This window comes from Ambystoma mexicanum, chromosome 3p (genome assembly GCF_040938575.1).
Source record: "Ambystoma mexicanum isolate Mex_15411 chromosome 3p, UKY_AmexF1_1, whole genome shotgun sequence".
Classification (NCBI taxonomy): domain Eukaryota; kingdom Metazoa; phylum Chordata; class Amphibia; order Caudata; family Ambystomatidae; genus Ambystoma; species Ambystoma mexicanum.
In genome coordinates this window covers 1,073,090,961-1,073,163,049 of record NC_090925.1, presented here as the reverse complement: position 1 = coordinate 1,073,163,049, position 72,089 = coordinate 1,073,090,961, and positions in this window count along the sequence as shown.

The window sequence follows — 72,089 nt, the reverse complement described above, 5'->3', positions numbered from 1 at the left end:
ACAGAGCTCCGCGACTCAAGCGCAGCCTCCACTGTGGGCAGAAGCAGAGTGCGAGTACGGAAAGGCGTGCTGTTAGACACAGCGGGGAAAAGCTATAGGCTCCTGCAGGAGGGCGACCAGTTCCTAGCGATGCTACTCACCGGTCCCCGATGCAGGCAGACCCAGTGCTGGCAGGTTCAGATACGAGCAGGGGATGTCTCTGTGTCGTGTAGTTTCTGCAGCAGCAGAAGTTGAGTTGAGGATGTCTCAAACGCAGTGAACCCGCACAGTTTGTTACCACAGCAGGGCAACGGAGCAGCCGTGTGTATTTCAGCCAAATGTACACTACTCACTTCAGACCTGGGAATGCCAAGTGTACGAATCGTGTGAGAGTGACAAGGACTCGTAATACAACACAACCTGACGGCGGTTACAGAGCAAGACTCCTGGGTAGGCTGGTCAGTTTGCTGGATGGCCCAGAGACACTTCCGAAGGCTTACGTGCAGGAGATGGTGAAGATGCCGAGAATAGTTGTTCCCACTATTCCAAGGGTCGAAGTACCAGTACAGGCCTTCTCGTTCGATCAGAGGTAGAAAGGGTTTCACAAAGCGACAGCAGTGCAGAGGAGCAGTCCTTCAGCGGGTCACCAGCGATTCCTCAGTTCAGCCTGGTGGTTGCAGGATACTTGGCTCCTGTATTCCTTTGTTCGGTGAGAACTCAGGAGATCGACATGGTAGTGGTGTTTCCAGCCCCCTCTTATCCACGGTTCCCTTCGCACCAAAACGGAGGGGACCCAATGGGAGATCTGCTCACAAAACACTCACATCATACGTGGACCTATCACGGACCATGGAGGTACCAGGCATTCACACCACCCTAGACTCTCTGGCACCCAATATGTGTATTGGGACCAGACATCCCAGCCCACATCCTGGAGGCACACACAAGGCCTGTAGAAGCCCGCGAACGCATCTGTGTTTCGCGGGAAAGTACATGCCCAAATAAGGAAGGGCCCGGGTCAGCTCGACCTGGGGAAGGTAAAGGGGGCAAGACGGTCAGCGGACAGGACAACGAGCCTCGTGGTCTGGCCATTTTGGGAGCCAGGCCACCATTTTGGGCTTAGCACGAGAAACGCGCTTAAACGCCAAAAGGAGCTCAAAAACACAAAGAAACGATTGCTGCCACCAGTCCCGTCCGTGATTCACTTGCACCGTTCGTTATGAATCCAGAGAGAGTATCTAGGGCCTCTAGAAGACTAGAGACTCAAGAGAGCAATAACTTTGCTTACAGTGCCCTCTTGTGCCATGTTGCGCGAAAGTTGCAACATGATAAAGAAACTACGGGAAACAACATTTCCCGGTACTGACTGTCTTAAGGGCATGTCAGTTTCCCCGTAAGAATGGAGCAAAAGCCCAGAGGAGTGCGGCAGAAGGCTGCACTTCTCTGGCAAAGTCTAGATCCTGGTGAAAACAACAGCAAAAAGTTTAGGGGTTGCCACATGGAAGGAAAATTACCTACAATTAAGAAATCTTTCCTAACAGGTGCCCTAGACACCACCCCATCCCCTGCCCCACACCATTCCTACCCTCCGCATCCCCCTTCCCTCCCACTTACCACCACCCCCATACTTCCCGTGTGGACCTAGTTCCCCCAGCCAACACAACCCACAGCCTCCCCAGCCCTATCACTATGCCCAACAAAACTAAACTGAATCCCAAACATCCCGCCCATTCCAAGCCCTCCAGCCTAACCCCCTCCTCCCTCACTCCCAACCTCACAACCCATAACAACAGACTAGGCACCAGGCTCCCCACTACAACTACTAGGCCCAACCCCAAACCTAACACCAAAACCACTACGAAGCACAATGCGCAAAATAAGCCCATACCTCTCCCATTAAAAGGTGCCCTACTCAATATCAGATCCTTGGCTGCCCACCCCACAGAAATTGCAGACATCATCCTTACCAATGACCTGGACTTCCTAGCCCTAACAGAAACTTGGCTTCATGAGGCGTCCGGACCTCATTTATCGTTAGCCATCCCGGACAAATACTCTATCCTCAGAGCTGATAGACCTAACGCTAGAGGTGGAGGTGTAGCGATCATTTCCAAAGCCTCCCTAGACCTCAAATTAGCTTCTACAGTCTCACTCACATCCTGCGAGATACTCACAGCCAAACTACAAACATCCCCCACAACCACGATCACCCTCCACCTCATATACAGACCCCCAAGCCCCCCCGGAATCTTTGAAGAAGACATCACATCTATCATCACTGAAAACTCCAAACCATCAGCACAAATCAGGATCCTCGGGGACTTCAACCTCGGTTACCAGGACCCTCACGATGCACATGCTGCATCCCTAGCCAACGTCCTAACAGATCAAGACTTCACACAACTCATTGTACTACCCACCCACCTAAAGGGCAGAACCCTCGACTGGGTAGCAATTTACAATTGCAATACAACCTGCAAGGAGCCCCAACTTCTGGCATGGACGGACCACCACATGATTCCTCTTGAGATCAACACTAAGCAGATACTGCCCAATAAATACCTCCTGGCACCAGCCTGTCCCACTAGGAATGAACGCAACATCACTGCTGAAGCCCTACTACCACTGATCCTACCCACCCTCAATGCTCTCCCTGCCAACGCTGACTTAAACCTGCTGGTCGACACCTTCAATAATTCCATGGCTAGAGCAGTGGATACTGTTGCCCCGCTGAAGCTACAAAAAGACAAACCTAAAGCTCATCTGAACTCGTGGTACACCCCTGAGCTCAAATCATTCAGAAAAAAGAAAGCCAAGGCACAACACACTTGGAAAACTAATCCCACCGCGGAAAATAAATCCAACCACACTAACCTATCCGCACTGTACAAAAACAAGATAATTTGCACCAAAAAAGAGGTATACAACACTAGGATTGCTCAGGCAGGATCCTCCACCAAAGAATTATTTCACATTCTAAAGGAACTAGAAAAACCTATTCCACCTCCATACACCGCTTGAAAGACAAATCCTGGTGCACTAGCATCCAAAACACCCTCAACAACAAAATCTCAGGACTCCAAACCAAAATTGAGAACAAGCGCCAACAACTCTCCAATGACAAGATCACCAGTTTGGCCTTCACGTTTAAGAAAGTTACCACTACGGAAGTTCAAAAAATCATCGCCTCCTTAAAACCTTCAAACTGCAAAGGAGACAGCTGCCCCGCCCAGATCATAAAAGATGCAGCTAGAGAGCTTTCCCCCTTCATCACCAAACTAATGAACCTATCCTTCACCAATAATTCCATACCCAGCAACCTAAAACAATCATGGGTTCTCCCACCTTTGAAAAAAGAATCCCTTGATCCAGCCATACCCACCAACTACAGGCCCATCACCACAGTCCCATTCCTCCTAAAAATCCTGGACAGAGTCGCCTACATCCAAATTCAGGAATACCTGGAATCCAACCAATTATTAGGAATACGTCAATCTGGCTTCAGACCTCAACACGGAACAGAAACTGCCCTTGTTGATCTCAGCCAGATTGATGAAATTAAAGATAAAGGCAATGCTGCAATTCTACTCCTCCTAGACCTCTCAGCGCCCTTTGACCTGGTCAGCCACGAAATCCTCTGCAGTCACCTAGCCACCGCAGCTCACTTCTTCCCTTCTGCCATCACATGGATATAATCCTTCCTGGCAAATAGAACCATGCGGGTGTTCTCAAGAACATCTGCAGCAGATCCCATCCCCATCACATGCGGAGTCCCACAGGGATCTTGTGTATCCCCCACTTTGTACAATATATTTACAAAGCCTCTATTTGACCAACTGGACCATCTGGGTGTCACCTACGCAAACTACGCAGATGACACCCAGATACTCCTCACCATCACAGGTGATTACCAAGCAGACGTCGCCTGGATCAACGAAATATTCTCCATCATTCAGGCATGGATGGCCTCACATGGCCTCTGCCTGAACGATGAGAAGACAGAGCTCCTTATCGTTGGCTCCCCTAACACCCTAACCAAACTGAATCCCAGCTACAATAACATCACAATCGATGGTCACACCATCCCTATTGCCAAAAGCGTGAAAACCCTTGGGTTCTATCTGGATGCCAGCACCAACCTTTCCAAACAAACCGATATGATTGCCTCAGCCTCTGCCGTCACCGGCAAGCTCATTAGGGCCAGTAGACCCTTCCTTTCACCCAACAGCTGCCTCACCCTCGCCAGAGCCCTCATACAATCCAGACTGGAATACTGCAACAACCTGTACCTAGGTGCCAACCAATCCATACTCAACAAACTACAAGTACTACAGAATAACGCTCTGCGCGCAGCCCTCAACATTCCCAGACAAGAGCATATTTCCACTACCAGGAAAGCCTGCAAATGGCTCTCCATATGCCAGAAAATCGATTTAAAAACCATCTGCCTCACGTGCAAGTCCCTCAACCACCTAGCACCACCATATCTAGCTAACAAATCTACCATGAAACCTGCTACCAGAAGAACCAGATCCTCCAACACTCTATGCTTGACAGTGGGCCTCATTACGACCCTGGCGGTAAGCGAAAAACGATGGCGGTAAATGATTACCGCCATCGTTTTCCGCTAGGTCTGATTATGACCCTTGACCGTTAACTACGATGCCATTAGCGGCATCGTAGTCAACGCTGCCGCTATCTACGCCAAGGACGCGCGCACGCGACCTCCCACACCGTACTTAGCGCCATGGCGGAAAGGTACGCGAATGCCGACCCAAGCAGACATGCACCTAACGCCATCACCCAGCCCGTTAAGTACCTTACCGCCATGGTGCTAAGTACGCCATCGCGAACCAACCGTAAATGGCCATGTAAAGTGAATCCAGCTGCCACAGGTGCACAGAAACAGCACAGGTGGAGGCAATACAGACTCAGGAAGTACAAAAAGAGCACACCCCACCCCTTCCCACACCCAGTCACACTCCACAATGATACCAATACGACTTGCAATGTTGGGGCTGGAGGACCTGATAGCAATGCAAGTGCTACAACAACAACAACAACAACAGGCAGCACAGAGGAGACGCAGGAGGAGAAGGAGGGCAAGGCAGGGCCAGCAAGCCCCACCAGCACAGCCAGTGCCACCACACAGGCAGCCCCCAATCCCACGCATCAGAGCCAGTCCATTCAACCCCACTGCTGAGCAGATCCACACCCTGTACCGTTTGGACGGGGACACCATCAACGCCATCGTAGACATGACACACAACGACATCGTCAGCATGATAGAAAGTCCAACCGCCATCCCACCCCTACTGAAGGTAGTGTCTGTACTCCACTTCCTGGCCACAGGCACCTACCAGCACACAGTGGGGCACTTGCATGGCATTTCACAACCATTATTCTCACGTACACTCATCCAAGTGCTCGATGCCCTCCTCAAGCACACAGACGACCACATCTCATTACCACGGACTGCCCAGGAGATTGCAAACACCAAAGTGGGTTTCCATGCACTAGCCGGCATACCTGGTTGCATTGGTGCCATCGACTGCACCCATGTGGAATTGGTGGTTCCACGTGCCATGGAGGTACCGTACCGCAACCGGAAACAATTCCACTCAATCAACGTGCAAATGGTCTGTGACTCCAACAAGATCATCACACATTGTTGTGCCCGATTCCCCGGATCAACCCATGATTCAATGGTCCTGAGGAACTCCACAATACCACGTTACATGGAGCGACATGCAGGCCCAAGATCCTGGCTACTCGGTGAGTCAAATGTCATGACCATGGAAATGTGAAGTGGGTAGGTGAACGACGTACCAATGCATACTCCACGTGGCTGAAAGGGGGGGGGGAATGATGCATACTCCACCTGGCTGAAAGGGGGGGGGGATGATGCATACTCCACCTGGCTGAAAAGGGGGGGGAATGATGCATACTCCACCTGGCTGTGAGTAGCAGAGAGAACTGAGACAGATGATACCCTAAAGCAACCCAAACTCCACCCAACACCAGTGAAGCCAATACCCAATGTATGAATGAGGTTGTGTCCCAAACCATAACACAACCATCTGCAAGTGCATTCTACCAATTCAGACCACATTGTCAACAATGAAATGCACCTACATGCACGTCACCAAACACCATCAACCGAAAAGCCTGTCCCCCATAACTGCCCACGAAGGAGGCACATGACGGATAGAAACATCAACACACCATTACACAGACAGCAGGGCCCCCAAAATGTCCCTATCAACATCAACATTGCTCACTGGGGTAATGATGAGGCCCACAGCAATGTTGCAATGATGTGCGCATTGACATCACAGGACACGTGCCAGGCCAACTAAACAAACGGCATGAACGGACACAGTGGATGGGCACTCACAATGCACTCCACCCCTCTGCATACATTGGGTGATGGCATGCAAAACAGGCCATGAGAGCCATGAGCATATACTGGTTGCATTGTGTGAATCAATTAGTGCATTTAGAAGTTGTCCAAAGTAACAGTTGGATGCAAGCCATGGTGGCACATCATGTTCTTGATCAGACGTCATGACTGACACATACATTCTCGCCTACATACACGTGATGCAGTCTATCCCCTGAAGAGGTGGCTCCTTACACCAGTCCGGAACCCGCAGAACCAGCACGAGGAGGACTTCAACCGTGCACATACACGTACCCGTGTGGTCATTGAGCAGACATTCGGCCTATTGAAGGCACGGTTCCGATGCCTCAGCAGGTCTGGTGGGGCACTCCTGTACCGCCATGAGAAGGTGGCAAAGATGGTCATGGCATGTGCCATGCTACACAATATGTGCGTCAGACAAAATGTGCCCCTGCCCCCTGACGCAGAACTGCAACCACCTGACGATGAGGATGAGGAGGGTGCAGATGGGGCCGCACCTCATGGAGGAGGCGATGCACAGGAGGGGCGTGAAATGCATCAAAATATCATCGACCAATGCTTCTAGCACACACGGATGGTGTGTATCACATGGAGACGGCACTTGGGGCACTGTGTGTCTCTGGGACATGCACACTGTGGACTGTACACCAATAAAGCACACATATGCAATGAAAATGTCCACACATTTCATTTCGGAAAAAGGAAAAAGTGTATTTTAATCATAAATTTTCGTGACACACCCCCTCCCTCTCCCCCCTCCCCCTGCACACCCCAACACACCCCCTCCCCCCTCCCCCCTGCACACCCCAACACACCCCCTCCCCCCTGCACACCCCAACACACCCCCTGTGAGTGTCTACAGATGCCTGTAACAGTGGGCACAGGCTATTACAAGCCCCCTCTCCCGGCCCCCGGGGCACCCCTGCCTGTGGAGCGCAGGTTCCGTCCTGAACGTCGGACGGGGCTGCTCTGAGCAGAACTGGCAGCGGAGGATGTCCCTGCCTGCTCCCGTGCATGCATGTCCTGTAGGGTGTGGGAGAGCTCAGAGAGCACACGGCGCACCCCGGCATGTCCCTTGACATGGACTGCATTGCATCCCTCAGGGTGTCAGTGTTCTGTGCAATTTCTGCCCTTAGGGTCTCCGTAGCCTGTTCGATGGCTGCCCTAGCCCCCACACATTCCGCAGCATGCTCGGTGAGTACCGTGGACAGCTGTTCCTGCCGTTGAATGATGTCCTCAAGGGAATGTTGCCCCTGCTGGGCCATGCCCATTGCTGGTGGTGTGATGGAGGGGCTGCTCCCCTCCTGTGGACTTAGAACTGGGCATGGGGTAGATGGCCACTCCTCTTCCTCTGTGTGCCCCTGTGTGGGATCCTCATGGGGGCTGGCATGGGACGAACAGGGGGAATGTGGAAGGTCAGTGGGTTGTCCGACGTCGTGCTCCTCAATGTCGCAGTCTGGGCATGCTGCAATGGCAGCTGATTCTCCAATGCTGCTGCTGGCCGCAGAACCGGTGCCTTCTGTGGCAGGCAATGTTGGAACAGGTGGTGCTGCTGCTGCTGGCCTGCTGCCTACTGGGGTGCTTGCCGGTGGGCCGTCCTGTTTGCTGGCAATGGATTGTGCTTGCTGTGGGGTCTGGCTCACTGCAGCTGAGGTTGAGGGTGCGTGTATGGTTGTCTTGGCCTTCTTGGCTCTTTTTGTCGCAGGGGTGTCCTCGTCCTCGGGGTGTGATTCTGAGCCTGTTGTGGAGCAAAGGAGGCAGAGCGTTATTGATGGGTCTGCGGACATTGGAATGACAATGATTGACATGATTTTGGTCAGTAGATGAGGCACATTTGAGGCAGGGGCATGCAGGTTGTCTCCTTTTTGTGTGGAATGAGGATGGAGGTATTTGGGTGCCGGCAGTTAGGGTGTGCATGCTACATGTATACAGGGTGGAGCTTGCATGTGGCTGTGGGCAGTGTCCAGCTAATGTGTTGCATTTACACTCTAGGGCAACATTGTGCTACACATGAATGGACTTCAGTGACTATGGCATGTCTTGATTTGAGGCACCTACCTTCATCGCCTGATGTCGGTACTCCTCTTTCCATCCCTCCGACGCCTTCAATGCCTTCCATGCCAATCGTGCTGGCACATATTTCCTCCCACGGTTGGAGTTTCAGTGGGGATTCAGAACCTCCACCGGTAGCCAGGGCAAGGTTGCGGTTGGCAGAGATGATGCTTCTTACACGTAGCCTAAGGTCATCCCACCGCTTCCTGCACTGCTGTGGGGTGCGTGGTACGGTCCCCACCGCGCTGACGCGCTCTGCCACCAGGGCCCATATGGCCTTCTTTTTGGCTATCGCCGGCCTGGTCATTTGCGGCGAAAAAACAACGGCTGCATTGTCTTGTAGGGTCTCCGCGAGCATGCTCAGTTCCTCCCGGGAGAATCTGTCCTGGCGCTGGCGGTCGCATGCCTTCTTGACAACTTTGGGCATTTTTGGGTGGTTAAGTGGGTGGGTGATGGGTTGGGACAGGTGTCAGGGTTGGATCTGGTGTTGTTGGGAAGGATGGCAATGGATTGTGTTTTTAAAGATGGCCGCCGTGCTGTTTCCCGTTCCGCCGCGATGACGCTATTTCCGGTTCCGCTTTTTACGGTGACCGCTAATTGCGGCCACCGCTGATTACGGTGGCCGCTAATTACGGTGGCCGCTGAGATGGGTGGCGGTATTGCACCTTGCGCGGCCTACGATGCTGGTAGGGGCCCTTTCCGCCATGGCGTTATTTACATTACCGCCATGGCGTAATGCTCGTGCGCGATGGGTCGGAAATGTGGCGCTCTTTCCGCCATCGGTCCACGGCGTAAACGTTCATTACGGCATGGCGGTAATGTCGGGTACTTACCGCCAGGGTCGTAATGAGGCCCAGTGCCCAGATTCCACCTAAAAAGAGCTGGAGGGGCCAGCTTCACAGTACTTGCCTCCCAACTCTGGAACACCATACCTCTCAACATGAAAACTATCGAGTCCTTTCAGATCTTCAGGAAGCAGGTCATCAGTTGGCTCCTAAACAAAGAGTAGCTTCACTAACACCCGACCTCACACCCCTGCTCGGTAATTGCCTCATGTATTGTATAAGACTGCACATGGAAACTGTATATTGTTAATTGTATGCTATTCAAACTGTAAACTGTACTCCATTTTGTTATATATGTATTATAAGTATGTATTTACGAAGCATGCAACTCCAAGATACTTCTCAATGTTGTAACCATCTTCTTAAGCGCACTTCTACCCCTGGGTCTGGAGCGCTATACAAATAAAATAAACAAACAAACAAACAAAGACCACACTTTTACGTCACGTTTTGGTGGACTGACAGACATGCATATTACAGTTTTTCAGCCTCCAGAAAATGTATTTAAAAAGCATTCCACAGCTGGATTCATTGAGGGGAAGGCATGGTGCTGCAGGGGACTCCTGGATTACATTCTCTATGGTATGTAAGTATTTTTTACAGTAGGGTCGGAGCGAATGTGACATGGGACACGTGCCATATTTTATAATTTCCCACAATGCTGGTGTGTTGCTAGGTCTGGAAAAGATCAGGGGCTAAGCTAATGTCGGGACGTGCAGGATTCGGGCTAGCTATAGCCTTTTGGTTGTAGTCCCTGAGCTTCTATCCGGGGCTCCAACCAAAAGACCCGGCGCTATAGCCCCCTCAGGCCCCACTAGCAACGCCTCTGCCACAATGCTTCAACATGTGTTCTAATTAAGTATCTACTAATGTGCTTGAAGGTATTCAAACTTTAGATGTAAGTTCCGCTATGCAACAGCATGGTGGTATGCTGTCACGTGTCACGTTCGGCTGATACCCCATCTCTGTTTTTAACTGATCTATATAATGTGCGGATTGGGCATTAGAAACCTGACTGACACTGGCTATCTTTTTGCGTGAGGGTGAGTACACGTTTAAGGCCTGTGTGCATTGTTGTGTCATCATCACTGCCTACACGGCCAAAGTTGTTTTACGGGGGTAAATGGCATCTTCTTGAAGCTAATCTCTTAAAGGCCGACGCGGTGGGATTGTGGATGAATTGAGTCACAGTACCCCGGCCTCAACATTTTTAATTTTCCCTCAGAACCACGGAGTGCAATGTTAAATGGTCCAGAGAAATACGTTCAGCCAAAATTACAACTGCCAGGGAGGATGGGTTGTGGCGAGTGAATGGGTATTCGGGAGATACTGAAAGGAGACCACAGACTAGACATCACTCCATAAAGAGACTGAATTACAAACAAGAAAATGCATTAATCAAACGGGCAGATAATATAAGTACGTCACTGCACAGATCGTATTGTTAAATTGACCCGTGACCGTGTTTGTTTGTACTTTGGTATATTTACCAGTCAATGCTGGTTTATTTACTCAAGGAGTGATTAGGCAGCAGGGCACGGACCATTCTTTGGGTAAGCTAAAGTAACTGCATGCTCAGAAGAGCCTAGACTATAAAGCACCGATATTGGGGTTATAATATGGCGATTTTCTTTTTTACTATATGCGCGTCATAACTTTGCAGATCTTCTGTTTCACACTGTTCTCGTCTATCTTGACAACATTTTGGTTTTCTCCAAGTCACTACAAGAGCACGTCTCTCATGTAAAAACCATACTACAGTGACTTCCGGACAGCCATCTCCAAGTAAAACCTGAGAAATGTATCTTCAATTCTTCCACTGTGCCCTGCATGACATCACCGTTCATAACCTCAAATTCATGCACTGCGCATTTAACCCGCAGCAATATCTATCCTGCATTTACCATTTTCTGTTGAGATGAAAGAATGTCAAAAATATACAGCTGGGAGGCATCAGTGAACTAGTAGAATCTCCAATGTGCCGTTTTATATTTTCGGCATTTTTCGACAAAAGATGCCGAAAATATAAAACGGCACAAGTCACCAGGGACTGGTCCTGAGGCCATGCTTCACAGAAACAAAACATGCTTTTGCATATATCCTGGAAACCATCTTGTGACCTTCGATGACTCCTAACTTCCCACTCAGAGCGCAGCCAGACAGAGCTTCCTTTCCCCCCAAAATGAAAAGCGAACTTCGCTCAAGATTGTTGTCCTCATTTGTGAATGGCAGCCGTTACCCACAGTCCTGCGCATGGAGGCCTGGGGTCAGCCCGTGTACCGTGTAAAAAAAGATCACTGTTGGTTTCTATTGTTTCATGAAATGTAAAGAGTGGAGGGGATTTTGCAATCGATTCTTCTTAAGGAAAGAACACAACTTTGTTCTAGATTTCTGTCCATGAAGACCCAGGGTGCACATTTATTTTATTGCTGCCATTTACTCTTACATGCACAGGGTTCTGCTGCGGACTACAGCACAATATGGATAGGCATGACATGACTCTTCCAATGTTAAGTCTCAAATAACTGTGTAGTTAGGGATTTCTAGCGCTCCCTCTTTACACAAGTCACTTGCTGAATCGCAGAGTCATAAGGACTTGATAGATGAGCACGTGAGCAACTTCTGCCCGCCGGGCTCCTTTCATAAGCCTACTGACCATATCATGAATTTCTTTATGTATACACCATAGTACCAGATATTCTCAATACAAGCTGCTGTAAAATACACCATCACACTTGCACACGTAAGAATAGTGTACCACCATTAATATGGAAAACCGAATGCTTTTTTTCATATTTCGGTGGGTTTTTTGGACAGTAAATTGCACATTTTGTATGCCATTTTTCCAAAAATTTCACGGGGGGACAACCCCCCCCGCACCCTCCTTGGGGGGTGGGCTCGCGCGCTGCGCACACACGCTACTAAATTCGCCCTGGGAAATTTACGCCCCATCAGCTTTCAAACTCACCAGCCGCCACTGCTCCTGACCCAGCCCAATTGACTAATTAAAAAATATCATGGTATCGAACTGAGCACACAGATCAAGACCTTCTCCCCCCGCCCAGTTAGCTGATATCTTGTTATCTCGCACTCTCTGCTCCTTAAAGCAACCTGAGCTACCCCTTGCTCAGAGCCCCGGGAGGGAGGACGGAGGACCTCATTGATTTAATTAGCCCTTATACGGCCATATTTTAAAGCGGAGCCTTCTCTCTCCTGACATGTCTGCTGCTATTGGCTCACAGATGGCCCTCCAGTGTGTGCGCGCTCGTCCCCTGGAATGAGAAGTACATCAAAATAATGAGGAGGCCGCGAAGAGCAGTGGATTAAAAATAAACTGCAAGCTGTCCAAGGGTGTATTGTTTATGCAAAGCCCCAGCCCCGCCCGCACTCTCCAACACTCGTTTGCAGGAGGTATCTAGTCCTTTGGAAGTTAGAGCAGTACATACAGCGTTGCTATTTCACAGACAGGTTGAGTAGACTAATTTGAACATAGAGAACGTTTCATTAGGATAAATGGGGGGTATAATGAGGGGATGGGAGCTTCTTTACAGAATACAATCGCCATCCGAGCCAAGGGATGGCATTTTAGGACCAAAATACAAATGGCCTGATTTACTAAGTGTTCCAATGTTTTTTTTTTTTTTTATAAATGAGGCCCATAGTTTCTACTCCCTAATAATATGGTGATGGAGGTGCGGGTTTTCTTTTTTCTCTTTTTCAATTGTGGGAAAGGGATAATTCACGAGAACGAAAAAAAAACTGGTGCACACATTTTCACTCAAATTGTTGGCTATAGAGTATGCATTTGGTGCCTGCGAGCGAATGGATTAGCTAGTGCACTATCACTAACTAGAGGCTTGGCTTAGACAATAACATTGGGAAGGTGTGGTTCTGAGTTTTTCCCAACAAGTTATGCAGTCTAAACCAACTAAGAAGGAGAATGCAGAGAGTTTGGAACCAGCACTATGGCTCATCAACTTCCAGGTGAAAACCAGTGGTCCAGGGGTAAATATCGTTTTTTAAACCTTCAACCAGCCCCACACCTCTAGTACACCAGACGGTATCCAAACAGATTGGAAACACAAGCAAAATATAAACCTCCTTGTCCAATTTTGGTAACGTGGACGGAATGGCAGGCTTATCTCTGAAATGTCGTGGATTGTTTGGTAGTTGCAAAACAGCAAAAATGATAAAAGGACCTGTCCAGTCAAGGTTGTATAAAATATCCACTTTATTATTATCACAACAGACAGTTGTAACAACACTACGAAATACAACCCACCCTGTAAAGGAATGCAGAGGACAGACAATTTCAAAGAAGGAAAAGGGATACACTCTGTATACTGACAGGAGGGTAGTAGGATTGGTAAATGATCGCAACAGTTCAAGGATAATTAGCTTCAGCACAAAGGGAGCAATGGGTCTTAAAATGTCTTTGGCGGCCTTTGGCGAAGGGCCACGGAGACAATAAACTCAATGGGCCACATTATAAGCTCGCTGGTCCAGTAACAACGGTACCAGTAAGTTTGCCGGTACCGTTGTTACCGGACCTGCAACCTACGAGGTCTGCTCGAGGGTCGTACCGGCACCTGCAAGCAGACCATGTCAGATGCATCAGCACCATTCATGAATGGTTCCGGTGCATCTGGCCTCCCCATTTCCATTGAGTCCAATGGCACTCAAATGGGAATGGGGAGCATTTTTTCCGGTGCCTGGGAATGGACAAATTACTGGATCCACTGGGGCGGTAATGCCCCGGTAATTGCCCATTCCCGGGCACCGGAAAAAAAATTACTTTGGCGGCAGCCTTGCCATTTTTACTGGCACAGCTACCGCCAGAGTCATAATGAAGCCCACTGTTCCTTGTGCTGTAGATGGTGCTCGACAAAGTTGAGTCGGTTTTAGGGCACTTGGCAGCTTCTGGTACAGAGTTCAAGTTTGGAGACAGCTGCGGGTATCAGACAGTAAACAGTTCAATGAGCGAAAGCGGGACGAACGGCTGCAAGCTGGCCTACACAACATCTCGGGGTCAGGAATCATTGTCTCAGTGCTGGTCGGTGGTTCTGAAGAACTGGTCAAAACATCACAGATGTCTTTAAGCAACTGCATCATAACAACATTCAGCGTTGCAGTCAGTTGCAAGAACCTGACTGGCTCGAAAATGTCTTTTAAGGCAGACGTCCCTAGATGCTCATTGATGCAATTCTCCTAGCTTCTTCACTGGGCTTATGACATAATTTAAGGCAGAAGGCCCAATGCTGAGGAGTGCCTTGCAGGCACTTGCCTTGTCCTGGATTAGTTTCAGAGTCTCTCTGGCACTTCCCACCTAGGAATCCTGCTGCATAGCGTAGCAGGACACGCTGTGTGCTGGCTGGGTACTGGTTATGGAGCTGCCGGAGGGCCTTCTGGATTTAGTATCTCCCTCTGTTCCCTGGGAGATATTTAAGGGAGAGATCTTGCCTCCCTCTTTGGAGGTCCTGGCCTTCCTTCACTGGCAGAAGATGTAAGGCAGGCTGCAACTTCAGCCAGGGTCCAATGATGAGTACTTCCTTCTGCTTCTGGTGAAGCCTTTAGATGATCTGCCAAAGAGGGGCTTAGCCCTCTTTTAAAGCTAAATGGACCACAGTGATTGGAGTAGGCTAAGCCTACTTTAATTAACCAATTATTGGGTCTCCACCAACAATTTCCTACATGTATGAGGTCACAACCAGAGTGCTTTGCACCAAAAAAGTAAAAGAGGTGAAAACATGTCTTACTAAGTCCCACCCATCTTCCTGTCTATTGTGGATCATAGGGTCTTTCTGGTTATTTGTGTTCTCTGTGGTTGCTGATTAAAAACGACAGGTCTCCCTTGAAGCTGCAGTGAGACTAGATTATCTGGCTCCTGCAAACCACATTCTCTTACCTTATGAATGTTGTCCCCCTGCAGGGTTTGCTACTGTAAACACGCAGTCTCAGACATGATAGTTCACTGTCAATTGATACTGAGTGTGGGAGCTGGCTTCAAGTTGCCGCAGTGCATATGCAAGTGTGTTGGAGTTTCCTGTCTCCTTTGTTAGGCTCTGCAGCCAGGCCCTGTATGAGTCTGTTTGAATTACGATACAAATAGTACACAAATCACTGCCACCAGCTGCATAGCCCAACAAAAGGACAGGGTAGAACCATGGAGCCTTTGTTAGTTAATCAGGCTGGCCATGGCAGGGTTAAGGTTTTCACCTCCCCTCTTTCCAGAGATGTGTTGTGTACTACCGGCTGCCATATCCCAACTAAATATGACAGGGTAGACTGTGCCTGTAGACTGTTTCCACCCAGAGCACATGGGTCTAAGTCGTGGAGTGAGAATAGGAAAATGTGTGTGGATTATCTCCACACATTTTACGATGTATCCACCATAATTCAATTTCATTTAAAATTTCAAAAAGGCGCAGGTTAGTGCACACCCACTGTGCGGATGGTCCAATTGCTCACAGGCACTTTGTTTTGTACTTCCTTTTTCTCCAACTATAAGTTTATTGTGAGCTTATTTCACAGTTGTAACACTTAAACACTGCAATAAGCAACAGCTTAATTTCTCCTCCCTTTTTCCCTCCCGCCCACTGAGGAGCACTCTATCTATTGTATTAATTATCTTACCCATTTCGTGGTCACACGTGATTTGAGCATACATACTTCAATCATCTCAGGTGTTCACCGACACAAACAATGACCTTTTATTAGCAATAATAGCTACACTTTACTGTGACTTCAGATCTTTTTCAAATGCCTTATTTGTGCAGGATGCATCTCAGCCTTAACACATCCTTTCATGTCTCACAAATGCTCATCTGCCTCCTCAAACCACCAACCCAACCATCCTGCAGTCATCATTCTAAAATTGTGCTATCCTTTGTTTGGGTGAATATATAAGGAGAGAGCCGTGACTCAAATCCTGATATAGCTATGAGTGACGTGAGATACTTCAGAAGGTGGAACAAACTATATACATGGACAATTTTGTTATATATGTATATATTACAACACTGCATTCCATCAAGCCTTGCATTAGTGAATCTGTAAGTAGTACATACCTAAAAGGATCTCTTCTAGACAATTACAATTGTTTAATTCAAGGAACTAAGGCACAGTGGTGTAAAGTGTTTTGTCCAGGATCACATACTTTGGCAAAGTGGAGAAGATGGGATTTTAAGAAAAGTTTCGTGATGTGGCAGTAACAGAATTATTGTCAGTTTTACTACACTGCCATACCATGAGTTTGGAGAAAAAGGAAATACCCCCAGCACTTGGTTGGAGGTATTTTCGCTACTTTACCGCCATAACCTAGAGGGATTACCACAGGTGGTTTTACTAAATCCCCAATGATGTCCTGCTCTATGAATGGGGACAAACACCATGTTACCACCTCTCATAATCACGAGAATTTACTATTGAACGTAGTGGCAGTAGCAGTAAAGGAGAATGACAGCATTTCTGTGGAAGATGCCACTATACTCTTAATGAACATCTCATTTCATGTCATCTTTAGTTTTACATCAACTATCAATGGGCTCTGAATAGTTGTCTTTGCAGAGCTACACTAGTACTATGTGTTCAATGAAGCTCACTTGCAAGCACCAGACCACATGGTAAATCAATATAGTATGGTTCTGTCTGAAAGTTCAAAAGGACACAAAAGAGAAGTTGCATTTTATTTGTTTTTGTTTGTGTATAATGCGCTGCAGCCCAAAGGCATCAGGGCACACATATGCACGCAAGACATCCAAAAAATACACAGGACATGAGAGGCAAGAAGGAAAAAGAAATGAAGCGCAGTGTTGTGGGGAGGCTGTTCCAGATTTTGTCTGAACAGTTTTCAAAGGACCTGCCAAGTCCTTTTGATCTTTTGAAAGTGGGACAGGTGACAAGGTTGGTGTTCGTTGATATGAGAGCTGGTAAGGGCTCATAGAAAGAGGTAATTGATTTCGAGTAACTTGGGGATTTCCCATAAAGGCACTTGTGTAATAAGGTGGGCGCTTCTAATTTACACCTAGCCGTGACAGGGAGCCAGTGCAGCCCTTGCCGGTAAATTGAGATGTGTCTCCTTCTTGGGACCTTTTTTTTTAACAATCCGGACAGCGTTCTGTTGGATAATTTGCAGTCTCTGGATGCTTCTCTTATCAGCGCCCACCAATAACACACTGCAGTAATCAAGGTAGAATGGTTTTCTGGGCCATTGTGGCAGAGTTACCCTCGGTGAAGTATGGGCGAATGTTCCGGAGCAATTGTAGGTGGTATCTGCAGTTTTTAGGGAGCAGGCTCACATGGGATTCTGCACTCAAAGCACAGTCGGTTTGCTGATGAGTGATTTGATTTTTACTTTTACTTGGATGTTGCAGTCCTGAACGGAGAAGGACCGGAAGTAGGCATTGAGTTTGGCTCTTGATTGTGAGGAGCCAAAGATGAGTAGCTCAGTTTTGCCCTTATTGAGGCACATCCAGTTATCCACCATCCAGGAATCCACTAGGTTATAGATGTTATGAAGGTTTCTGACTATCAGCAACATAGTCCCCTGTGACCTCCAGGACCAGTTGAGTGTCATCTGCATAATTTGTCCAGAAAGACAATACACAATGGACCAGTGGAAGATAGGGATGATCTCTATCAATATATGTTGCCTTTTTATAAACATCGACAAACAATTTCGTAACTATCAAATCAATTCAATTTTAATTAGAACAAAACATTTTAAAATACATAAAATAAATTGAATCAATGTTTACAATATATTAGATTCCAGTAACAAAACACTGCGGCTCACCTTTCTAGTCATCTACATTCATTCATTCTTATACTAAAACAAATGGAACAAGTTACTTACCTGTAACTGTTGTTCTCCAGCATGGCTCTGGCATGGATTCACATGCTCATGAATATTCCCTGTCGTCAGGCTGGGAATCCTCCGTACGAAAAAATCAGTATCAGTTTTGTTTCTGATCTGTCTTTCTTAGTAGTAACCAATCACTGATCTCTGGGTCATACTGCCCCCAGCCAATGACTGCCCTCTCCCTAAGACCCACCTCTGGCAGCCATCCTCAGATTTGGTAGCACGCAAAGTGGCAGTATGACCAAGTGAAGAGCCGCAGAGGGGTAGGTGGGAGGGTTCGCATGTGAATCCATGCCAGACCCATGCTGGAGAACAACAGTTACAGGTAAGTAACTTGTTCCTTCTCCAGCATGGGGTCTGGCATGGATTCACATGCTCATGAATAAAAGAATACATAGCAGTATACACAAGCACAACCACGGGAGGTGGCAAAGGCTCAACATTAAGCATTATATCCAAAACTCAACATTAAGCAATTCTTACCTCCTCATCAGGCTCACCTTAGGCGAACAGGTTGCGCAGCACTGCTTGGCCGACCCTGGACTCCTCCCTGGAGTCCCGATCGACGCAGTAGAATCTTGTGAAGGTGTGCATCGACCTCCACGTAGCAGCCCTGCAGATGTCCAGCAGGAGCACACCAGACAGGAACGCCGTGGGAGCAGTGATCGCTCTGGTCGAATGGGCTCTCAGACGGCCGGGCAGCGGTCGGTTTGCCAACCGGCGACTGTGCATGATGCAGTCGGAGAGCCATCTGGAAATGGAAGTTTTCGAGAGAGCCTTCCCTTGATTCACAGACTGAAAGTTCACAAACAGTTGCGGTCCACGTAGAACTTCAGCGCTCTAGCTACATCCAGCGAGTGCAAAGTCCTCTCGGCCGGCGTCGAAGGCGACGGGAAGAAAACTGGTAACACCAAGGGCTCGTTGAGGTGGAAGTCCGATGGCACCTTGGGCATGAAGGAGGGGTGCGTCCTCAGCAACACCCTTGTGTCATGAAAAGTCAAATATGGGGGCTTGCAAGATAGGGTCTGGATCTCTCCCACTCATCGTGCGGAGGTGATGGAAACGAGGAACGCTGTCTTCCATGACAGGAACTTCAAAGGCGCCGAATGCATAGGCTCGAATGGGTCCCCCATGAGCCTAGTCAGCACCACATTTAGCTCCCACGCCGGGGCAGGAGCCTTCACCGGCGGGAACGATCAGAATAGTCCCTTCATAAATTCCTTCACCAGGCGATGAGACCACAAGGACGCCCGTCTCGTAGTCCTGGTATATAGGGAGATGGCAGCCAGATGTATTTTGATGTAGGCGTGAGCCAGACCAGCTTTGGCCAGCGACAGTAGGTATGGCAGTACTTGAGGGGCCGTAATACGCAGAGGTTTAATCTTCTGTGCACAGCACCAGACAGAGAACCTCTTCCACTTATGACCCTTAAGAGTTGAGGACGCCCTGGCTTTTGCAAGAACCTCTCTGCAGTCAGCCGGGATATCGTACCCTCCAAACTCTAGTGCTGCAGGAGCCAGGCCTGCAAGGTCAGCGACTGTGGGTCGTGATGGAGGATGGCGCCTCCTTCTCTGGAGAGAAGATCCGCATCCGCCGGCAGCTTGACTGGTGGGGACGTTGACAAGTCCAGAAGGTCCGGGAACCAGATCTGCCTCGGCCACGCCGGTGCGATGAAGATCATTCTGCACCTGGACTTCTTGAGCTGGTTGATGAAGCGGAGCAGCAACGGCAACGGAGGGAACGCGTATAGAAACAGGTCGTCCCAGGGGAACGAGAAAGCATCGCCCATGCTCCTCGGCTGCAGGAACCTGCTGGTGAACCTCTGGCACTTGGAGTTCGTCGCCGTCGCGAACAGGTAGATCTGGGGTTTGCCCCATCGTTGGAAGAGCCGATCCACTTGATCCTGGCGTAGTTCCCACTCGTGGCACGAGCGCAGCTCCCTGCTGAGTGAGTCGGCGATGGTGTTTTTTATTCCTGCCAAGTGGAAGGGGACCAGAAACATCCCCTGGGCGATGGCCCAGTGCCACAGATCCTGGGCCTCCTTGGATAGGGCTGGGGATCTGGTGCCCCCTGCTTCCATATGTAGAACATCGTAGTGGTGTTGTCGGTGAAGATCCTCACCACTTTGTCCTTGAGGGACGGAAGGAACGACTTGAGCGCCCAGAACACTGCTCGAAGCTCCAGAATGTTGATGTGGAGAGACCTCTCCACCGGGAGCCAAAGGCCTCTTGCGTGGAGATCTCCGGTGTGGGCCCCCCAACCCTCCAGAGAGGCGTCCGTCATCACCGTCTCCTGAAACGCTGGGATTTGAAAGTCCGTGCCTGTAGTGAGGTGAGCACGGGTACCCCACTATAGGATCGCCCGACGGAACTCCTCGTCGAGAGGGATCCTGTCCTCGAAGCAGCCCGTCGCCTGAAACCAGCGGGCATCGAGGAACTCCTGTAGCGGACGCATTCGAAGTCTGCAAAGGGGTACCAGACAGATGCATGAGGACATCATCCCGAGGAGGGACTTGATGGTCCTCACCCAGGCCACGTCCGTGGCTAGCAGGCGCCGCACCTTGCCCAGGATGGTCTTCGTCCTCTCCTCTGACGGGGAGGCCGATTGCCCCACTGTATCGAGCTTCGCTCTCAGAAACAGTGCTACTTGTGACGGAACCAGATGGGATTTGGGGTAGTTGATGGCGGACCCCAGTTCCGTGAGCAGCCGGACGGTCCTCGCTGTGTGTTCGATGGCGAGTTCTCTTGTCCTTGCCCGGATTAGCCCGTCCTCCAGGTAGGGGTAGACGTGGATCCCATGCAGGCACAGCTTTGCTGCCACTGGTGCCAGGCACTTGTTGAATACCCTGGGTGCCGACTTTAATCCGAAGGGTAGTGCTCTGAATTGGTAGTGGCGTCCCTGAACCACGATCCTGAGAAACTTCCTGTGCCCTTTTAGGGATGTGGAAGTAAGCATCCTCCAGGTCCAACGACGATAGGAAGTCGCCCTCCTCCAGCTGTCCCAGCACGTGCTGGAGGGTGACCATCCTGAATTTCTGCACCTTGATGTATTTGTTTAACCGACTCAGGTCCAGCATGGGGCTCCAACCGCCTGTCTTCTTTCTGACGAGGAAGTACCTTGAGTACACTCAGGAGCCCCAGCGCCTCCTGGGGACGAGCTTGATGGCACCTTTCTTGAGCATCGCCCTTACCTCCAACAGCAGTTGAGGGACGTGATTCTCCTTCCTGGCCACGGGAGGAATGAGAGGGCACTTCTTTTGGAATTCCAGCGAGTGCCCGTTGGCCAGGGTGTCCAGCAGCCAATGCTCGGTGGAGATGGACTCCCACACTCTGACGAACTTCGTCAGCCGGCCTCCCACCGGGGTGCTTCGGTGGGGGCCTGACGACTCAGCCGGATCAGTCTTGCTTGGAGGTGGCCTTGCCGCCTTGGCCTCCTTGGCGGCGATGGCGGGATCTCCCTTGCTTGCCGCAACCTCTGTAGGCCTCCTGAGAAGAGGAGCGGGCCGCCTGGCAGTAAGTTGAAGAGCCACCGCTGGATCCTTTGGAGGCACCCTGTCTGCCTCCGGAGCTCCGAAAGGGCCGTCGTTGTTGAAGTATCCCTAGGGCCCGGGCCGTCTCCGAGTTGGTCTTGATGGCCTGGAGAGACTCGTCCACTGCCTTACCAAAAAGGTTGTTGCCATTGAACGGCATAGCCAACACTCTGGTCTGGACGTCCTGGCGAAAGTCTGTCGCAAACTCCGTTGCCCAATTGGTGAAATCCGGTATCGGCAATGTCCGTTGCCACCGTTATGGCGTGATCCGACGCCACCTCGCCTTCCTGCAGAATTTGTAGGGCCTCCGCCCTCTTGTCGTCAGGTAGGAAGTCTAGCAGGGAAGCTATCTTGAACTAGAGCTCCCTGTCATAGCGGGCCACGATCGCTATGGCATTGGCCGCCTTAATCGTCGTCGCCGCCGACGAGATGACTCGTCCCATGGAGTCCAAATTCTTGCCCTCGCTGTCCGGCGGGGAAGTGGAAGTTGAAGCCGCCACACCCGCTGCTTTCTTCTTAGCCACTGCCGAGACGACAGAGTCCGGCGTGGTCTGGGCCCTGAGGCACAAGGGGGCGGCATCGGGGACTCGGTACTTCTTCTCATACCTTTCCCTCTTGGTGGGTGTCGTGGAAGGGTTCTTGAGGACAGCAAGCCCCTCGTCCCAGATGTCGTCGAGCAAAGGCACCGCGAGGACCATCTTCCTCTTGGCCTCTCGTCGTTGGTAAAGAAACCCCTCCTTTTTTTGTTCTTCAGGGCAGAGCTGGAAGAGCTCGGATGCCCTGGTTATCATGGTGTGAAAGGAGCCAATTTCGTCGGCTGGAGAAGCCCGGGGGGGGTGATGACGGGATGTCCGCTGTGCCATCACCGCCGTCATCGTCCGTCCCTGTCGCTGTATCCGTCGCCGTATCCTCTCTAGGGTCCGGCGAGGGGGTGAGGGGTCCACAGGCCTCGCGGGCATGAAGGGCGGAGAGGGGTGGACTCTCCTCTGATTGTTCGGAGGGTTTCCCGACGGGCCTGGTTCTGGATCCTCCATCGGGGTCCGTGCTAATCTCGTCATTATCTCGGTACATAAGGATTGGATCGCCAACAAAATGGCCGCCGAGCTATCCTGGGGCTCGGGTAATGGCTGCGACGGAAGGGATGGCCGCTCCACTGGGCCCTCTTCGTCGCCATCGTCGCTATCTTCGATCACGTCAGCGGAGACCGTCCCCTGGGATCAAACCTTCTCGAACCTCTCGTTGAGGCCTATGAACCTCTCATTGAGGCCCTTCTCGGTTTCTGCTACTCCTCAGAGGCTGATTCCGAGTCTGTAATGGCCACCGGCCCCCCTCCCCTCTTTTTCCGCCGGGGACTTCACGGGGGTCTTAACGATGGGCTGGAAAGAGGATTCCCTCCGCGGTGGCAGGGATACTCTGGGCCCAGAGGCCGTTTCCACTGGCATAGTCTCAGCCGGCTTCGCCAGGGTCGCAGCAACCACTTCGATAGAGGCTTTTGCCGGCTGGATCAAAGCCCTCACCACCTTAAGTGCGTCCTGGGCCTTTGCCTTGGGGGGAGGGTCAGCGCCTCGCTCCCCCTTCGAGATCGACCGGGGCCGCTCCAGCAGTTTACCCAGGTTCTCAGACTTCCTCTTCCCCGAACCAGAGCACTGGCTCGTGGTTGAACGTGCCGGGGAAGTCGCGCCCTGCCTGGCAGCCGAAGAGCTCGACCTTTCGGCGCTCCCAGTGCCCGCGGACTCGCGGTGCTTGGCCTTCTGTTGGGCCCCCGTCGCTGGGTCACCCTCACAGGACTTAGAAGCCCGCTCAGACTTTTTCTTCGCCTTCTCACCTGCCGTGCCCTTCTCCAGCCAGGCGGCGAGGCGGGAACGACGATCTTGTTTGGTCCGTTCCGAAAGGTTCTTGCAGAACGCACAGTCCTTCTCCACGTGCGTCCTGTCCTCATGAAGGCAGTAGAGACATCGCAAATGCTTGTCCTCCTTGAAAACGTTTTGTAATCCGCATCCAGGGCAGCACCTGAACAGCTTGGATCCAGGCGTTGAGCTTCCCTTGTCCTGGGCCATGTCTGTTGAGGTAGGCCACAGATCTTCTGGAATCCTCCAAGAAGCGTAAACCCGACGAAAACATCACCCTTGAGGGGCATAGAAGAATTCCGAAACGTGTCCCCGTTATCGGAAGTAGAAACGGTGGAGCTTGAGGCTCGATTAAACCGAAAAAATGAGAAAATCTCCTGAAAAAGTGTGAAAATGCAGCAAAAACTCGAGAGCTAAAGCACGAGGACTCCCAACACTTGTGCGTGCAGTAAAAATCTGAGGATGGCTGCCAGACTGGCTTAGGGAGAGGGCAGTCATTGTCCGGGGGCAGTATGACCCAGAGATGAGTGATTGGTTACTACTAAGAAAGACAGATCAGAAACGAAACTGATACTGATTTTTTCTTTACCAGCCTGACGACGGGGAATATTCATGAGCATGTGAATCCATGCCAGACCCAATGCTGGAGAATCATATTATCTCACTAGTGTCTCTCTAACCCTTTTGGTTAAATGCTATTTTACTTGTTACTATTCCATAATGCGTTTAGATCTATTGCTCAATAAACAATCTGTGTAGTTTTATTCCCACAGAGTCAAAATCTACACGTGTTTCAGTTGTCTCTGGACCCCTATTTTGGTCCACCAATGCAGCAACCTTCTTCAGGACGAAAAAGACAGCACCTTTGTATGTCCTAGTTCCTAAAGTAGGGTAGGTCACGATACCTTCACTTTCTATTTGGCAAGATGTTTCAGATTCGAGGATTTATCCACATTCCTACATAGGTCATTTGTGCCTCAGAGTGGTCCGACATCAACATCTAGAATGATTTAAAAGACGTTATGAATGGCATCATATATTGATAGAGATCATACTTCTCCTCCAGTGGTCCATTGTGTATTGTCTTTCTAATTTTAGCCTGAAGGACCAGCTGTTCGAATCAGGGATCCCCCATTGTTGATTATAGTTTGTCCAGAGTACACCAGATTCCTCCAAAAGGCTGCATAGGGATGTGATGTACAAGTTGAACAATTTTGGGGACATACAAGCCCCTTGCGGCACCCAGCAGGAGGCCAGATTGGGGTCCGAGCAGGCGCCCCACCAGCAGACTCTTGATTGTCTCCCTGTCAGAAAGGAGTGGACCCACTTGCATGTCATTTCAGAACAATGGCATGTATTCCTTAAGGTGTTTAAGAGTCGCTTATGGTCCAGCAAGTCAAACACGGCTGAGAGGTCCAATAGGTCTAGAAGGCCGAACTTACCCTGCTCCATAAGACTTAGCATGTGGGTCTGAAGATCAGCAAGAGCCGTCTCTGTGCTATTGATAGATTTAATGAAAGTCTGAATCTGACCAGTGGCTTCTATGTCTAACACCTTCAGAAAGAAGTTGAAGTTGGAAATGGGCCTTAGATTTGCTGCATTGTTGGGGTCTAATCCATGGTTTTTCAGGAGGGGCGTGATGGAAACATTCTTGATGCAATCAGGGACTGTGTTTGAGCAGAAGGAGGCATTAATGAATCTTGCAAGAAACAGAGAGAAAATGACCTTATTTTCTAAAATATTTTTCTGGGGGGATCATGTTGTCTGGGCCAGAAGGTGGGCACTTGGTGCTTAGGTTTGTTAGTAGTTCTGTACTGGATACTTGAGTGAAATTAAAGGTAGTGCACACTTCCGTTGGACCCAGGGATTGGGGAAGAGAGGAAGCAATGGGTTGGCCGGATAGACTCGATGAGCTTATTCAAGCAGTGATCTGATCTTGAATTTTGTCCCTTGCCTTGAATATTTTTTCCTGAAAAGCTAGTTGGATTTTAGTGCAGTCTATGTTGGATGGTATAAATGGCATCAGTTGAACTTTGGGTTTCTCAAGGAGTTTTAGTATTTCAAACACTTTCCTAGAATTATTGTTGGTCTCCGAGATTGGTTCACTATAAAAATTCTTTTGTGACTTAAGGATCATGTCTTATAGGTTTCTCAAGGGTTTTCCATGCATTTCCATTGTTGAGTGATGGGCATTTAAGCCAGCATCTCTCTGCTCTTCTTTTTTTGGTTTTCAAGGATTTTAATTCAGATGAGAACCGTGTTTCGTAGTTAGGGTTGTTCTGAACAGCCCGTGTTTTAAGAGGGGCAAGCTTGCCCAGGAGGAGATTAAAGTTGGCATTAAAGGTCTTAATAAGCGAGTCAGGGGCGTTTAGCGCTGAGGTGGAAGACATATTTGTGATGCATTCTTGGAGGTCGGAAGGTAAGACCTTCTTCAAGTTACGATTAGTGATTTATTTGGGAGGTTTAGGTAACTTGGGTAAGGATGTCTGAAAGTAGACATTGAAAATGAATCGTAAAGTGATCAGACCAGATGCAAGGTGTGGTGTTGATTATCTGGACTTTAAGATTCCTTGTAACAATCCAGTCAAGGATATTGCCTTTGGTATTGGTAGGATCAGTATTCAAAACATGGTGATCCATATTATTTAAAATGGACACAAGCAAGATAGACTCTCTGTCTAGGGAAACTCCTCGCCAATGGTTAAGGTGTCCTAGAAATAGGGCAGTGCTGTTTGTTCCTTTCAGATTTGGTAGGAGATGTGAGATTTCATCGTTGAAAGTACCCATAGCAACTGGTGGGTGATAGATCAAGGTGATGTTTACACAACTGCAGGGGGGTGGGAATCAATTTGAGGTGGAGAATCTCACAACCACTGCAAAGGCTGAAAGATCTATGTAGGTAGATGCAGTTTTTAGCTATAATTGCCGCCCCCCTCCCCCCTTGTTTCTGTTATCTGTTTTGGCAATAAATGATATAGCCATATGGGACCACAAGGTTTATCATGGTCCCACTAGTCTAAAAAATCCAGGTTTCGGTTAGGAACATTAAATCTAACTTATTGTCAATGATAAAATCATGGATAACAGAGACATTATTTAGTGATCTTGTGTTAAGTAGTGCTGATTTTGTTATGTAGTGCTGATTTAAGTGTTTTCCCACCCTCCAAATGACCAGTAGTGGTGTCCTGTCGAGTTACGGTTAGGGCAGTAGGACCTGAGGGTATGCAGTCTTGGGACATCTTCCTTACTAATCAATCGTATTTTGCTAGTTACAGGATTTGCCGACTGAGGAGCCAAAGCGAAAGGGGCTTGGAGGGTGACCGCAGCCCAAATGTCCTCTGTGGTCCTCGGTAGGGATAATGTTCCCCCAGTAGTATCATGATTTAAAAATGTGGTGGTCAAAGGGTGAGGGCTCGATGGATCCCTAAGACTGTCTTGGGGTAGAACGGCTGCACGGTTAGCATCTGTGAGTGGAGGAGTAGGTGGCCATGCAGGTAGGTGTTCAATCTAGCAATCTAATTTGAAGTCCATGTATGGCGAGACAGTAGCTAGACACTGAGCCTTCTGACAGGCTAGAAGGAGATTTCGTTCTGTGGTATACCCCATTTGTATCCCTGTCAAGTTGACCAAGGTGTTAAGGGGTGGGAGACACACCGAGCACAACAGTGCATCAACACTACAATGAAAGGGAGGGAAACAATTGTGTTTGTATTACAATCAGAGAACTAAACTGATTTACCATGAATAATGATTTGACAAACTTGTTGAAAAAGCCCATGCATCTAAATTTCAATTTGTGAAGGCACAGATTTGAATCTTGGTAGGATGTTAATAATGTTTCTTCCTTATGATGTCAAAAAATAATTATCAGGTCAAATAATCAAAGCACCTACCAGAGACATGCACGCAACAATAAATAACTGTGGGCCTGATTATAATGTGTGTACATTCTGCCACTATATTCCTGACAAGGCTTACTTACCACAAACTGCCATCTACTAGATCCACTCCCCTTTGCTCATGTGTAAGCAAAGAAGGACAGATCCTAGTCTACTGGGTTATGCTACCAGGGGTTTATCTTAGAAACAATAGGGCGTATATGATGTTTTCCACTAGTGAAACCGGAGCTACTGTGCTGTCTGTTGGAACTCACGTGTATGAACCTACCCTCTCTGAACTCAGTTCACACTCAGGGCAAGTGTCATACTACTGCATAGACTTCAATGGGTACCAACAAACATGTATTTTATCTGCATTAAAGTCCCAATAGGTTAAAAGGTATGAGAACTCCAGAGAGGGACTGCATTGTAAAAATCTTTTAAGTATGTGTATGTTGCTGCATAATGTATCTGACACCTCATCCAGCCCTGGCTGTCCACGCAACAATAGTTTGCATTTTTAGACTTGTTGTTACTTTCCTATCACAACTAACTTACTCGATATGGTTGTTTTGGAGCAGGAATACATGCTGGGCCTAATTTACAAAAAGAGCGCTGTGCAAAGTGACTGCACCGCAAAAGTACACTTTGCCCCATGCTAAATGTCTACTTATGATTCACACATCAGACATTGCGCTGGCCCTTGCCGCTTTGCACCCAGTACGAGTGCTTTGCATGGGATAGAACGCAGCAGGCAAAGAATACAAATGTGGCAGAATATGTAAAATCCTCATTAAAGGAGGAAAATGAGGAATAACATGGGTGTGGGGAGGGATGTAGGGTATTTTGTGGAGATTTGGGGCCTGACGGTATTTTATTACCGCCGAAAAATAACTTAGCAATAATCACTCTTTGTATTCAGATTTGGCTATGTGCACCAATAATACAATGGACATGCATTATTTCAGCACCCAGACCTGCATATTTGGTATACGTGGTTGGTGGTATTTTGGTGAGCATAATTCCCTTGTTTTATTTGTGGCCCCAATGTCCAGAATCCCTTATCTTTGCTTAGATTTTTCGTGTGATCACTAGAGAGACCTCAGACCTGCATTCTAGGAATACCACATTTTCCAGTGATAGTGTTGGTGTGCCACCATGGGCGAACTCACTGACTTATTTACGACAGAGAGCTATATATGGTAGTCTTGTGGTAATTTCCACTACCTTATATACGGTAGGGAGCTATGTTCAGAGAGTCTCTCTTCCCGTTGGCTCATGTACCTCCAACGAGCTATGCTACAGTCACTCACAATTATTCATACTGATTCTGACATGCACACATCTGTCTTAAAATGACCATTGCACTGTTTAAAAATCTCCCCACATCATCAGCATTGTAATGGTAAACAATAAACATCACCCGTCTGTTTTCAAATATTTTTCTGTATTATAAAAGTTGTATTTAAACACGATCTCATTCTTTACAGAAATAAAATGGTACAGTCAAAGCATTGTCTGTGACACACTGCAAAGAGAGTGGCGGAGAACAGAACTCAAATTGCAACATTAGCACTTGATTAAGACACGCACAGGAATCCTACACTGACTGCATATTACCGTACACACTCAGCTCCCACACTTCTCATTACCTTATCTTTTTAGTTGTTCTCTTTGGCTGTTCTCTTTGTGAATGTGACTCCCTTGAAGATTAACTCCAGCAAAAGGAACGCTTGCCTTCTCAAACCGGGGTCATTGCCTGGAATTCTCAGCTTTTGCAGATAGGAATGCCTCAGCCAGTGGAAAGGTCCTTCTTTCAGCTCTCCCCAATCTCGACTGCAGCAGGACACAGGAATCTGCATTCAGTCAGGAGCCCCACAGCCAGGTCTTCTCCCCAGTTGTGCAGAAAAAATGTCTCCTGTCTTTTTCCCCGTTACTGCCCACTAAAGCTTTCCTCTCAGCCCTCTGTATGACGTGTCCCAATGAAATCCATCATCTCTCATCCTCCTACTCTTCAACAATAGCTTTGCTTATACATTTGCAATTGTTGCAAATCTGACTTCCTTCTTCCTGCAGTTACTGTGCACAAAAACACGGAGAATCAGGCAGAGAAGAGAAGAAAAAAAAATCTGCACACACATTTAAATGGTTTTCAGAGTATGCCTAATTCTGCAGTGGAGAACACATTTTATTAGTGGGTTATGTTAAATAAGGTTTTATTAGTCAGGTTAATGGTTAATAGGTTAGCTGTTAATTTTCAAATGTGTCTCTCGCACCATAGGCATTTCAGGTGAAAAATAGTGTGCATTTTTAAATGAGCACGTGTGCTTTTAACTGTAAAAATAGATTTGCATCTTATATGTTAAAATCGTTTTTGACTGAATAGCCTGTCTTTCCTTGTTAATCTGCTAACCCATATAGCAATGCACCGCACCCTTGTGGTGGTGGTGCTGCAAAAAAAATGTGCTACTTGTGCAGTAGTGCTGTTTGCTACCTGTGTAGTAGTGCTGTACTCTGTGCTGTTTGCTACCTGTGCAGTAGTGCTGTACTCTGTACTGTTTGCTAAATATTCTTACATATACCCTCCTTTTGTTTTTAGAACTTGGCTATAATTCAAGCCAATTCCTAAAAACAACTTGTTCTTTTTTTTTTTTTTTACAATATAGCAATCCAACAAAATGAATATTCATGTGCATCAATGAAAATTTGCAATCTACATTTCATCTGAGTTCATCAGTTCATAAAATGTTCCACATTTGTCTTCTCAGTGGAAGTGGCATTACTTTAAGTTTAAATTTTCCAAGTCAATTAAAAACAACGAAATAAAACAACTAACTAAAACAAATAATTAATATAACAAATTAAAATAAATAATTAAAATAATAAATACGTGAAACTTCATATGCCGGAACTTCTGTTTTGTCTCTTTTGGTATGTCCCGACCAGCGATGTTATTCGGTTCATTCGAGTATTCTTTCATCTTGGCAATCTTGAATCCACAGCAGTCATCTCTTTTGGCATTCCGGTTATTTTGTCTTCACCTCCACCTGGAGGCAGGCATCTTTTGGTCTTCATCCAGGGGACTCCAGGACTCCATCGTCTCTCCCGTGGGCTCTGATCTCGGAACCTCCGATCAAATAATGTTAATTGTCTAAATCAAAATAGAAAATAAACAAATTAAGTACATAGCATAATACTAACTTCATCCTTTTGCCAAAAATAAAACATGCTTGGTAAAAATATTTCATTTTTTTTTTTTCTGAAATTAAACACAAGTTAAAAGAAAACAAGCAGATATTGAATATTTAACACACTTTCTCTCTGCACACCAACCATGAGCTTCCATTATATGTGCATTTATTTATTTATTTATTTATTTATTTATTTATTTATTTATTTATTTATTTATTTATATATTTTTACATATATTACAGTGTTTATGTGCCATCATAACAATCAACTTTTTTTTTTTTTAACTTCTTTGTCACTGCCTCCTGACTACATCCACTTATTTTCTCCTTTTTTTTTAAGGGACTTTATCTGTCTCTACATGCTCAAGCTGCCTGATCTCATGTCTGGGATGGCATGGTTTGATTTGATTTACATGGACAAACTGCTCTATTGTTGTTTCACCTTCATTTTTCAAAATTTTATACACTACAGGAGAGACCTTATCTATAATCCGAAATGGCCCCTGCCAGGCCGCTAGAAATTTAGAATTTTTCTGTTTACTTTTTCCAAAATGAAACTTGTACACCTGATCCCCTACACTGTATTCCTTTACTGATGTCTTTTTATCATAATATGACTTTGCACTGTCAGCAGCTCTTTCCAGATTTCTCTGCACAAAAGCAAATGCATGTTGCAAATGCCTCCTCAGTTCATCAATATATTCATGAACTGTGGATGCACTCACTAGAGTTTGCTCATGTGTTCTGTATAGTAGGTGTTGTGGTAACACCATTTTCCTACCTGTCAAGACCTCATGGGGGCTAACACCTGTTGCTTTGGCAGGAGTCGACCTGATTGCCATCAGAACCAACGGTAAACGTAAATCCCAGCTGGAACCTGCTTCTGCCACAAATTTCTTTAAAATATCCACAACAGACCTATTGCTTCTTTCAACTGTACCTGAAGACGCCGCCCGATATGCGATATGTAGTTTCCTTTTTACACCTAGTATTTGCCATACCTTACTCATTAGAGTACTTGTGAAATGACTTCCTCTGTCTGACTCAATTCTTTGTGGCAACCCAAACCTTGAGAACACATGGTTCACCAGCAATGTGGCTGCTGTTTGCGCACTACAATCTGGTGCAGGAATGCATTCAATCCACTTTGACATCAAACATACCACACTCAAAATATAACGGTGTCCCCTGCTCGACCTTTTTAAAGGACCTACATAGTCTATTTGCACTTTCTATCACAATTTCATTTACTGGTACTTTCATTTTTAATCCATTAGTCACCTCAGAGTTGTTATGCAAAATTATATCAGAGCAATCTGTCATTTTGGCACTGCGATTATCATGAGTACTTAGTCACTTTTCGGAAGCCCCCCGGTCATTGCTATGGCCATCAGCCCCCTCTTTGGAAGGTTGTTTTTGCGCTGTATAGAGCTTTCCTATTTGCTCAGCTAACATTTTCACTTGGGCCTCAAGGCACTGGAACCTTTCCATCTCTCTAGGATCCTCTTTCTGTGGCCTAGGTCGATATTGGTTGTTTTCCCCTTGATTGGATCTATTTTGATACCTCTCAGGTGATTGATGTCGGTTGGGATGGTTTCTGAACTCTTGATTCATTTGTGGAGGGGAGCGGGTTGCACCCATCTTTTGATTATAGTCCCTTGGTGGGGAATCATTGTACTGGCGTGGACTGTAGTTCACGTTTTGCCTCATGTCCTGTCTCTCAGATTGTGGGTACTGGCCCCTGTGTTGATTTCCATTATCAGTAAATCGATCCACATATCGGGGCCTATCCTGATTACCATATATCATGGTGTTGGGATCAAACCTACTGTGTGTCCCCAAAGACTGGTAGGGACCATCATTTCTTTGATCTTGATTTTGTCTCTGGTTATTGTTCATACCTGCCATATCAGGCCGATATCCTACCCGGGGTCTGTCCCCTTGATACCTAGGGCTGATGTAGCTCTCTCTATTACTAGGATCATGTGATTGGAACATTGGTACAGGAAATGGCGATCTTTGTTGATTACCCCTTTGTTCAGGTGTCACATTATTTTTACCTTGGCTTTGAGCAGACTCAAGGGACATTTTGGCTGACCTGATTTCCATTACTGTGGCTGAGGGTTCTTTAGATTTAGGCCTGGTATCTTTCATTTTATCACTTTCTCTACCCTGACAATAGAGTACCTCATATAGCTTTGTGCTTTGATGTACAATCCATTCAAGGGACTTGTCACGGTCAAATTCACGGACCAATTGGGATATGATGTCTTTCTGTAGCCCATAGAAGTATGCAGTTTTAAACTCATTGGAATTTGAGTCAAAAGATACATCAAAGCGAGAGAATGCTCTTTTTAAGTCTTGTAAAAATTGGCGAGGGGATGTATTAGGTCCAGCAGTAATTGTGTACGCGACTTTCTTTGCCTCCTGCAATGACTGAAAAGGAGAAAAATGACGCCTAATTTCTTTTTCAAACTCCAGCCATGTCATATTCTGCTGTTCATTTAATCCCCTTATGATGCTGGCCGTCGGGGCATCTAAAGTTAAATGAAAATATTGTCTGTACTGTTCCCTAGGTATCTGGAGTGCTTTAAAAATGTCATGCACCGCTTCTAAGTGATCCTCAATGCAGCATTCACCTCCCTTTTTAAATGGTTTGATCAGGGCTTTAATGGATTTCATTATTTTTATGGGGCTACTTGTTGCAATGCATGGAATTGCACTATTTTGTGAGTCAATCCTGTTTTCAGGTGTATGAGATTGGTGACTGCCCCCAATGGGAGTATCAAATCCCCCAAGGGCGCTGCAACCAAGTTCAGTCACCGGCCCAGTCACTGGGGCACTAGCTCTTTGGGCAGAGCTAGACTTCACCTCCACTCCATTGAATGTGGTACCCTGCCGCCTCTCCTGGGACCTGGGAATGCACATTTGCTGTTCTAAGTCCTTACACTTTTTAAGGAGTCTGGTTGCTTCATTCTGCAAATAATTATTTTCATCGCTCATTTTATTAATCGCCTCCTGCATGTCGCACATTTGCATTTGGCATTCATTGAACTCTTTATTTCTTTTGTCTCTTTCTTGAATCATTTTAATCATTTCTTGTTCTGCGCTCTGGAGATCACGTTCTTTTTCACAGTGTTCTTTTTGTAAAATCTGCATTTCTGAAACAACCTCATCTTTATCCTGCCTAATGTGATCCACTAAGGCTTTTAAGTGTGCCAATTCTTGCTCACTATCTTCAAATTGTTTCTTGCTTTTGGATAACTGAGTATCAAAGTCTCTGCATTTTAATTGCATGTCTTTTTGGCATACATCCAATTCTGCTCTCAACATTTCCTGATTTTTACTTGCCCCCTCTAATTCAGTCTTTAACCTGTTAATTAGCTGAGTATCATTCTCTTGCATTCGCAGGGACTTGTTTAAAATAAACCATATTTTGCCGCATAGCCGTATTAAACAGTCTTTCTCTGCACTTTTATCGGCTGCATTCAATAATCTTGTAAGGCAGACCTGAATTATGCTGCCTTCTGCAAAAATACTGTCTAGTTTTTCTTTCTGCACCTCACCCTGAATGCGGTTACTCCATTCTAACGTGCTATTCGAAGACCAATTCCCATGTGCAAATAACTTTGCCTCTAAATATTGCACTAGATCTGAGAATGTGGTTTCCCTTTGTGACATTCTGAAATTCGTTTTTAGTGGCACACTGCTATTATAAAATGGGTTCCCTTTAATGTGCAAATGGCAGTGTGAGACACGCTTGCCACGCCCAGTAGGTACTCTATGATCACTTTCCCGGCCGCCAACGCACCATAAATATGTAGGGTATTTTGTGGAGATTTGGGGCCTGACGGTATTTTATTACCGCCGAAAAATAACTTAGCAATAATCACTCTTTGTATTCAGATTTGGCCATGTGCAACAATAATACAATGGACATGCATTATTTCAGCACCCAGACCTGCATATTTGGTAAACGTGGTTGGTGGTATTTTGGTGAGCATAATTCCCTTGTTTTATTTGTGGCCCCAATGTCCAGAATCCCTTATCTTTGCTTAGATTTTTCGTGTGATCACTAGAGAGACCTCAGACCTGCATTCTAGGAATACCACATTTTCCAGTGATAGTGTTGGTGTGCCAATATGGGCGAACTCACTGACTTATTTACGACAGAGAGCTATATATGGTAGTCTTGTGGTAATTTCCACTACCTTATATACGGTAGGGAGCTATGTTCAGAGAGTCTCTCTTCCCGTTGGCTCATGTACCTCCAACGAGCTATGCTACAGTCACTCACAATTATTCATACTGATTCTGACATGCACACATCTGTCTTAAAATGACCATTGCACTGTTTAAAAATCTCCCCACATCATCAGCATTGTAATGGTAAACAATAAACATCACCCGTCTGTTTTCAAATATTTTTCTGTATTATAAAAGTTGTATTTAAACACGATCTCATTATTTACAGAAATAAAATGGTACAGTCAAAGCATTGTCTGTGACACACTGCAAAGAGAGTGGCGGAGAACAGAACTCAAATTGCAACATTAGCACTTGATTAAGACACGCACAGGAATCCTACACTGACTGCATATTACCGTACACACTCAGCTCCCACACTTCTCATTACCTTATCTTTTTAGTTGTTCTCTTTGGCTGTTCTCTTTGTGAATGTGACTCCCTTGAAGATTAACTCCAGCAAAAAGGAACGCTTGCCTTCTCAAACCGGGGTCATTGCCTGGAATTCTCAGCTTTTGCAGATAGGAATGCCTCAGCCAGTGGAAAGGTCCTTCTTTCAGCTCTCCCCAATCTCGACTGCAGCAGGACACAGGAATCTGCATTCAGTCAGGAGCCCCACAGCCAGGTCTTCTCCCCAGTAGTGCAGAAAAAATGTCTCCTGTCTTTTTCCCCGTTACTGCCCACTAAAACTTTCCTCTCAGCCCTCTGTATGACGTGTCCCAATGAAATCCATCATCTCTCATCCTCCTACTCTTCAACAATAGCTTCGCTTATACATTTGCAATTGTTGCAAATCTGACTTCCTTCTTCCTGCAGTTACTGTGCACAAAAACACGGAGAATCAGGCAGAGAAGAGAAGAAAAAAAAATCTGCACACACATTTAAATGGTTTTCAGAGTATGCCTAATTCTGCAGTGGAGAACACATTTTATTAGTGGGTTATGTTAAATAAGGTTTTATTAGTCAGGTTAATGGTTAATAGGTTAGCTGTTAATTTTCAAATGTGTCTCTCGCACCATAGGCATTTCAGGTGAAAAATAGTGTGCATTTTTAAATGAGCACGTGTGCTTTTAACTGTAGAAATAGATTTGCATCTTATATGTTAAAATCGTTTTTGACTGAATAGCCTGTCTTTCCTTGTTAATCTGCTAACCCATATAGCAATGCACCGCACCCTTGTGGTGGTGGTGCTGCAAAAAAAATGTGCTACTTGTGCAGTAGTGCTGTACTCTGTGCTGTTTGCTACCTGTGTAGTAGTGCTGTACTCTGTGCTGTTTGCTACCTGTGCAGTAGTGCTGTACTCTGTACTGTTTGCTAAATATTCTTACAGGGAGGCACTGTGCAAACAACCAGCACACTGCATCAAGCGCTAAGTAAACCCTACTTACAGAAGCAATTGTGCTATCGTTTCTGACTCCAAAGGAGAATGATCTCACCACCACCCGTCACCCGTCACAATCCCAACAACATATTATTGCCGCAATTCCGAATTCTGCATTGCTAGCACTGATATTACTCCATGGATCTTCCAGCTCTGAGATATGTGTGCAGTGAAAAATAGGCTGGCCCAAACTAGTAGCTATATGTAGGTTGGTGGCGGTACAGGTCAGGTGAGAAGTTTTCAGCATGGATCGCTTGGCGAGTATTCCTTTATGTAGAGTATCAGTTCTAAAGAGCATGCCATTCTGTATATTGGTGAACAACACATCGGGCCTCATTACAAAGAAGGCGGTAGAGGGTTAATGGCGCCGGTAGAGCTTCTGGCCCCCTTAACCATCTACCGCCTCATTACGAGCTCTGCTCACGGGATCCGCTAAGGACGCCTGGTAAAACCAGGTGTCCCTAGTGGCACCGGCGAGCAGATCAGGATGCTAACAACAGGACCATCATTAACGGGCCCGTTGTTAGCATCATCCCCATTCCCATTGAGCCCTATGGGGGCTCAAATGGGAATGGGGATGTACCGGGTCTGGGTTTCTTGAATGGTTGAACTACCGGGCCTTCCAAGTTCGGAATGGCCCGGTATTTCCCCATTCAAGGAACCTGGAACCGGTACCCAGTATGGGGGTAGCCATGCTGCTAAAAGTGGCATGGCTACCTCCATACTTGTAATGAGGCCCATCGTCTTTGGTGATTGTGGAGGGAGGAGCTGTGGGTGTTTCTAGTGCAGGTTGTTGTCTGTTCCTTGGTGTGTTCATGTCAGTGTGGTGTTTGTCGGGTTTTCATTAATGGTGATTCTCTGCTGGTTGCACTTGCTAGCTGGGGTTGTTCTTGGGTGTTTGTCTCTTCGTCAAATAGTCTAATTAGGTTAATGGCAGGGTTGCTTAGTTTGGGTTCATGGAGGTTGGTGGCTTGTTTGAGTGTGGGTACTTTATTCCAGTCTTTGGTAATGTAGGGTGTGTTAATGGTTATGGACTCGAGTTTGCCCCTGAATCTTGTTGGGGTTTTTCCAATGGTGTTATCTGGGGTGCAATGTTTTGCTTTTTGCCGTGTTTGGTTTGGCAGACTGGTGGGGTCCATGTTTGTTTGGTTCTTGCATGTGGGTTATTTGCCGGTTGTCTATTATCCATTGCGGAGTCGTAGGTAAAGAGGTAGCATGCAAAGTATTCTGTGTTTGCTCTTTTTATGGTCTGTATCATTTGTCAGTTTAGCAATTTCACCACAGGAATTCAGGGTGTTGTAAATTCTGGAGGGTAGGTTCCATCTTGTTGGAACATGGTTTTCCCCTTGTTTCTGTTTACTTTTCTTGCTTTTCTGTCTTTCTTGTGAAGAGGAATGCCAGAATGCCATGGTGTTTTTTAATTATTACCTTCTTGCTTTCCTTTTATGCTTATGGTGTGTGTTTGTTTTATATTGTTTATTTTTAACAATAGTCAACAGCTAAACATACATAATTTCACTACTTGTTAAGCTTTTATTTGAAGTAGTTTGGTAAAAGATGATATCTGAATTATAAAAATTAAGGAGTGCGAGATAGAAGAGACCAACTGCCCACAGAGGTCGCATCCCACCAACCAGAATGAGATTAAAAGGAAAAGGAGAGTTAAATGGCAATACAGAACAAAGTGAGTCCCACAGCTTGGGCAGAAGCAGGCGGCAGCTGCGTCATGGAAAGAAGAATAGAGTTCAGTTTAGAGACAGCATTGGCCGTCCAAGGAAAGGGTCTGCGACAAAAGGACCACCCATAAACCGGAAATAAACTGCATCACTGTGTAGGAGTTTAATCTGACTGCTGGTGAGTGGAGAGCTGATATCACCATTGATATCATCAGTGATGTCATCAGTGAAGTCATCTGTGATGGCATCATTGTGGTCATAGGCTGCGCAACAGGGGCAGAAGTTAAGGTCACTTTTTCAGAATTTCCAGGATTTTGTTCCAAAACGTTTTTTACCTTACCTGATAATTAACTAATGTTTTTTTTCTTTGAATATATATATATATTCACTGACAAAAAACGTTGTTAAAGAGATGTCATGGTTAAGTTGCACTAGTAAAAACCTATAAAATTAAATGGAAAAATAGTGTTGCAGGGACGTCATGGTTACAGGTCATTTATTTTTATTTATTTATTTATAGCATTTGATAATACGCCAAACCCTAAGGTACCACGGCGTACTTACAGACATATTTGAAATCTCAATGGTTACAAACACACAATATAATGGCTGAACTTGTTTCTTGCCTACAGGAATAAACAAATAGGAGGTTTACACGAAAGTTAGTTACATGGTGGTTCTTGATCTAGTTGCGATAATTGTATTACATTCCAAGTAGGAGCTGGTTATGCTGTCTAGGGTGGTGTTAGTATTTGTTAAAAAGCCAGGTTTTTAAAAGTTTCTTAAATTTAGGATAAGAAGTCTCATTGCAGATGTTGGTAGGTAGTGTGTTCCAGATTCTGGGGGCTGCTATGTGGAAGCTGGACCTGCCTGTTGTCACATTCGTGAAGGGGGGAATGGTGTGGTCACTATTACCGCTGGATCTAAGTGTTCTGGTTGAGGCTTTGCATGACAGGCTTTGGTTAAGGTAGATAGGGGCCTTGTTGGTGATACATTTGTTTGTGATGGTGAGAGTCTTGTGTTAATTCTTGCTTGAACTGGTAGCCAATGTGCCTCTCTCCTGTGTTGTGGGATGTGTTCCCTCCTATGTATGCCTAATGCTGCTCTGAGGGCTTTATTCTGAAATAATTGCTTTTAGTTTATGTTTTTCTTATAGGTGCCTAGTAACAGGACGTTACAGTAGTCAATTTTAGTCAGTATGGGGGCTCTAGCAAGGGTGACACCATTTTCAGTGGTAAGTAGAGATTTACTCAAAGCAATCCAATCAATTTAGCTGTGACAGCAAACTGTTGTGTTTACACATGGTGAGGCTGGAATCAAGGTATACCCCTAGGTTTTTGACTTAATGTGATATAGTGATAGGGGTACCACCTTTGACAATAGATTTGTATTGTGGGTGAAGTTTGCTTAGGCGGGCGGGGGCACCTACAATGAGGATCTCTGTTTTTTCTCCATTGAGGCAGAGACTATTGGTTGCCATCCAGTTCTGGATGAGTGAGTACATTTTGTTGACACATATGGTATCTAATTCTAGGTTCCCAGTGATTGGGATGAGGATTTGTGTGTCGTCATCCAAGTTGGTGTATATTACTCCCATTGCGTCGAGGGACGCAAAGAGGCAGGATCCTTGGGAACACCCAAAGGGACTGATATGGGATCTGCTGCTTCTACGCCTATGGCTACTCTCGATGTGCTGTCTGAGAGGAACGATTTGATCCAGGAGGTGGCCTCCTTTGAGAAGTGGAAGTTATTTGCTAATGTTAGGCATAGTTTGTTGTGGTATACCAAATCGAAAGCCGCGGACAGGACAAGTAGTAGTAAGATACCTAGCTTCCCTGACTCCCTGATGGCGTCCATCTGGTTTTTTAAATCCAGAAGGGCTGTCTCAGTGCTGTAAATACTTCAAAAAAGGTAGCAGGCACTCCTCTCCAGAAAGAACATGGCATGATAACCTGTTCGGAGATGAGAGTTTGCAGCACACACTTGTTGCTCAGTGTACCTTTCAAAGATGGGAAATATCAATTTGCATATCAGTCTTTGTCCCGCCCACATGGGCAGTCCAGCACCGAAATGCTATGGCAATTCCTCTCTGAACAAGAGTACCAACAGCAACCCCATACACGTTTTTCAGCCTTGTTGGCCCTCATCAGTGAGCTGAAGCTGTGCCTCTCTGGGCACAGTGAGCAGGGAGTCCACGTCTGGTTGCCCTCAGGTTACTCAGGGTGACCAACCCCAAGTTCTCAGTGCTGTGCCTGGGCGGAAGCCTGATTGGCTGTCCCCTAGTTAATGTTATTCTCTAGGTGGGTTTGAACTTGGGTATATGCAATTCTATCTATGATTTTAAGGAAGAAGGGGACTGTTGTGATGGGTTTGTAATTAGTGGGTATGGTGGGGTCTAGCATGGGTCTTTTGAGTAAAGGTGTGACCCATGCTTCTTTTATAGTAGCTGGAATTTCATTTGTACTAAAAGAGTAATTAGCCCCCTTGCACAATACCTTGCCCTACTTGGTGAATAAATTCAGAGCCGGCCATATACTTTTTTTTGGAAAGTTTGGTGAGGATTCCTCCAGGGGGAGCGAAGTTATAAGCCACAGAAAAAGTGGTCTTCCTATGAGTTTAGCAACTTAACCATAACTACTCGCCCGCTACTGCGGACCGGTTGTGTGCATTTAAACAGTCTTTATTAATTCATAGCAGTTTCTTTAAAAAGGAACATTTCTTAGTAATGTTATTAGCCAGACGGCAGCCTGACGCGTTTCGCCACAACCTAGTGGCTTGCTCACAGTTACTCCTCCCCCTTTGGGAGAGGTGACTTACAAAAAAGGTCAATCCATGGTTGGTAGCCATATTAGATTGGGCTATCAAAGTCAAGCTTACCCATATCACAGAAAACGAAGAAAATTAGCTTAGAAAATAAAAGCATTATTTTCAACGTTCATAGTAAAAAAGCATAGATGTTATTGTCATTATTTCATTATAAAAGACATGGGGCCTCATTACACGGTAGGTGGTAGGGGTTTACCGGTACCGGTAAGGGCACCGGTACCAGTAAACCCCTACTGCCTTACTGGAATAAAGTACCTTTGCGGGACCGGACTTTAACGGCTGGTTTTACCTGCCGTTAAAGTAGGGTGCCGCAAAGGGACCTCGGAGCTAATTACGGTACTGCAATTTGCGGTACCGTAATTAGCACCTTCCCCATTCCCATTATGCCCTATGGGGGCAAAAATGGGAATGGGGAAGAGCCTTGGTGAATGGGGAATTACCGCCCCCGCTCACCTTGGAGTAGGGCGGTAATTCCGCCATCCACCAAGGCGGACACAGTAAAATACTGGCGGCAACCATGGCGCTATTAGCGCCATGGTTACCGCCTACCGTGTAACGAGGCCCATGGTATTTAGACAAAAGTCATCATCCTTTTCCCCGTGATTTGGGCTTTGTTTGTTACGTTTCAAAAGGCTACTATATTCCACTGGTTGCATAACCGAGGATGTTATATGGTTAAGAAATGTAATACGCATTTCTAAGGGTCATGTTTAAAGTGCATAGTGCATTTAAAAAGCTATTTCCTTTTCTAAAACATATTCCCAGACCATGGAAATGTAGTATGAATATAGGGCTCCTTGTTCAACTAAGAAAGTATTTAACTGCACTGGAACAGATTACCCCAATATTCAATAAGCATATGCATATATATAGCGTAATGCTATGTATTGTGTCACAGTTACTTTGCCAGTGCAAAATTCCAGACTATAAAGTGCTAGTGCATTTCAATACTAAGGAGAACCATGGCTGGGTTCATGAACGCATACTCATACTGTGCAAAATACATTCCTATGATACATGAATATTACCTATTCGTAAAGCAGCATTAACATGATATAAAGTGCATAGTGCCTTCCTGTGATCAATGATACATATATGACCCATGAGGGAAAACCCAAGTATAGAACACAGCAACACACATTTGCAATAATTATATCCTACTAGATGTAAAAAAGACAATTTAAAAAATATTATATACAATGCCATATATGTTATGCAACAGTTGATAAATATTCAGATATTTTACAAATCTGTATATGGCCCTATTAACCAATAAAACGTACAAATAGCCTTTGATCATGATCAACCATATATTGCAATTTACCATAAAAAGGCGAATAGAATAAGAAACTATACACCAAGAATTAAAAATGTTATAAACATTGAACGAGGGAGAAAAGAAAGAAAAAACCTTTACAAACAACCAAACATCAGGAATTATAATATAGGGTCCTTTGGGTTGATGATGAAGGATATTGTCTGGGCACTCTGTTACTATAATAAAATAATTAAGTCCCCAAGAAAGTGTGTAGTTCCTCATCAACGTTATGGCCAACTGGGGTCTTACTCTCAAAATCGAGAATTAATTTGGTCTCTTCTTGTCGGAGTGTTTTCTCATTGTCACCTATGACATTCTATATATGCATACAGGAGGAAGAATGCTTTTTTGATCACAAAAAACTACAATAGATAAGAAATCATGCATTACTGGTGAGGGACTTTTTAGAATGACACCTGTCGTTGGTACCTGCGCGCCCTGTTAAGTTAGAAGGATTTGTCCTCGAGAATTGAAGTGATGTTAAGGAACTTGCGTCGCACTAGGTTTAGCTACTACAGAGACATTGATCAGAGTGATCGACAGTGTCAAAGGCAGCAGCCGGGTCAAGGAGAATTAGGATAGAGGTTAGGTTGGAGTATTTAGCTGAGGTGATGAAGTTGTACATATTCATGAGAGCAGTTTCCGTGCAGTGACAGGAGCGGAAACCTGCTTGTAGGGGCTATTGAAGGTTGTGCATGTCTCTGATATTGGTACAATGGTTGAACACAACATTTTTTAGTCCTTTAGAGTAGTGCAGAAGGAGAGATACAGGTCAAAAGTTAGCCACTAGGTTCTGGTCAGCCCCTTGCTTTTTTAGGAGAGGGACGACTGGCTGTTTTTAAAAACGAGGGAAAGTAAGAAGAGTAAAAGGACATGTTGAAGAGTCAGAGGCCACTGAAGCGGCAATTGGTTTGGCTAGCTGAGAAGCAAGATCGTCTGATGGGGCACAAGAGGGGTTAGCCTTCACCAGTAGGGACATGCTTTTGTCAGTATTATTGTGACTAAAGTGGGAGATAAAGGTAGAGGATGACAGTAGAGTAGGCAGAGTGTAACATTGAGGAGGAGAGAGTGTGAGGAAGGTCAGGAGACAGTCTCTAATTTTGAAAATGTTTGCAGCAAAGTATTCAGCTAGGTAATTAGCTGTGAGAGTGGAGTTTATAGTCTTATACATAGGAGAAGTGAGGAGTGAATGTAGGGTGCCCTGTAGCCAGCAAGGATGGTTGGTGTGAGAGTCAATGAGTGTTAGGTAGAGTTCCCTTTTTACTCTATCAAGAGTAGACTTGATCAGGTTCAGGTTAAAGAGGTAGAGTTGCAGGTCCTCATGCGGGTGTGTATGCCACAATCTGAGCAGCAGCCGATGTATGAATGGGTGGTCCATGGTTGAGGATGCTGAGACATATGGGTGAAAGTAAGCAGAGTGAAGTGAGAGGAGAATGAGTCATATAGTAGTGCTTGGAAGCTGTAGAAGGCAGTGTTGGTGGAAGAGGCATCAGGTGTGAAGGAGGAAAGTGAGTACTGTAGTTCAGAGAGAAAGGGAGAATGGCAGAAGGTTCAAATGTACTTTTTGTAATAGGTGAAGCAAGTGGTGGGGAAAGGTCAAAGGGTGGAAAGGAGACGGTGGTGCAAACAATTGAGTAATAAGATATGGATGGTGTGACAGGAGCATTTATGGCAGCGAGAGAGACAGAGATGATTAAGTGGTCCAAAGAGTTACCTCAGTTTGTGTAGGTAGATTATGGATAGAATAGAGACTGTGGTCATTAAGAAAAGACTGAAGTTCAGATTTCTGAACAGTTGTTGGAGAGGGAAGGTTAAAGTCACCTAAGAACATGAGCTGATGTTAATTGGCAAGAGAATCAAGGAGTTGCCCAAGATCATCAAAGAATGGCCCAGTGGGACCAGGATAGCGATACATGGAGAATATGTGAACCGAGCAAGGCAGAGCAATAGTAGAGATGGTGAATTCAAAAGAGGTAGGAAAGGATGTGGCATTGGAGATTTGTGATGCATTGAGGCAGGAAGAGAGTAAGTGTCCAATGCCTCCAACTCTGTCAGTCTGTCGAGGAGCGTGAATGAAGGATAGTTTGGTGTCATGAAGGGCCACCAGAGTAGCAGTGTCAAATGAAGAAATCCAAGTTTCAGTGATAGCAAGAGGTAAGGGGGAGGAGAGCTGGAGTGAAAGTAGTCAGTGATGAAAAGAATTTTAGTTGCATACAGACTGAGCATTCCAGAGTGCAATGTTCAGTTGATGAGGTAAGAAACAGTAGAGAAGTTCAGTCTCAGAGGAGGCGAGTCAAGGTGGATAGCTGTTAGTGGAGGTATGGTTAGCTTGTCTGCTCTTTTTGTTGGAAGGAGGTGGAATAGAGATGGAGTAGTGGGAGTTTCAAGTTGTGAGTTTTGTGCTAGGGCTAGGAAAGTAGGACATTGTTGTGTAATTGGAGAAATTGCGGGCAGAGGTGAGAAGGAGGAGCAGCAGGAGGAACAGCTAAGAATGCCCTATAGGTGAGTAGCACAGTATGGATAGACAATGCATTAATAAGGAAGCTTGGGATTCTCACAGGCACAACAGGGAGAAAGGCAAAAGCAAAGGCTCATAGGCTAAGAGGCAAAGAGGCTGGACAACAGCTGGTCTTCACCCTTCACTGTTCCACCCTTAACTGGGACGCCCCTGGCTGGATGCCCTTAGAGAGTTCAGCAGGGATGATATATGCTCTTGTCTCCTGATTGCCTAGTCCATCACTGATCAGTCTCTATGACATTGTTCTTGGTGTTGCTGCAATGTGGCAAATTCTTCTTGATTGGTGTTCCCAGAGGAGCCTCTTGTGGCCTTCAGCTGGAGATGGGGTTGATCCCAGATGGCTGCAGGAAGTGATGTCACTGGTCCAAGATGGATGAAGGAAGTGATGTAACAAATCCAAGATGGCCACTGGAAGTGAAGTCACCAATCCAAGTTGACCACTGTCAGTGAAGGTCCCAACAGAAAGTGAAGCCAAATACCAGAAGGGATGGCACAGACTCTTGCCACCTGATTGCCTAGTCCTTCAGTGGTTGGTCTCTCTGATATTGTCCTCGATGTTGCTGGGATGAGGCATTTTTTACCTGATTGGTGTTTTGATAGAAGCCTCTTGTGGCCTTTAGCTGGAGATGGGGTTGGTCGAGTACAATTTGACATCTTCTTATCTTTTCATCTACTGAACTTTAGTTACTAACAAGAGCTCTTGCTCATCTTAATTTATGTGATTCTCTTTACGAGGGGCTGCTAATTACATTTTTCTTCCTCCTCGTTCTATACTCATCTTCACTTCAGGTTCTTTTTTGGTCTGGGTTTTCCACGAGGTTTTCCACGAGGATTTTTAAATATTTGGTTCATCTTCATTGGCTTCCTATTCCTGCCTGATTTCAGTTTCAATTTCTATGCAGTACATTCAAATGCATTCATGCCCTTTCACGCGGCTCCTGTGCGATCTTGTTTCCATGTGTCAACAAGCTAGGCTTCTCCATTCTTCTTCTCAGTCATTTTAGTCTTCTCATGTGTTTCTTCTGGAATGTTCTCTCATTGATATTTGTTCTTGCTCTGCCCTGAACTTGTTCAGGAAGCATCTAAAGTAGTATCTTTTAGATACTGCATTTCCTTCTATTGCTCCACTGATATTTGTTCTTGCCCTACCCTCAATTTAATACAGAAACATCCAAAATAACATCTTTTAGGCATTCAAATTCTTGTTGTAATTATAGGTGTGTTCTTTTGATGCGTTTTTCAACACTGCACTCCATTTGTACTGATTTATTATTTTTCATTGCTTTGCATAAAGACTCTATATATAAATGACTGCACATGAATAAATAATGTTAAAAGCCAGGGCGTCGATGAAAAGTCAGCTACCATGTACAATTGCTATGACCAGATGAATCTGGTACGGTTGCATCAATTTCACCACTTTTGTTTTATATGTGGGTAGACCTACAAACATGCATATCCAGGTTATACACCCCCATATTAGTTCCTTCCTTCATGAGGACTAGGATATTAAACCAACAATGCATGGTAATGACTTTGTTATTTACACGTCTAAGAGGACACAGAAAAGTGCATCTTCCTAGAAAATGGCATTTTTGGGTAGGTTTGGGGTGCACAGTCAACTCCAACAAAACTAAGATTTGTTCCCAGAACCACCTTTTGCCGTAGGGTCACACCAAAAAGGGGGATGTGCCACTGTCCACAAATTTCTCCACAGATTCGTACAAAGTATATTCTCTTAGTGTCCTAAATAAACTGGAGAATAAGTATTGGATGTCCAAACTTGGTAAAATGTAATTTATTATTTTATTGTCAAACTGGAATCCCCTGAGGACATTTTGTATGGGGAGGGGAATCATAGCAGTTTGTTGTATAAATCCGAGCAAATCTTGCAGAAAGGTATGGCCGAGAGCTCCCAATTTTAAATAATGTTAGTGAGCTGGGTGTTCTCTCAGACAGCCCTTTAAGATGAGTAGCAATACCCTGGAGATGGATGGGGATGCAGATTTTATTCATACATCAAATAATCAAGATGACACAAATATATTGGCAAAGTTTGCCTGTTTTATTGTCAAGTATCTAAAACAGGGAGTACAACGAACATCAGCAATCACTCGATACTCTGACCCTACTTCATAAAAAAACTGGCTTTTATACCCATAATTGTTCATCATTGACGTTTTGACCTGCGTCATTACCAACATCATCCTACGTGGCATACTACACAAACCTAACGGAGGGTGTGATTGGGTCTAAGTGAAATTCTAAGTATAAGCTCTATATCTGTATGGAATAACGAAAGAAGGTTGTAGGATGAGTAACATCAGGTGGAGCAACTAAGCCCTCCCCTTAAAATGGCCACTATGAACGAAATGTATGACGTCCCATTGGCTACACAAGCTATAGGACCCTCAACTATGTGGTCCCCACAATTGGTTAGCTTCTAACCCCCGTCAGTACTTTTCCACCTACGTCTAGCAGCATGCAGACTGAACAACCAGTTGCGGGTGAGCTCGCCAGCTTCCCACCAATTAGCATATCATCCATCATCACCTCAATGGTCCAGTGTCAATTAGTGTTTGAAGTTTGGCCTTGAGTCTGTACTGTGTTCTGAGAATGTTTAGGGAGTGTGGGCACCAGCTGGCCTTCGTGCATAGGTGTGATCATCTTGCCTGTCCAGTGATGGGACACCATGACATCAAGCTGTTTGTATATTTGATTTTATTCTCCAATAGTCCTCTGATATCTTTTGTTTTTGCTTGACCTCTCTGAACAAGAGTCTCTGTTCTTTCACGTTAATTGTTTCAAATGTCAGCCAATTCATTGATAAGACCTTGGCTTTCTTGGCTCAGCCAAATCCTTATTGAACTTTTATTCTGTTAAATTCAATTGCTTTTCTTAACTGCGACACCGAAATGAGGCTTTCTTGCTTTGTTCAGTTCTGCTTATATGCATAGTGGAAACATCCATCTTTTCTTAGTAAATATGCATCTGTAGATATATGAGGCGCTGTTAGAAGAATTTTTTTGTTTTTTGTCTTAGTTGCGTATTTATAACGCGCTTAAATACCCAAAGGTTTCAAAGCGTGGACCAGGGGATCGAACCTGCGTTGCTTCGTGTCGTCTTGCTTCCAAGACGAGCACGTTGCCGCTGAGCTACCCTCCAAGGACGCTTGCCTCGGTCTAACTATTCAAAAGCATGTGGTTAGCTTCATGATTGCTTTGCTGCTTGTGTTTCACTGCATATGTACACATTTAAACTAAGGGGCTGATTCATGGAATTATGTGCGCCAAAAAACGGGCTTTGTGCGCCATTCTGCTTGCAAATCCCCATTTGTGAAACAGGGATTTGCGTGCAGAATGGCATTCATTAGGTCTTTGGCATATGTTTCCTCATCATGATCCCAAGATGTCATTTATCCTTGGCACTTCTTGATGGTTTATAAATTGTCTGCATCCTCTGGTCTGTTTATCTCTTTTATGGGTGTCAATTAAATTTTGTACGAAGTCACCATTTATCTTTGCCTTTTAGTTTCACTGCTTCTACAGGAATCTCGTTCAAATGTCCATCATATTGACTTGCATGCAGGTATGGTTTCCTCAATGTGTACTTTACCTCCCATATTCTCTTTGGTATAGGTACTCTTATGGGTACTGCACAGAGTCCATGCTCTTCTCTTTGCTGGTTTAACTGTTCAGTATACGTCACATACTTTGGTTCAAACTGTTCAGGTAATGTAGGCGGGAAGTTGTAGTGGGGGTACTTGGCTCCTCCTTTACAATCCCCCATCTGGGTGATTTATCGACCACTCTGACATCATCCTTTACATCTAGACATCCTGGTCTGAAGAGATGCTTCCTAGGGATCCATATTTTAATGACTCCCTTCAGGCATCGAGCTGATTTCACATGCTCATTCTTGTTCCATGTCATGAGCATACACTGTCCACTTGGACTGCAATAGATATATCTTCCCACATACTTCTTATGTCATTTGGACACAGGAACTTTGTTCCCTCAGTTGCATGAATACTGACCTTCACAAAGTCTCTGATCTCTCCATCAGTCAGATCTTTAGGCTTCCATCATGGCTCAACATCAATCAGGATTTTCATCCCTATGGCTTTCTTTGCTGTTTCCTTGCACTGTGAGATTATTATCATGATCACACAGAATGCAAGCAATATCTTTACTATTAGGGCTCCAAGGAACTTGAAAGTGTCTGCTAGTCATTGTGGAACTTAAGAGAAAAGATTTCAAAACCGGCTGTCATCAGCAATGTCTCCTACTTGTCTATCATCTGGCCATGGAGTTTCGTCAGCATGTCTATGGCTTCTGTCAAGGTACAATTCTCGTAGTTGTGAGAAGGTATGAACGTGAAACATGATTCTCCAATTTTTGCACAAACACCTCCATCCATAGCTGTGCTCATGTCCAAGACATATATATTCTGGAAGGTCATCAGTCTTATAGCTCTCAGTTCTTCTCTGATTGCATTAAATCCTTTTCTGGTAGTGTTACTTGTCTGCGGCAATTCCCATCTGGTTATCTGTAACCATTTGGTATTTGCTCCAACCTGGACTGCTGGTAGAAAGATTAATGAAAACACAGAAGAAGCTTGGCTGAACAGTCTGTGTTCATATGGAATAGCATCGAAGGCTTCAATTGATTTTGCTGAAAAGTAATTATCCCTCTTCATCCTCTTCACAAGTTCTACAGACCTCTTCTTCCTCAGGTGGGCATCTGCTTTTGTAAAACTGTCAAGGTTCAGATCACTTTTTGGAATCACCAACGCAGGAACATGGACATTTAGTAATGTGCAGATCCCCACCCCAATCTTTAGGCAGTCTGATGTAGGCCTTGGATCCACAAGCCCAATTATGATCTATGGTTACTGCTGTTCCGATATTCATTCCTGGTGCATCGAAAATTCACCAACAGTTCTGATACTCCCCTGTTTTTCTTGAACCATTGTTCCTGAAGCACAGTTTAGAACTCTCCAATGGTACTATCTGCTGGGGTCCTCCTCTGTCTTCGACCCATGTCAGTAATTTAGCAAGTTTTGCCCATAATGGTTTACACAACATTTGTGCATTCTCAATTGTTGGTTGGTATTGATCCATTATTACCCAGTCTCTGCAGATAGCTACCCCTTCTTCCCAGCCATCTGGTTATAGAACAGTTCCCCAAATCTGCATCTGGCCTCTGTTTTTCCATCTACGGATGTCTTCTGCAGATTGCCCTCGAACTTTTTTATTTAATTCTCTTCTTATTCCAGTTCATTTTACTCCCGGTTTTTCGTATCTGGTCTCAAGATTCTTAGTCTTGGCGTTGTTTCTTGTCTTTATATCTTGGATATAGCCATCTTCATTTGGATCTGTCCATTCAGTTGCCCATTTGAGAGAGGCAGGCCGACCTAAAAACTGGCCTCTTGTACTACAGAAAGCTAGGTGCACCATGCAGTGTGCAGTTAGGACATCTATTTCAATAGCTATGAAGATCTTCGGCTTCCCCATGCAGTATGACAGGAGTGCACATACAAAGCATTCTTCATTTGACATCCTTCTTCCAACCTCTTTCATGTGTTGGTACCATATGTTATTTTCCAGATAATTATTCAGTTCATAATTATCTTCTGGGGTGCTTCTTTTGGTTCTCAAACTCTTCATATAGTTTTCTATGACTATGGGCCTCATTAGGAGTGTGACGGCCGCGGAATGGACGGTGCCGGTAAGGGACCAGCACTGTTCATTCCGGGCTGCCACATTACGAGGTCTGCAGAGGGTCCCGCTGAGGACGTCTGGTCACACCAGGTGTCCTTAGTGGGAACGGCTAGCAGAGCAGAATGCTAACAATGGGCGATCCTCCCCATTTCCATTGAGGCCTATGGGGGCTCAAATGGGAATGGGGATGTACCAGGTCCGGGTCCCCTAAAAGGGATTTACCGGGCGCTACAAGGTCAGAATGGCCTGGTAAGTCCCCTTTTGAAACAAGTGCTGTGTGTGACTGATTACTAACAACATCCATTTCAAGCTCTGGTATCTGTCTCTGGTATCTGGCGTGCATCCGGAAGTGCACTGAAAATGCTGTTGGGCTGTGTGTTTGTGCTTAGCTGCTTTGCTGCATATTGAAATCCTTTTGGACCCTAATGCGTAAGCTGAAGTGCTGCCGTCTGTTATCGCGGCGAAACATTGCTGGAGGACTGCATCTACCAGAATTCATTGCTCAGCTTACTGGCTCCGCCGACTGCTTCCTGCCTCCCAAAGCCCAGCTTTTAGCCACTGGTGCACGCGCATCTGCACACGCATCCGGAAGTGCACGGAAAGTGCTGTTGGGCTGTATGTTCGTGCTTAGCTGCTTTCCTGCATATTAAAATCCTTTTGGACCCTCATGCGTAAGCTGAAGCGCTGCCATCTGTTATATCGGCGAAACATTGCTGGAGGAATGCATCTACCAGAGTAAATATTTTCGATTACTATCTCCCCCAGGAATTCTTGTGCTGTGACTCTTGTACTGGGACTCCTGTGCCGATACTATTGAGGTATTACTGACCAGGAAATGTAACTTACGTCACTTTGTTTCTTTCTCTCCTAGATTCATTGCTCAGTTTACTGGCTCCACCCACTGCCTCCCACCTCCCGAAGCCCAGCTTTTAGCCACTGGTGCATGCGTATCTGCGCACGCATCTGGAAGTGCACCAAAAGTGCTGTTGGGCTGTTCGGTGTGTTCGCGGGTGAGCAGATAGGCGGTAGACATAGCATTATACAGGATATTAGTATATTGCACTCTCGTACATTATATATGTTGTATCGTGTTCACTTCTTGACTATCTAATGAGCAATATAGTCCAGGGGGCTCTATTTGTTTACATCTGATTCTGATCTGTTGCATTAAGTGTTTGATTTTTATGTGTACGTTATGAAGAAAAATAAGCGTGAAATATATACATATAAAAGATTGTACCACTGACTAGGCGAGATTCCAGGGCAGTAGTCAGGCCCTACGATGATATACTATCTGCTCCGTTAGTCTTTACACCTGTGAAAGGAACCATGAGTATGGCATGTACACTACCACTCCCCCTTCACCTCCTTCCTCGCTGGAAACTGCCATGCTTAATTTGAATGAAGGACAGAGAGTGGGAGATGAATCAATTTTGCTGATAGAATCTGGGGAGATGAATAAGGACCCAGAAGCTGTTGGCCTCCCACAAGAAATGTCTTCTATGGTGAGAAATGGGGACCCACAAAGTCCAAGAGAAATGGACAGCTCCCTTCTTGCCCTATCTCAATATCCTCTTGGGAAAGAGGTTGAATGGGAGTTGTCCTCAGCTCAACCGCTGGGAAGGGAAGATATGGGGGGGCAGCGCAAGATGAGACGCTAAATGGACAATCTTAAATGAACTTATCATGCATACTATTCTCTTAAAGCAGCTGATTGCTGCGGTGGATAGGCAAAACTGCCCTAATAAGAACTGCTGGAAGGCAAATGCTAACCTATTGGATCCCGCTATTGCCCCGCTAGTCCCTCTGGGGGCGATGGGGGAGGCAATGACTGGCATTTCTATATCTACTGAAACGGCACAGGAGCTCTTGGGTGTTGATCAGTTTGATGAAATAGTACCCAACAATCCCAATAAAGGGTTGGAAAATTCTAAACAGACTGAAAATGAAGGGTGGTCCTCAAAGCAGTCAAAACAAAGCAAAAATAAAAATAATAGAAAAAATATGATCCCGCAGAAGAAAAAAGAACACTTCCGGATATAAACGGAAAACTGAGAAAGTACCCAGGAATAATTGGCGTAAGTTACTGAGAGAAGAAATTGCATCCTCAGAATCTGAAACTAATGTTGAAGTAGATGGGGAAGATGTGATTGTGTGTAGAGGTAGAGGGGGTTCTTTGGTCCTGGATACCATGAGTGAGAATTTAAAAAATAAGGCCATTAAGGAGCCCCAAGAGGTAATGCTAGCACAATAGCAGGTGCCCTGAAACCAGATCTGTCAGCAAAGGGGAGCCTTTTAAAGTTCTTTCCAAAAAAAAACAAAAGATAAAGAGCTGCCTAAGACTGCCCATGTTTTGAACAGGACAGCATCCCCTGAATTAAATAAATGTATTGGCTTGACAACTGGGGGGAAACAAGGAAACCTCTTTACTCTACCTACGGGGATGGGGGCAGCACAGTTGGTGGAGATGGGACAGCTACCAGAAAATAAAACAGTTTCTGGAGGACCCTCAAATTGTAGTATCTCTCTGCAAAGCGTTCCACCTCTAAGGGTGACATTAGGCTGTGGAGAGAGTCTACAATTGAATGGTCCCGGGCGAAAAAGACTTTTGAATCCCCAATTCATCGGGGGTGATTTGGATACCCAAGTCTGTGCCCCTTCACATGGCGCTGTAATCAAAGAGTCTGCTAAGAGCAATCAGGAGGGGGGGGGGCGATGATGGAACAGGTCATTAGAAGGGTAATCAAATTGATGTTGGATGAACATGAGAATGTACAGCTAACAAAGAGGACTCTGTGCCAAAGGAAAGGTCTGTGCAAAATGTGGTGCAACATTTTGTAACGAATGAACAGTGTAAAGATGCAAAGGTATCTATAAGTGACCAAATTAGGAACCCCTTGGTTAGAAGTGAACACACAGGTGTTGACAATAAAGACACACCAGATGTGCAAGCTGTAGGGACCCATTTGGAGGTAGAACCCCGTCACTCGAATCATCTGACAGGGAAGTCTATGAATGGCCACTATGGCACAGGGCCTGAAGAGATTCATTTTCGGCCTTTTCGGTGTTCTGAAAACCCAAATATACTGGTGCAATATCTCTTCTCTCATGGTGGGCCGGTATTTTTAAATCGACCCATGGTTTTGGCCTTGTTTGGGGAAATTCCTAGTCTATTCCTAATTACTATAGGTGACATAAAACTAATTGACTTTGCCACCCCACTAGATGTGACTATGTGCGGGTGGTTTTCTATTCACATACAATTGTAGATGCAGTTCGAAAAGAAATTGGTGTATTTCATAAGTTTGGGTATGATCTGGAGAATGTGACAATTGATAGGGTGACCAACACACAAGAATGTAGGGGGGTAAATGTTGACAACTTTATGCCCCAAATACTCAGAACAAAGCTAGTGGTAGTTTTGGTGAACCTAATCTTAGATGGTTGGCATTAACACTGCAGGATTCCATCACGCAATTGCAAGGCTTGAAGCCCAACAGTTAATAGACTGACTAACCTCTCTCTTGTAAACTGGAATTCAAGGGGCAAATGGTTTCTGAGAAACTCACCAGATATATGTTCAATCCTAAACCGGTGCTCTATAATTTGCTTACAGGAGACTTGGTTTACCACACATTATGTATTGGATGTATTTACTGTGCACTCAATTCTTTCTAAAAAAGGCCTGATGGGGTGCCCGTCGGGGGGCCAATAACTGCAGTTGAAACGAATATTGGCCCCAAGATCATAAACATATTCAGGATTCAGGACTGGTGCCTGTTATTATTATTTCGCATTGAATGCAGTCTTTTTATTAGACAGTGCAACCTACTGATAATAAATATATATTGGAGTCTGAAGTTGAATAGTCAAGAAGCACTAAAACAGCTTGGGGATTGTATGTTAGAATGTCATGAACTATCTGCAAACATGATGATTTTGATTGCGGGGGATTTCAATGTCGAAATCCCCAGAGATAAATCCTGATCGTCCCAAAGTGTCAGAATTGGGATAGAAGCATTCTATCAGGGAAAGAAGGATATGCATGGTTGTCTTTGGGGGAGCTTTCTAGACTCATGGGGTTTACTTAATGCTAGGGGACTTCTGAACAGTAAGGAGGAATGAACAACATGGTTTAGAGGGGCCCAAACTAGCGCTATTGATCACATCTTTGCCTCTGACTCAATTATGGATGTGGCAAGGGATAACAAGCTACTGAGGGTAGAGTGTAGCGAACATAAGATCCTACAAATGAAATGTGCAGGGTCTTGGGGAAGGACTGCTGAACCCTGCTGCCAAACCAATCTACAGATAAATATGTTAAAATCAAGAATAGTCTGGCATAAGGGCAACATGGAGAAGACAAATGCTGTTTTTCTCTCTGATTTTAATACCTCCAGCTATGGGAAAAACATTTATCTAAACAAGGCAGGGATAGGTGCAAACATCCTCATATTTATGAACTGTTGATAAGAACTATCAAAAATAAGAGATCAAGGGAACTAAGATTGTTAGCTAAAACTGATCTCTCACTGTGGGAGAAACTGGCATTAAGAAAGAAGATTAATAAGAGATGGAAAAATAAGATCAAGGCACAACGAGCAGCCATGTATCAGACAGATGGAGAAAGTATCCTTTGTGCCTTGAAAGATAATACGTCAAGATCTTTTCGGGCTTTGGTGAATGACAAGTTAACATTGAACAGTGAGGGCCTCTCTTCTGCTATTTCTGAACAACAATGGATTGGGCACTTTGGGACTTTGTATAAATCTGGGCAGTGTAACCAGCTAACTCTTGAGTGTATGCAAGATGTTGAATGGCAATGTCCAATTTTACAGCAGGATATTAAACATTGATAGATAGGGCCTCCACGTCTGGGGCAGCGGGACCTAATGGTCTTGCGAATGTTATCTTTAAACAGAATAAACAACTGTGGACAAAAATATTGTATGTTTTGTTCAAGGACATTGTTAGGACTCACAAAATCCCTTCATCTTGTCATAATTCATATGTCTTCCCTATATATAAGAAGGGTGATTGGTCCTGTCCACAAAATTATAGGCCGATCGCTCTACTGGACGTGGACTCAAAAATCTTCTCACTAATTATTCTGAACTATATACAAACTTGGATTAATACTAATAACATTCTGTCCAGATTTCAATTTGGGTTTAGGAAAAGTGTTGGGGGCCTATTATTGAATGTAATGCAGGGGAAAGCCTGGAGGAAGGAGGCTGCGCCCATCTATATTGCCTCTATTGATTTGTCAATGACTTTTGATAGGGTGGAGAGAACAATCCTCTGGGAAAAGCTAAATAATGTGGGAATGCCTCTGGCCCTCCTCTCCATACTAATACACCTACATGAGGGGTCAAAACTTCAGGTTCAGCTAAATAACCAGGGCTGCCTTTCTACTTCTATTGATGCTCCAAATGGTATGCGACAGGAGTGTGTGTTTGCTCCAACTATATTAAATCTTTATGTCTCTGATGCTAAAGAGGTGTTGGAAGTAGGTGCCTTTGCGCCTCAGGTGGTAGAAGGAGTTAAAATAAGCAGGCCAGCATAAGCAGACACTTTTATGATCTTTGATCATACGCCAATTGGATTACAGCGTCTGTTGTGCAAATTTCGGGACTACACTGAGTCTAACCACCTGACGATAAATGAAAGCAAAACAGTTAGTGTACGCTTACATTTAAGACCATATGCAAACCAGTTTTCATGGTTTTTGAACCATATAAAATTTGTGGTAAGACCTAATTTGTGTTATCTTGCTACCGTATTTATGGAAATAAGCAGAAATCCCATTATAGGGAGTATTTGGATGCAAAATTTGCGCCATTAATCATTCAACTGAAAAAAATCAACAGTAAATATGGAATGTTTTCTTTTCTACCCACTCCTCATTTTTATAAACAGAAGCTCTTACCACAATTTGGCTATGCACTTGAGTTATTTCGAACTTGGATATTGGTCGAATTATCCAAATGTGAAGCACGTTTTTTAAGGGCCATCTTTATGTGTTTACCAAAGTGCGTCCCGTTGGCTGCAATGCGATATGAACTTGGATTAACATCAATTGCTAGTATGGTAATTTAGAAAAAGCTAAAATTATTTAAGAAACGGATTACAACCCCGAAGGGTGCATTATATGACCTCCTGGGTTCGGGCTTTCGAGCCGACAATATCTCTTCCGTCTATCTACTTGATTTAAAAAAAGAATGCTTGAATTATTTGAAACAACTGGTATATCACTTGAACTCTTAATGTTTAACCCTGTGAAAGTAAAAAAAAAACGTTTTGAATGGTGGGATTGGGACATTACGACCAGCAAAGTTGTTGCTACACATTTTTATAAACATATGGTATCCGATTTCAAACAGGTGGGGACTCCTGAAGCATACTTGACTTTGTTTCCAGATACATGTGTTAGACAGAAATATATGCGTTTCAGATTTAACGTACTTCCAACTTGAGAAATTCTATTTGCTCAGAGGTCAGACTTGGAGAGTACGCAAACTTGTAGATTCTGTAACGCTTCAGGATTTATTGAAACATTGGAACATTTTATGATAGATTGCCATGCACTGAGAAATGCACAGATACAGTATTTCAGTAAATGTGTTGCTACCACCGGACTGGTTAATCTGGATAATCTGTGGTGGAAAATGCTGCATGGTAAAGGCAAGCCACTACAGTTGGTGGTTGTTAGATTTTTAGAAAATGTATGTAAATTGGAAAAATAATCTGAAATAAGTGGAAGTGGTGCTGAATGAAAAGTATTGTTTAAATATGTAGAGCTCTTAATTTGTTGTTTTAAATTAAGTCTCTGTGTATGCTCTGGTTTTCTCCTATGCTCTTAAGTTGTTTTTGATATTGATTATGTGTAATAATGTAGTGTTTTGTGCAATTTTTGTGTATTTATTGCACTATGAATCATTAATTTTGTAAAGGTTATGTTTATAACCAGAAACAAATAAACAATAATAATAATAAAGCTCTGGCATTTTGCCATCATTTCTGGGGACAGGAATAACTATGTAGGGTCTAGGCTGCCTTGTAGTTGCCACATGAACATCTTCCTTATGCTCAGGAAGATACACAGGAGTCTTAGCTCCATTTGCACCTATGCAAAATGCAGTTCTCACAGTTAGTGAAAGCAATATGAGTATAAACACAATGCAAGTGTATATTATGCAGTGGTAGGTTATCTTACAACATCTACTTCTTGGACAATGGGTATGTCTGCTCTTGTGGGGTAACACAACGTTACTGTTGAAATTCCCCATCTCGATCATTTGATGCTAAGGAAGGAAAAACGTATTTTAAGGTTCTGCATTGTAGATTACTTCTGGAAGCTGCTGTCTTCTTTCAGCATTCATCCTTGATCAACTATCTGCTTTCTGGATGCTAAGAACGACTTTATCTGTATGTATGGAACCAGTTTTTTCACCAGTTGGGATGCAAATGTTCCTTTATCGTGTAGAAAAATGACCTCTGCAAGTCTATAAAGCTATTCTTTATATATCAGCTCCCAATCGATGCCTCAAATCTGTTTCAGTCCAGACGACGTGTTGCATCCCTGTCAGCATGAACAAAACATTTTGTCTTTTATTCACTTCCTCAATCGATCTGTCCCTCAGAGGAGAGTTTCTATACCGCTGTGTGATTTCTTTCAGAATAGATGCAGAATAGATGCTCACCTGAATGATGATACCTTCCAAGATTACATTCAGATTTGCAGTGTTTCTTGGATCTCTCAAGAAAGTTACCACATCCGTGTGTATTCCAACAAGATGCGGGTATTCCTCAATTAGACAAAAAAAGACCACACTGACTAGTCTATGTGCTGGGTCGGCTGATAAGGGCATTTGTATTTTCTACACTGTACTCAGGTAACTTCAAGAATTCTTCAGTGATGATTATGGGCAATCTTCTTATAATTTTCTAATTGTCAGGATCTCGAATGAAAGCTGGAATGTGGCAACTTTTCCCCACCAGTGAAGGATAAGAACATAACACCAACTCAAAATACGTGGGCATGTTCCTAGAAATGTCATACCCTTATCATCACTTGCATCACCACAAGTAGTTCCAAACAAGAATGCTGTGTGGAAAGAATCAGGATATTGTACCCTCTTGCAATTTCTGTATCCACAATCAGAGTCTGGCATACTCCTCTTCTTATCAAGTGCGCCTCAGTCCAAAGTCAATTAACTACTGTGGCTTTAAGAATGCAGATCTTCCCTTACCTCTGCAACTAAGATGTACAGAGTGTTTGAATGTTTCCTTTGACCCTTTTTATTTATAGCTCAAAAAGGGAGTGTCCAAAGCCACGCCACAGTCCAACTAAAAGGTTCTTTACTCTTTCCACTTGTCAGGTTATGCATCCTTCTTCCTCATCAAACATCTCGTCTGCACGTGCTGTGGTTCTTACCGATGACTGTAGCTTATTTGCAGAGGGGTGTAGGCAGAGGAGTTTCTCCAGAGTAGAGCTTTATGTCCCCCAAAAAGATCCAAGCGCGCCTACTCTTCAATTTGACAGTCGATGGCGTTACGTCCTCAATGACAAAAGGACCGGCAAACTGGGGCTCGTCCCACTTTTTCCTTGGGTGCTATGATCTAGGACCGCATCTTGGGGGTAAAGATGGAGAAGCTGAAATTCCAGAGGTTGGGTTGTTGCAGCACCTCCTTCTGTGTTCTGTTCTGCCCTACACCCTGCTCTCTGCAACTGTCCCGAAATGACAGAAAAACTGGAAGTCATACAGTTAAAATACTTTTGAAATTCCAATCCTAGAACTTCTGCTGTCAGCTGAGCATCACTTCTAACTTGGGATGGAGGCATTAGGGGTGTTCTCATTCGCCTTCCTGTCACAATTTCGTGAGGCGTTAGATGGTGGTCAGAACCTGGTTGGTTCCTCAATGCATTTAATGTCAGTGGTAGGCAATGCAACTACCCTTTCTTCAGAGTAAGCTTCAACTTGGCTAGTCTTTCTTTTAACAGGGCATTGAGCTTCTCGCAGATCCAATTTCCTTGTGGATGATAAGCCGAAGAAAACTTGTGCTTTATACCAATCAACAAGCGGATCTGCTCAAAAACTGTATTAACAAAATGAAGACCATTATCCGATCTCATTACCTCACACATACCCCATCTAGGAAACACTTCCCGCACTAATAATCTGGCTGCACAGGTAGAGTATGAGTGTGTGCAAGCACCTGCCTCTATCCATCTTGAAAAAGGACACACCACAACAAGCAAATATCTATATCCATTTTATACTTGTATCATGTCGACATAGTCGATATGCAAGTGCTGAAAAGGCCCATAGGGTTTCAGAATGACTTCCCTCACTGTGCACAGTGTATGCCCAGCGGTGAACTGTTGACAAACTATACAATTTACCATAAAAAATGCAACATGTTCCATTAGGTGCGCTACGAACGATTCCTCAGCAATAGTTACAGCAAGATTCTCCCTAGTTGTGTGCGCAGGGTAATGTAGCTGTTCCAGCGCCACCCTTAATAAGGCTATAGGCATCACTGGTTTACCAGTGCTGTCTTGTCACCACAATGCTTCAGAGGGGTTTAGAGAACACCCTCTTCGCTTCCATAGATTCTTTTCCTCTTGTGTGCCTCCCCTTAGAGCTCCATTTTCTGTGCTTTGGTGATATGATTATATTCTTCAACTACAGTCATCATTAAATTCATTATTTCATTCACATCACATGTTTGAATGTTCATCATTGCTATATCTGTATTTGCTATGAGCTTGGCTTCAGTGTCTGCTGCTTGATTTCCAAGTGAGATAAAATCTGTCCCTTTCATTTGAGCTGTGCATTTAAGGACTGCTATGCCCACTGGGAGTTGTAGTGCCTCAATAAGCCTGTCCAATAAGGCTCCGTGCTGCAGTAGCATGCTGTCCGCTCAGAGGTAGCACCTCCTTTTCCAGCACGCTAGTCTTGCGTGCACCATCAACGTCACATAGGCGGAGTCGCTGTACACTGTTACTTCCTGGTCTGTGTGATTCTCGATCACGAATTTCAACGCTAATAATTCTGCAGCTTGTGCTGAGTAATGAGATGGCAATCGAGTACTAACGAGCACCCAAAATTCCCCATTTGCCAGATGTTTCACCACAGCGGCACCTGTGTATCTTTGTCCATCATTTTGATCGATTCTCGAAGACCCGACAATGAAAACAATCTCTCCCCCTGCTAGTGCATTCTCTTTTACTCTAGGGATTTCATCATAGAACTCTTCATAGTTCATGCAATCGTGAATGGGCTCTTCTTCCGTGATTGGCTCAGCTATAAACATAGCTGGGTTCACTATTTTACATCAAACTATTTTAATTGCTGGATTCGATATGACTACCTCATAGGCAGAAGCCCTTTGAGAAATCAATGTGCCTTTCGGTTTTTCCAAAATGGCAAATATTTCATGTTCAACAAATAATATCATAGAGCATCCCATCACTATGCTTGTAGCCTTTTCTATGGCGAAAGCGGCGGCTGCCAAACTTTGTTCACATGGAAAATGACCTCTCATCACTGGGTCTAAGATTCCACTGTAATATGCAAGGGGCTTGTACCCCAATGTGGTTCTCTGCATAAGCACTGCTGTCACAGCAGTACCATCTGTATGCGAGAATAAAAATAATTCTTCTGCATAATTGGGGATACCCAGAATTGGAGCTATGCAGATTGTTTTCTTCAATTCATCAAACCCTTCTTCCATTGCCTTAGTCCACACAATGTTTTCTTGCGTTACCTGTGCCTTCTTCAAGGCTTGTAAGAGGGGCCTTGTATACGAGCTATAGTCAAAGACCCATGCCCTGACATAATTACATTGTGCCAGAAAACTCTGCATCTGTTTTATTGTCTGTTGCTTAACTGTTTTTAAAATGGCCTCAGCTCTTTCAGGAGTAACTTTCTTTCCCTCATGTGAAATTAATTGGCCTATGTACAACACTTCTTGTTGACAATATTGTAACTTTTCCCTTGTCAACTTTATATCCTTTGTCAGCAAGTATAATCAGCTGAACCAAATCGCGTCTGCGCTCTTCCTCTGTGGTGCTGCAAACTAAAATGTCATCTAAGTAGTGCAGTACAACGCTTTCTAAGGCAATGTTGCTCAAGTACATCTGGAGGACTCTATTAAAAATTGATGGGTACTCACCGTACCCCTGGGGCAGCTGTGTGTTTTTAAGGCGAACGTGTCTGAAGGTAAACAAATTCAAATCGTGTGAGTCTTTGTGCATTAAGATTTAGAAAAACGCATTTGTCAAGTCAATCACCGTGAAATATCGTGCATCAACAGTTATATTACATAGAATTGTAGATGGGTTTGGGACTAGAGGGAACTCAGTCTCTACAATTTGGTTTATTAGTCTCAAATCTTGTATTAAATGCCACGACCCTGCTTACTTTTTTTCACGGGATACACTGACGTATTACAAGGTGATTCTGACGTCACTAAGATACCCTGCTCCATCATGGCTGAAATTGTCTTGAACATTCCTTCATCTGCCTCTCGAGACATGGGATAATGCTGTGCTCGAGGTAAAATTGCTCCTGGTTTCAATTTAATCTTTACTTCCCCAAACCCTTTTAGTAAGCCTATGTCATAGGGGCCAGTGGTCCATAATTAAACTTGCATTGTCACCATATCGTCATCAAAATATTCAGGACACTTCTGTGCTAACATCATTCTCTGTGTAACTTCTCTCTTGATTGCCTTTACTCAATAACTAATGCACATCTCGAATACCACAAAATCATCAGATAAATAATCTCCAAACAACTCTTCATCAGTGACATCAGTCACTCTGCACCCCTCCTTGATGGCAATTATTGTGCTCCATTGTCTACCCTTCTCATCACTGGCATCAAGTAAAGACATGTTTCCACAGACTATTGCTGCTTCTATGTCTAAAGGAAAAATTCAAACTTCTTCTTCATCCATTGGTATCTGAGGCCTAAATAGAAACTCATCTGGTATCCTCATGGTCCTACCTACTAGACCTGGTAGCCATGTTAACAGAATACATATCCCATAATGAAAAAATTTGGATTCAATCGGTATCGCTCTAGGCGATATTTGTCCTTCAAATGCCAAGATCATTTCACACTCATTTAAATAATGCATTCCCGGTGTTCAGCATACTATGCCTTCATCTGTAAATGAAATGGTCATATTCAATTTTGTCATCAAATCTCGTCCTAATATATTGACAGGTGTTTGCCTCGAATAAAGCAGTGGCACCTTCATATCGTATTCTCCTATAGAGACTGGTAATTCTTCTGTGAAAGGAACTCGACTTGTTGCTCCTTTAAAACCCTGAGTATTCATTGCGTTTCCATACATTAGAAATTTGCCCTCATGTATACACAAGTGCGTTGCTTCCGTGTCCACTAAGAACGAAAAAGCTTTGCCACCTATATTTACGTCTATCCTCAGTTCCTCATGAGGATTCGGCATTATAGATAGGACTGAACACATTAGGTCTACCAGTGAGCTGTCCTATTGTGGGTACAGTCTCACTCCATCACTCGTGAGTGGATTTCCTCCATCAGCAGTGACACCTCCTATTCTACGAGTCATTGGTGGTTATGTTTAAGTTGCATGGGGGATTGCTGCGATTGTCCTTGCAGTTCGTTACCAGTCATTTGCTGTAGTTGCAGGCCTTGCTGCACTCTCGGCGCTTGCTGCTGCACTGTTTGATTTTGCGCAACTCCCTTTCCACTCTGCTGTGAATATGCAGGCGGATTTGACATTCCCTGTCTTCAAAACTGATCATTTTGCACCATCCTTTGGCTTCTACACCTACGAGCCAAAATTCCTTTTATTCCACACATCCAACATATAGGCAGTGGCCTTCCCATCTGCCCATTTTGCATATTTTGAAACCCATCTTGATTGCTTTGAAAACCTCCCCTATTATTCTGCCAATGCCCTTGATTACCTTGCCAACCTCTTCCTTGGAAAACCCTTCCACGTGGAGCATATCCATTGTTGCTTTGATCGAACTGCCTTTGGTTATTCGCCTGTGGCATATTCGTTATCTGTTGAAAATTGGATCCATCTGTACTAGTTAACAGTGCCCCTTCAATGGCGTATTTGGACATTTTCTTCTGAACCCATTTTGCCTCCTCAGCTTTTCGAGTATCATCTTTTTTGTGATTCTTTGCCTGCAGGAGTCTGCCGTAATGTGCAATGGTCAACTGAATTTCCGACCACGGTTTAGCTACTATACCTACTATTTTCTTTAGCTGCCTCTGCACTTTCTCTGGCAGCCCTGGGCATAATATATGATAAAATACAGATATAGATTTTCCCCAAGATTCACGGGTTTCGAGCGCCGAGGCGTCTTGGAAATTTTGAATGTAAAGCAAAGGATCATCTCCTTCTTTCATCTTTTTTGTCATTATAGCTCCCATATCAGACGCATCTGTATATAGCACTCGTAGCGCTTTCCAAGCGGCTGCTCTACAATTGTTAAATGGCACTCCATCATGCACGGTGTTGACTGTAGTCACACCAGGGTAGCCTGCCCATGTCCATACGTCATCAGCTCTCTCACCAAGTATGGCGATTAGAAGACCTTTAATATCCCATATAGCAAATGTATTTCCTCCCGTTCTCTTTTCTAGCTCATTTATCCATTTCCAAGCACCAGAAGTCAAAATCAGGACTTTACACCTTAGATTATCTCTGTCCATTTGAGGCCATTGTATATACTGTGTTTGTGTTACTCCTTTCTCTAGCAAAGGAAATTGTGATGCCCCAAACTCATTTTCATCTCTCATCATTTGTCTATCTACTGCCGGGGTGATATTCCCACATCACCTTTTACCTGGCAATGATCTTAATCATCTTCTATTCTTTTTCTTTTGTCATGTTTTCTTTTCTCTTCTGCCCTCTCTTGTTTTTTAGCTTGATAATCTTGATATAATTGTTCTCGCCTTCGTCTATCTTTTCTTTTGGCTCCTTCATCTTTCAATCGTTCTTCCGTTTCGTTTTCTTTTGTTTTGTTCATCTTGATCTCCCCTTTGTCTTACATCCTCGATGCCTTTACCATCGAGTTTAAATAAAAACTGACCTCCCATCCATTAATTCTGTAAGAGCGCTATCTCATCAGTGTTACCCTTATCTCCTTTCCATCTTTTTATTTCTCTCCTTATATCTAGAGATGTGCTTGCTCGATCACTTCTCTCCTTATCGCATCTCTCCTTGTCCCTCGGGACTTTGGAGGTTACATCTTTCTCAGTATCTTTCTCTGAGCCCTCGTCACTACTTTGCTTAGGTGATTCATGTGACCGATTACTGTATCCCGTTGCTGATTTAAGTTCCCTTAATGGGCATAACACATTGGGCCTCATTCCGAGGCGGGCGCAAAGGGATACCGGGCACCGTTAAGGACAACGGTGCCAGTAATCCCTTTGCGCCCTATTCCGAGGTCCCTTAGCAAGTCCCGCTATGGGTGCCTGGTTTTACCAGGCGGCCTTAGTAGGAGCCGCAAAGGGACTAGGGAGCAAATAACGGTACTGCAATTTGTGGTACCGTTATTAGCTCCCTCCCCATTCCCATTGAGCCCTATTGGGGCTCAAATGGGAATGGGGATTGCCTTTTTCAGGATTTACTGGTCCCGCAAAGGTCGGACTAGACCGGTAAGTCCCCATTAAACCAGGGTGGACTCAGTACCGTTATTGGAGCAGTCATGGCGCTCATAGCGCCATGACTACCTCCAATCTCGGAATGAGGCCCATTGTCATTCTCAGCTTTGTCTTTTATTTCAAATGGGGCCGGTGGAGCAGAAGGCTCTTCACCCCCTCTTCGCATACATTGAGTATCCAATCTAAAGGAGGCTCCTCCTACTTTTCTTTTTGGTACATTTTCCAAAGTTCTAGACTTGCTAGGCGCTTTTCTAGCATTTCTAGCTTTTTTCCTGTATACACTACCTGCAAATATGTCGTATGCTGCAGGACTGCCTTCGATAATGATCCGCATTGTGGCCATGGCATAAATATTTTATCCGCGGTTCCTTTAACACATTCTGCACTGTACTGTCTAAGTTTAAGCACGTGCTTTGGCAGCTGCTTGCAAAGGTGCACTAATGGAGTAACCGCTTCCACTTTTTTAACCTTTCACTTTTCTCCTTGCTAACACTTACTTAATTTTCAATCACAATATTTTTTTAAACACGTCTCAATCAAAATACACTTATGAGCGAGCACCAATCGTTGCAAGATCCAATCCCGTCAAAACATAATTTTTTATTTTAATCTTGCTAAAAAAACAACCATCAAAATACAATTTTAAAACAATTGATTTCTGTGTCTCAACTTCACACTTTTCTATTACAAAAAAACAAATCTTTCAACTCTGACATCCTCACTCCTTTCAATCACATAAAACAAAACAAAAAGACACACTTGAGTGGCCACATATACTGTTCACAATCTTCTTCTTAAGATCCGTCTTACCCACTAAAATCTGCTCCGATTGGAACTTAAACCTATCTCTTTCTGGATCATCTTTAATCGATCCCGTCTCCTACGTCATCCACTTATGGGACTCTAAATAAAGGTTTCTGCTAGCACTCTTTAAAGTCTAGGAACAGGGCGTACTTTCTCATCGTGGCCTCACTCACGACTATTCTTCTTCATATATTGCTCAGCCACACTCAAGTCAATATCTTGTTTCCCATATACATATATATTACACTCTTACTCTTGCATTATATATTATCCCACCTCCCTCCGTTACTCTCCGTTATTTATTATACGTGTATCCCTTTGCCACACTCTTTGGTCTATTTGCTCACCGTTCACATGTTTTTCTTCTTCGGAACCTCGGGATCACCGCCTTCGTTACCGACTCTTTGATTTGCTTTTCGATCCGCTTCTCATAGATGTGGGAGGGGTTTCTATCTGAAAATAAGGGTCCTGTCAAACCGTCCCTTGCAAAGAGTTGTTTATACTATCCATTATCTACGTGGAGCTTCATGTCCTGTGAGCTGAATGGCAAAGGTCGTGCAATATTGCAGAGACGCTAAAGTTACTTATGTCTTATCAAACCATCCAACTCTTCTACCAAGTGAGCTGGGTGTTCTCTCAGATAGCCTTTTAAGATGAGTAGCAATACCCTGGAGATGGATGGGGATGCAGATTTCATTCATATCAAATATCATGACACAAATATCTTGAAAATGTTTGTCTGTTTTAATGTCAAGTATCTAAAACAGGGAGTACAACGAACATCAGCAATCGCTCGATACTCTGGCTCTACTTACTTAAAAAAAAACACCTGGGCTTTTATACCCATAACTGGTCATCATTGACGTTTTGACCTACATCATTTCAACGTCATCCTACGTGGCAAACTACACAAACCTAACGGAGGGCGTGATTGGGTCTAAGTGAAGTTCGAAGTATAAACCCTATATCTGTATGGAGTAACGAAAGAAGGTAGTAGGATAATTAACAGATGGGGCAACTAAGCCCTCCCCTTAAATTGTCCTCTATGAGCATCACTAAATGTATGACGTACCATTGGCTGAACAAGCTATATGACCCCCAACTATGTGGTCCCCTACAATTGGTTAGCTTCTAACCCCCGTAAGTACTTTTCCACCTATGTCTAGCAGCATGCAGACTGAACAACCAGGTGCAGGGGAACTCATCTTCGCACAAGCTTCCCACCAATTAGCATATCGTCCATCATCACCTCAACGGTCCAGTGTCAATTAGTGTTTGAATTTTGACCTTGGGTCTGTACTGTGTTCTGAGACTTTTTTGGGAGTGTGGGCACCAGCCGGCCTTTGTGTGTAGCTGTGATCATCTTGCCCGTCCAACTTCCCTTTACCACGCGACTGGCCACCATGAAACTGAGCTTTTCGTATATTGATATGATATGATATGATATGATATGATATGGCATTTATAACGTGCCTATACACACGTGTTTCACTATTTGATTTTATTCTCCAATAGTCCTCTGACGTCTTTTGTTGTTGCTTGACCTCTCTGAACAGGAGTTTCTGTTCTTTCATGTTAATTGTATAAAATCGCAGCCAATTCCAGTTTGATAAGACTTTGACTTTCTTGGCTCAGTCAACTTCTTAGCTGAACTTTTATTCTGCTTAATTCAATTGCTTTTCTTAACTGCGACACTGAAATGAGGCCTTCTTGCTTAGTTCAGTTCTGCTTATAAGCGTAGTGGAAACATCCATCTTTTCTTAGTCCATATGCATCTATAGAGGTATATATGTATATGTTGGAGCTTGCTGAGGTCTATTTATTCAAAAGCATGTGGCTAGCTTCATGATTGCTTTGCTGCTTGCATTTTATTGCATCTGTATACGTTTAAACTAAGTATTTTCATCAGGTCTGTGACATACATTTCTTCATCTTGATCCAAAGATGATACTTGTCCTTGGCACTTCTTGATGGTTTATAAATCGTCTACATCCTCTGGTCTGTTTATCTCTTTTATAGGTGTCTATTCAATTTTGAATGACGTCACTATTCATCTTTGCCTTTTAGTTTCTCTGCTTCTTCAGGATTCTCTTTCAAATGGCCATCATATTGTCTTGTATGCAGGTATGGTTTCCTCAATGGATACTTTACCTCCCATATTCTCTTAGGTATAGGTACTCTTATGGGTACTGCACAGAGTCCACGCTCTTCTCTTTGCTGGTTTAACTGTTCAGTATATGTCACATACTTTGGTTCAAACTTTTCAGGTAATGTAGGCGAGGCAGTTCAAGTGGGGGTACTTGGCTCCTCCTTTACATTACTATGAAGTGTTTCTTATATGGATAGGTTCACTATCATCAGAAAAAAACGACATGACAGATCTCTGCCATCCCCCTTTCCTTTATGACCCAAAGAGATTGACGTTACAGTATGGCATCCAAAATAGTCCAATAAAGTCAGGCACAAGGTGCTTCACATTTTAAGCAGGAACTGGTCAGGCATGTGTTCTTTTTTTGTGATTATAGATGTTAGTATATTTTTGCCGTATGCGAACTGACCCATAATAGAAACAGTTGTGGCGGACTCACTGTCCGAATCATTAATAAATGCAGACATATGTTTGCATTTTTGTTTATGTTAATTTAATTTGTCGCACACACTGGTACCACAAGTGCATTACTGGTGCTATTCCAGACCATTGCTTTACACATATATGCCATTAGACAATGAAAGAATTTTGTGTTCATCCAAAGTTGGAAAACATTCAGGGAGGAGCATGTTCTCATTAGAGAATTCTACAATTTAGGGATCAAAACCAAGAAGGCCCCTTAACCACTATAAGTAATACAAAATCTGGGCACCATCAAAAGTGCTTGGTTTGTGGAGCAGAGAAATCTTTTAGGGGAGCAATGCTTAAGTCTAAATGCTAAGACCTTGTTCATGGTAGACAGCAAAATACTGTCATCAAAGGTTTGAATTCAATCGGTTGCTTAAGAGGAAGCCAGCACAATATTGAGTGATCAGTAGAAATTTGTGTCTCTCGTCGTAAATTAAAAGCCAAATGATGTGCAAGATTTTGAATGACCTGAAGCATACTGAGATGATATTCAGGCAGTCCCATGTAGTGTGAATTGAACATGATTGAGCCTTGATTGAACCAGCGCTAGCCACGACTGTCAGAAAAGGAAATATTTGCCTCAGCCGGTGAAGTTAATGGAAGCAGGAGGTAGACACCTGAGGAGTCAGTAACAGTGAAGGAAAAGACTAAGTATGGCCAACTTAGTCACACAGCCGCTCTCCGTTATACCCAAAACAACGCGTTATGAAGTTAAAAATACTTTCTTCAAAATATTCCTGTATATAGGTAAACGTGCTTGTATCCAATTTCAAAAATGATAGTCAAAAAGAATCCAAGTCAGAAATAAATTCAATAATAATTTATCAAAAGATAATTGATAAGAGTACAACACTAATGGAATCTTAGTGAAGCTGCAGCTACACATCACATGTTAGGTATGGACCTAATATGCCAATGCATTTCGGAGTATACAAACTCCTTCATCAGGGCAAGTCTGTATTGAAATAATGTGAACACACAACATAAACACAGATGCATAAATCAATAAAGAAAATTTAAACACATACCAGTTTAAATTTTCTTTATTGATTTATGTATAACGGAGAGCGGCTGTGTGACTAAGTTGGCCATACTTAGTCTTTTCCTTCACTGTTACTTTTCAAGTCAGGGTGTCTCCAGACTCTTCACAGCCAGCTCCCTAAAAGTATTTTTTGAGAAGCTTTATTCTTCTGTTTACTTTGTTACTTCATTTCAAGAATCATCATACAAAGTGGTGCCCACTTATTCCTTTCCTTTACCTGAGGAGTCAGTGCCATACCTCCAGCTCATCCAAATCCCACGTTTTCCACATGGGTGACATGGGAAGGGGAAGTGCCTATCAATGAAGGCCAAAATCTGTTTTCTAAAATTAAATCCTGACCTCTTAATAGCCCCACTTCAGTTCTGTTAGTGTCTAGGAAGAGAGATGTGTTATTCATTTATATATAGAGTAGGGCTGTTGACAGGGAAGTCATTTCAACAAAATGCCTGGGGTAGCAGAAGTGACAGGACATGACCCTTGATGACATCACAGGATGTGATGACACTGCCCCCAAGTGACATCACAGGAAGTTATACAAGGACTAAGGCACAGAGGGAGACGCGATTTGTCCATGATCACAGATTTGGCGATGTCATTTTCCAGATTCGATATGGGGCCTATATGTAAAAGTTGCACAGTACTTGTAACAGGGTAACCAAAATCTCTTACACAGGCTACAGCTAGTGTATGAAACATCTATAGATCAGTGGACACAGAAGTACTTGTTATTTGTGGCATTGATGTGTTAAACAAGCCAAAAAAGCACTGACCTGAGAGGTGTGTGCTCTCTGTTTACCGAGGAGCAAAATGCTGCATGAGTAAGGTCTGAAATTCTAATTATTGACCAGGATTTAGTATCAACACATTTCCCTGGTTATAAATGTGTCTATGGTAGTATGTGATTTTACCAGAGGTAATTTTTACCAGTGGTACATTTTAGAGTTTTCAATATACTGAAGAAATACCAAATTGTTTTTTAGCCCCCCGTTTATCTTTCCTTGTGACCCCATCCCAACTCCATACCCACCCATTTTAACCCTGCACCCCAATACCATATATCTATTTAATTAACATGTTCGGTATTTCGGCTTTTGGTGAAACCTACGACTCTGATTTATTTTTGGTAAAATTACTGGGTACCATATCTATGAGTCAGCTACCATTACGATAGAAGAAACCTATTGTGCGGGTGTAAGGTGAGGCCATCTGTCTCTGTGTGCATTTTAAGTTATGTGACAAGCAACCACATGTTGTCCCCCACAACCCAGAGCCGAACATAACACCTTAATGTCCTAGGCTTTGATATATGACTCTTCAATCTTTTTTAATGGGGTGAGGCATGGGGAAGGAGGCTACACTTCCCTCAAGAGAGGGGGTCAGTGCATCTATGAATTTCAGAGCTCTATGTGCAAGGTGCGTTATTCAATGACCCCCCCCAAGACCATCCTGTGAATGAAGCTTCCACGAAGCCCTTTTAAAGAAGGAGTTTGAGAGGGGAGGGGTGGGTCACTCTATGGCTCTCTCACTTCCGAGACACTGTGTCCAGCGCTTATTTTCTTAAACAGCGTTACACCAGAGCAGGGTCCTGGTCGAGTTTGTGGCCCCTCTCAACCAGTCACATCACACTTGAATGTGTTCAAGGTGAGCAGAGCCCAATTAGTGGCAGAGCTCAAAATGTGGTCTCCCCACTAAGCTTCTTAACAAAGCACAGGGCAAGCCACACCATGGGCCGGCCCAGACCTCTACGTGTGTGCGATGCCCATGATGATTATGCCACTGAAGGGGCATTCACTCATCCAAGTGAAAGAAGTAAATATGTATTTTAATCAAAGTTTAAATTGTTCCTCTAGCGTAGAAAGAATGAGCATTGCCTGGTCCCAAAATATACCAGCCACAAGTGGTAGTTAGTGAGTTTTTTTATTGGAGGGTGTAAATATTTGCCCCAAGTATCTTTTTCTTTAATTGTTATAGTTGATAATTCAACTTTTCCATATATTTATAAACATACAGGGGGTAATTCATAGATTTGAGTGCAGAGGCAGCGCACGCAAACAGCGCAGAGAGGGAGCGTGCGCCAGCCGTGTGCGCTAAACAGCATTCTGGCGCACCACGTATTCTTTGAATTTCCAAGCCATTTTGAGCACTGGCGCACATAACATCCCGCAGCGCCAGTTACGCCCCTAAGAACGCCCCTTGCGCAAGGAAAAGGCATTGAAATCCCCAATGCAGCGCAAAGGGCCGCGCTAACCCTGCACCATTTTACAGGGCCGGTACACTGTAATGGCGTGAAAATACTATGTGTACCCCATTCGCGGCAGCCAAAAGTGAGAAAATGTACTGGGACACCACTCGGAATACGCGTACCCTGCTTGCGCCAGGTAAATTGCATACAAAAAGCACCCCCCTGTGGTGTGGGCTGCCTGCGGGGCATGCCCAGGGTGTATGGCCTGGCTGTGGGGGATGGGGAGGGTGAGTGGGCTGGTTGTGGGGCATGCCAAGGGTGGATGGGGTGCCTGCATGTATTTCGGGGGTACGCGGGGAGTGTCACATGCGATAGGCCTTATATGAGCAGAGTACATGTATTTGGGGGTGCGTGGGAAGTTTCACATGCGATAGGCCTTGTGCGAGAGGGGTATGTGTATTTGAGGGATGCGCGG